Here is a 72,089-nt window from a genome sequence, read left to right as displayed (position 1 = left end):
AATAACACCAAGACCTTAAAATATGTTATCCAGATTCAAAAAGAGGTCGTCCCAATTGAGTTTGGGTCTAAATAAGTTTAACCTCTCTTCCCATCGTTGTTTGCCCTTTTAATTGATCCATTGCAAAGGCTTCGACACAATTCGACACGATTTAGAGATGGTGCCAGATGACACTAAAACTAAACTTAGCTCTATATATTGTAGAGCTGGCTCTATTCTAACTTCATAAGGAGTCATGATTCTGTGTATAAACGGTAATTGCAATTTTTTCCAAATCTCATCGATAGCAAAATGTTTATGGTTGCCCTAAACTCCTGAATTCCCGAGAAATAAGTGATTAAAATTGTTTAAGTATTTGTGAATATGTGTAATGATACATGATGGCAACTGAGAACATTTAAGACCCGTTTACTCCATTTCTGTGCATTATAAACTGCACTGCAACAAGTTGTGTGCTAGTGCGGATGGAAAAGATATGATGGTGGGAATCTGGTGAATGATTTTTGGAAACCATCTATATTGAGTGTACCCCATTATCTCTAGTGCTTTGTTAGGCTACAAACAGTTGTGCGTTTGTAAGAAATTGAGTTAATGGTTATTGGGAGGGGGTCAACCCCTCCACAAGCAGCAGCCACAATCCCTGTCAGGGCGGAGCCATAAGAAAACCCCAAATTAACCAGTGTCCAACCATCTAACAGTTTGGCACAGAGCAGTCAGGCTTATCTTTGAGGCAATGTGTAAAGTATGTGTGCCATCACAAAAGAAATAGGGACCTAAAGTGCAAAAAAGGTCAAGCAAACATGCTCCACTGTCAATTCTAAAAAAAAAAGGTATGCTGTTCCTAAAGGGGACAAAGGACAAAGGGAGTAGGTCACAGAAAAGGAGGCACTATAAGGGAAGCAGTTCCTTTTTGGAAATGGGACCTTCACACACCCTTGCAGGTGTTATGCTTCATCATCGGGCATGATGGGCACCTTCAAGGGGACTCTTTATCAGAGATCTTTTCCAAAGCTGTGATGTGACAAGCAAGGTGAGGGCTCTTTGTGTAGATTGAGGAAACGTAGGTGTCGATGTAGTGATTAGTGACTTAAAAAAGGCTAGGTAAGTCTCAAAGCAAATTTTAATCCATGAGTATGCCTGACTAATTAAAAAGATGATGTCACCAGTGGGGACAATGATCCCTGGTGACTTTTAAGGTCAACATATTTCATGCCGTCAATTAGTTAAGATGTGATCTAGGACAATTCTTCGAGACTGTAAAATTTATAACTAATCTACACAGTGTTTGGGACCAAAGATGCAACAAGTTGTGTTCAAACACTAAGTACCCTATAAGTGTACCTGCAGAATGTAAAATCACTGACCCAATGAGGGTGTTGTCATCACCTCTTCGAGAGAAACACTGAGATAAGTCCTTTCAGCAGCACAGTCCTTCTTCCTGTCAGAGTATTCTACAGGTCCAGAAGTGTCATGAAGAGTTGGGGTCTGAGGAACAATATTTATACCTGGTGCCCAATTTGAAGAAGAGGAAGCTTCTCGAGGTTTCCAGCCTCAGGTAGCAGGGATCCCCCTCCTACCTCTCCTGCCCCCACTTGCAGAGGTCATAAAAGACCAGTGTCAAACCTGTTGTGGGAGTGCTCAGGTAGAGCCTTTGGGATGTGCAAGTGTGGTAGGTGACAGCATCTCCACCTCGTTAACTCAGAGTAGCCTGTCCTGCCAACACCTATCTTCTCTTTCTCTCACTGTCTGGGAACAATACACAAAGACCAGCTACGCTTAGTCATGTGCCCCAAGATCAGGCTGCAGGCACCAAAGGGCTAGGACAAGAAAATGCCCAGTATCTAAAAGTGGCATTTTCAGAATTGTGATTAAAACTCTGACTTTACCACTCAAGAGGGTGTTTAATCGCAATTATGGGCATCAAACTCAAACTGTCTGCCTTCTCCAATTTAAAGTTATCCCTTATTAAATGTAATAAAGTAACCCAAAAAGTGCACACAGGCTGCAATGGCAGGCCTGGGACATGTTTAAATGGCTATTTAAGTGAGCGGCACTATCAGTGTTGCAGGCCCAGTAGTATCATTTAATTTACAGGCCCTGGGCGCATGAAGTACCATTTTACTAGGGACTTATAAATATGCCAATTTGGTGTACGCCAATGTTACAATGTATAGAGGAGAGAGCACAAGCACTTTAGCACTGGATAACAATGTTAAAGCACACAGAGTCCTGAGGCAAACAAAACAAATTCAGTAACAAAAGTTTGAGGTTAAATGCAAAATGTTTGGGGCAGACAATGCAGAGAGTGGTAGGTCCAACAGTGTTGTTATAATGCAGTTGATGCAAACTTAATATTTAATTAACATGTGCCAAACACTGTTACCACCCTAAAAAAGATATCTGTGTTATGGCGGCCCTAACGGAAATCTTCCTTCCACTTTTGGATTAATCTTTTACTTGGTTTTTCCTGTAACTTGTCTGAGATTATAAAATTTTAATGCATCTCTTAGCACTGATGAAATTATGATAATAACCATTAAAAAATAAGAGAAACCATCGCCAAAATGTGTCAACTTATAATGGCATCACGTTTGAGATTTGGAAATATGTAGTTCAATCGTATCATGCTAGCAGGCTACATTTGACTGAAGAGGGCGCCCATTGCAGCTTAAGTCACCATACATCACCTGACAATGCCTGGCAGAACAGCACCCACACCATTATGCCCACACCAAGAAACATAATTGGCCACGGAGTAGCTGATTGTCAGCTCACTTTCCAGCTGTGGCCTCTCTTCCCTTATTTTATATTTTAACTTCTGAAACCCATGCTCCTATACAAGGCTCTCTGCTACTCTTGTAGATCTGGTATGTGCTATATAAAACAGCAGTAACTAAAATGAAATTATAATAGCATACTAATCCACCCTCCTAAACCTATGGTCTGCTGCCCAGCATTTGGAAGTGGCCCTTTCTGCAGGGTCACCCCCAAGAAATTTGCCTTCCTCCTCCCGCATTTTGAAGAATTAGTTTTTGTTGGCCTTAGGACTCTGAGCACTTTACTACAATTAATTTACCTATAAGACCCTAGTAAAGTGCCTAGGGACTGTACATTAAATGCTACTAGTGGGCCTGCAGCACCTATTGTGCCACCCACTTATGCAGCCCTTTAAACGTGTCTCAGGCCTGCCATTGCAGAGCTTGTGTGTGCAGTTTAAACTGCCATTTTGATCTGGCAAAATAAACTTTTCGCCAGGCCCTAAGCTTCCTTTTTAATACATAAAAGTCATCTCTAATGTAGGCCCTGGACAGCAGCCCAAGTGCAGGGTGCAGTGTATTAAAATGTTAGACATGTACTTTTAAGTTTTACATGTCCTGGAAGTGAAAAACTCCTAAATCTGTCTTTCACTACTGCATTGCCTATATTGCTCATAGAATAAAATTAGAGTTGCCTAGGTGTCTCTGGAATCCTGATTTAATATCCTAACTTATGTTGAGGTCAGATTTCAAATTACAATTCTGAAAATGCCACTTTTAGACAGTTGGTATTTGCTTGCCTTAGCCACTTGGTGCCTGCAGCTTGTCTCTGGTCACAAGACTGGGTTTATTTGGCAGTTGGGCTTTGTGCAGTTTTCCTAGACAGGCACACATAAAGGGAGCTTAGGTGTGACAGAGTGGGCTATCACTGGCAGGGTCAAATGGAGGAGCTGGACCCAGCCTCACTTACACCTGAATAGGGTGTGTCCTGTCCGCACAAAAAGGGCCGCCTACCCCCTGTAGTTAGTCTGGATTCAGGGTTGGCAGGAGAGGACATCTGTGCACTTCAAAGATATGCCTCTATAAGCTTCTCCCCACTTCAAAGGCATCACTGTGTATAAAAGTAGGACCTCAGACACCACTACTTCAGTATGCTACTAGACCTGTGGATACTCTGCCAGGAAGAAGAATTGCTGTGCCACTGAGAGGAATCCCACTCTGCTGGACTGCTGCTCTGATGGACTCCTGTTTTGCTGTACTGACCTGCTGCCTTCTGCCCTCTTCACTGGGTGAGAAAAACTGGACATGCATCTCTTCAACCCAGAGTCACTCCAAAGGCTAGTTGGAGGGCCTCTTGATCAAGGACATAACAGACTTCCAATAACCTTGTATCTGTACCTGGACCTGACCATCTGTGATTCTACCCTGCCAAGTGGTGTCATCCCAGTCCTGTCCACTTGAAATTGGGCCTAAGTTGCTTACCAGTGAAACAACACATCTTCTCTGCTGAGTGGCACATCCCCTAGGCGCATCTTCAAGCAGAAATGGTGCATCTCCATTGCTGCATTGGTTGGACCTAGCGCAGAAGGCCTGCTTCGACCTCAGACTCCTCATAACTAAGGTCAGGCGCATCTCTCGACCAGGCCTCAGCATCTCTCGTGGATGACAGCCTCGACGATGATACTGGACTCCGTATTGCAGCCTTGCAGCTATTTGGAATGACAGATCACCTGCTGAGTGCCGCAACTCCGATGCCAGGACTTTGCAATGCAACTCCCATCAACCGGATCCTTAATGATGACGCAACAGAATTTCGCATTACAGCCTCACCACATCTCATGACTGATGCATCGACTCAGCTGCATAGTGCTTCTTTGACTCCGATCCATGCAACTCTCCACAACTAGCATTTAAGGTACTTTGTTCAGCGGGCCAGCACTCCATTATGGTCAGCCAAAACTTGTGACTTTCTCCCGGTCCGGCGTGACCAGAAACCCCTTGTTGGTGCATTGTGCTTTTTGCCACTATTTCAAATTAAAACTTTAAAATTCAGTCCCTCCAGTTTACTGATCAGAGCTTTGTCATTTTGGTCTTATTTTATTTATTCAACTAAGCTTTATTTTTCTAAACCTGGTGTGGAATCTGTTTGTGTGGTGTTTTCACTGTTTTACAGTTTGAAGTGTTGCACAAATTCTTTACATACTGCCTTCAAGTTAAGCCTGACTGCTTTGTGCCAAGCTACCAGAGTGAGCACAGGTTTGCTTGTGTCTTACCCTGACTAGGATTGTAGTTACTGCTTGACCAGGGCTCACTCCCTAGTGAACCAGAAACCAAGTTTATAACACTCATCAACGGACAGGATAGGATTTTGAGGGCATGGGAAGGGGCCTATCAGTCACCAACGGATGATGAGGAGTATCAGAAGGATCTGAGCAGGACCAACATGAGGAGCTTGCATTACAGTTTGTTGAGGAGGGTTGTAACCTGCTCACAAGATTGGAAGTTTCCTCCCAGGAGGGGAGGGGTGTGTCTTCCAGGGGGCTGTCCCCAGAGGAGTTGGAGAACAGAAGGAAAGAAAGGAAGCTCAAGTTAGAGCTGTACAAATTGAAACTGGAGAAAAAAAGGCAGAGGCTGAGAGGGCCTTGGCAAAGGAGAGGGCCTTAGCTGAAAAGAGGCTACTGTTGGAGCATGAAAATATATAACATATAATAAATAATATATTCTCAAAGGTCTGGTGCCTGACTTTGTGGTGGGAGACAATATTGAATAGTGGTTTGAGGCTTATGAGATTGCCTTACAGATGCACAAGGTCCCTGAGGAGGATTGGGAGGGTAGTGTGGAGAGTCATATCTCTAGAGAGGTGAGAAACACCCTACTGGCATTAGAGAAGGAAGGCAGAATTGGGGGGATTCATGGTATCCCCCTATAAAGGAAATATGGTCTGACCCCAGAAAAGTATGGGCAAAATTTCAAGGACAGCCAGAAACTAGCCCAACAGACCTGGGCTGGTTGGGTGAAGAGCAGTGAAGTAAAGGATTATAAGCGGCTCTATAATCTGGTTGAACAGAAGCAAATGTCTTTGCTTTCCAAATCTGTGCAACACCTGATTGATAGTAAGCTCACTGACCCCAGTAAGCTTGCTAATATGGTGGACTGCTGGATCAGTAGCAGGATCCAAAAGAAGGTACCAGAGAGTGACCAAAAAAGGGTAGTTCAGGTTTCCCCCAGCAGAGTGAGGGGGAGGTCAAGGAAGACACAGACAGGCCCCAGAGTAAGGGGGAGGAAAGGGTGCCCACGTCCCTTCTGAGGAACAGGGAGGAGGTTCTGGAGGTGGGTGGCCCAGAGCACCCTATTTCGAACCCTGCTTTTATTGCTCCCAGCTAGGACACAAGCAGGGGGCTCTGACTGTCCTAATAAACCACCCACTGGTGGGACATCTACATCGGTGGCCTATGTGGCTTCAGTGGTAAGTAGTCCTCAAGGGAGAACATGCCATAGACCATGCCATGTTCTCCCTTAGCTGGAAGATGGACTCAGAGGGTGAGCTGGTAAACCCTGTGGGTGGGAGTCATTGATTCCACCTGGTGAAAGTGAATAGGGGGCCTGTCACTCCTCTGAGGGACACTGGGGCTAGCCAGTGTCTTGTGTCTGGGTTAGGCCCTCTAGGAATTAGTGCAATTTTTACATGCACACAGTCCTTTCCTAAAGTTGCCTTCTCTTTTTCACATTAACCTTTTGCACACATTTGCATTCATGGCTCTTAGGCCCTCATTGTGATGTCAATTGGACCACAACCAACTGCTGCAGTCCGACCACTGCATTAAGATGCATGGCGGTCGGAGGCAGCATGCGGAGGGACCGACCGACGATTCCGACAGGCTGAAGTAATCTCCTAGACATTCACACACAATGGGAGCTTCAGTGTGACTGAGTGGGCTATCACTGACAGGATGGACGAAGGAGCTGTACCCAGCCTCATTTACACCGGATTAGGCTGTATCCTGTTCCACACAAAGGGCTGAATACACCCTGTAGTTAATCTGGAGCCAGGGCTGGCAGGATAGAGCATCTGTAGACTTCAAGGACATGCCTCTAGATGCTTATCCCCACTTCAAAGTGATACTGTTTATAAAAGAAGGGCCTCAGACATCGCCATTTCAGTACATTTCTGGACCTGTGGATTCTCGACCAGGAAGACGGACTGCTGTGCTGCTGAAAGGTCTGCCATTCTGTGATCACCTGATTTGCTATGCTGACCTGCTGCCCTCTTGCCTGGGTGAGAAGGACTTGACCTGCATCTCTTGATCCCAGAACCTATAGTGACTCCAAGGGCTAGTTGGCAGGTCTCCTGATGTGAAGCCTCATGGACATAACAGGCTTACAAAAGCTCTGCCATCTGTGAGTCTACCCTGCAAAGTGGTGCCATTCCAGTCCTGGACCCCTTGGAAGTGGGCCTAAGGTGCATACCAGTGGAACTAATGTATCTTCTCTCCTGAGAGGCACATTACCAAACCAAACCAACGCATCTTCTCTGCTGAGCGGCACATCCCCAAGCTGAACCGATACATCTCCTTGGCTGAGCAGCACATCCTCAAGCAGAACCAACAGAATCACTGCTTCTGCATGTATTAGACATTCTCACATTGACATTAGCCTCAGCGACAATTACAGAGTCACATCGCAGTTTTGCAGCTCCTTGGAACCGACAAATCACCCACTGCGCACTATATTCCTAACACCAGGACTGTACATCCCAAATCCTGTCAATGGGATCCTTGACAATGACAGAACAGGACCTCGCACCGCAGTTTCACCGCATCCTGGAACCAATGCATCACCTCGGCTGCATGGTGCTTCTTCAACCCGCATCCATGCAACACTCCGCAACCAGGATTTAAGATACTTTGTTTAGCGGGACTAATTGAATACCCGTAGCCAGCCCGCTCTCCGTCGTGGTTGGCCTGAAATGTGAGTTTGTCCCGGTCCCGCATGACCAGATTCCCTTGCTGGTGCGTTGTGCATTTTGGCACTATATCAAAATTAAACTTTCAAATTAAATATCTCTGTTTTTCCTGTTTGGATTTTCGTCATGTTAAATTTATTAAACTAAGCTATATTTTTCTAAACCTGGTGTGAGTCTTTTTGTGTGCTCGTTTCACTGTTTTACTGTTTGAAGTTTCTCACACACGCTTTACACATTTTTTTCAAGTTAAGCCTAACTGCTCTGTGCCAAGCTACCAGAGATAGCACAGGCTGTATTTGGGGTTTATTTTTGCCTTACCCTGACTAGGATTGTGGCGGTTATTGCTTGACCAGGGCTCACACCTCAGTCAACCAGAAATCCAATTAATAAAAGCAGTTATATATACTGGTTTCAAGTTGGTGTTTAGATAATGGATTTCTATCATTCCTGTCTGACTCTGACTTATCAAACCAGTTGGTAGCCTTGAGGAGTGAGAAGGACTTCTGTGAGACAGATAGATACAGAGACACCTTGTGAATTAGGACTCCAACAACTTGTAAAATACCCTACGCATCAAGCAGGACAAACCTTGGATGGTTTGTTCACTAATAACCTTGCCAGCTCCATTATATCTGTTCTCCCTCTTGTCTGGACTGATCACCATGCCATTCTTTTCAGATCTAATTTGTCTCGCTCCAATATCACCAATATGGCTAGATCCAAGTCCACTGGGAGAGCTTGGCATAACATCGACCAGAGCTTACTGGAGAGCCAGTTAATACAAAGCCAATCTGACCTGGAATTGGAAGGTGAAGCTTCAGCTAGAAATTACACAACTTGGTTGGAGTCAAACTTTGCCAAAGTAGCCCCCATAACAAGCCTGCAGAAGGCAAGAAAGAAGCTGTCGAAAAAATTATGAAACATTAGAAAAAGATCTGTATAAAGCTATGTTGGCAGATTACAAGAAAAAGCTTATTGCCGAGAAGAGCAACTACTTTACATCTCAAATAGAAAGGGCAGGTAACTCTAGCAAGGAACTCTTTAAGTCCATAAAAAATCTGACAACAGCTACAAAAGATGATCCCGCCAATTGGAGCCAAGAGTTCTGTAACACACTTGACCAATCCTTTATATCTAAGGTGGACCAAATTTTCAATCAGTTTGCCAATTAATAAAATAAACATTAGCCGTATAGAACAAGAAGTCACAGTCAAAAGAGCCCTTTCTTAATTTTACTCCTACTTTGCAAACTCAAATAGCGACACTCCTTACAATGATCAAATCAGGATGCCCAGATGATCCTTGCCCTCCCAGGATCCTCCAAAATATTAGCCATCTTATTAGCTCTCAGCTATCATATAATGTTCAATCAGATGCTCTCACAAGGGCTCTTCTCTTCTATGTGGAAACAGGCTTGCATTCTGCTATGGCACTTTAGCGTTCAACCAAGTAATCACATGCTCCTATTTTTTCATCACTATAGGTGACAGACCATGTTTCACTGGATCTCTCGCAGGCTTACCTTCAGGACATTCTGCAGCTATTTTACATGCTGACCACAAATCACTGGAGACTACTATCTCAAACAACATATTCAGATTAATCCACAACACCTTCGAGATTTTCACAAATCGATCATCCTATTTGTATCACTCTACACAGGCTTCTCTTTCAACCTCAGGAAATCATTGGCAAATGTTGCAAGGTCACCTCTACTCCAGGGTACATGCACATAACCTCTACTCTGTACTTCCTGTAGGACTTGGCCTTTTTGGCTAAAGTTCCCTAAACTTTTTGTTTTTCCCCTAGACAGTTTTTGTGACATAGAGTTACCAATTTAGATGCTTTGGGTACTTTGCCACTGCTGATCAGTGTCAAAGTACAAGAGTTCCCAATGTAAAGTACAATGTTAATTGGTTGGCCATGATTGGTATGTTTGCCTTACTAGTAAAAGTCCCTAGTGATGTGCACTGTGTGTGCAAGGGCTAGTAATGCAAAGGCGCGCAGAGAAGGGAACTCAGGCCTTCAGTGTAGGGCTTGCGCGCAGAGTGCTAAGTTAGCATGTTGTCCTGACAAGTGTAACCACTTGTCAGGCCTTACTTTCCCTTTTGCGTACACAGTGGACACCCCTGTGGTAGGTCCTGGGTAACCCCTGGGCAGGGTGCAGTGTAGGTAAAAGGCAGGACATATACTGAGGTGGTTTGTCTGACACGCGAGCCGAGAGCTGAGATCAGAGCGTGCAGCGTGGGCAGGGCGAGCTGTGTAGCGGTGCGTAGGGGCGGAGCCTTAGAAGCAGCAGTCGGGTGTCGGCGTCGTCCGTAGTCCATGGCATTTGTGGCGCTGTGGGGGTGTGGAGGAAAGTGTGGAGGAAGGGTGCGGAATAGTGCGGAGTAGAGACGCGGCGGGAACGTCACGGGGCGCCTGTGGTTTCCTGCGGACTCCTCCTGGAGGTGGGAAGCGGTCGGTGAAGCCTGTTGAGGTGAGGTGAGTGAGTCCTGACCCTCGGATCCTCCAGTAACTTCCCCTTCCGCAGGCATAGTCCCCCGCCATTACCCCATTGGTTTATGGGGTTTCTAACTCCATCTCCCCAGCACAACACCGCTCACCACCCACCACCCTCCTCCTCTCACCTCTCGCACCCACCCGGTTGTGTCTGCTATAGCTATGGCACATGTTGTGTATGTTGTGCCTGTTGTCCCTGTTTTGCCTGCTTCCTCTTGACTGTGTCAGTCATACTGAATGGTTCAAGGTTAGTCTTGGCTCAAGTAGCCCACACTAACCTGTATTGAATTGCAGACTGCAGCTGCTGGACTTGCTGGTTCCAGCTCTAGTTACTCTAGTTACGCTCTGCCCTGCTCTAGCGTTGACCTGCCTTGCCCTGTCCAGCCCAGTTTCGCTCCCCATGACCTCAAGCACCACCACCCCTCCGTTATCCCGGCCCACACTTCTACACTGACCATATTGACCTCTCATTGAGGCCCTTGCATATACCTTGCGCAGTATACCACACTGAGCCCAAGCTGCATTTTAGACCTTGTTGAGGTGGCAGGGTCACAAGGGTCATAGGGCAGGTTGTTGTGGGCAGGAAGGGGGAGGGAAAAGAACGGGGGATGTCCAAGCCGCAGTGCCTGTAGCCACTAGTGTTTACCCAGTGTGAATCCAGGACTCAGCAGAAGTAGTTCCCTATCAGTAACGCAGCCTATCAAACTAGAGTGATGAGATCTGGGAGAATAAGGAAGGCGTTTCCGTCGCCAAAGCAAAAGAAACTAAAATGGCTGGCAGCAGTAGTAGAAGGAGCCGCAGCGAATATTACCAAACAACTGGCGCTTACTTCCCCGCCGCACTCACTGAGTCCTCCGCTCCATGGACTTGACCCTGGCAGTAACAGGGATCGTCCTCCTTTGTCGAGCCTTAAGACTTCGCAATCCCTCTCTATCTTGGACTACTTCAAAAAAGTAAGCCTTCCCCTCTTGTTCAAGTTTGGAGGTGCCTTAAGCCAGCAATTTCCAACAAGCAACAGAGGCAACTGTCCACATACCGCCAATCAATAAATCTATATCAACGTTGGTCATCCCCAGCGCAAGATCATCTGTGGACAATCAGAAAACACCTCCGGTACTCCCCTTGGGGGACCTCTCGGCTTCTCAGCATTCTCCATTTTGTTCTCCATCTCCCTTGCAGGAAAGTCACATACTACATGCCTCAAACAATCATTCTTGGACCGAAAACATCGAGCCAAAACCTAACGTTTTGTCACAATAAACACACCCCCTTATGGCCACGTTACCACAACATTCGTCCGCAAGTCCTTTACCTACACAAATAAATCAAATACCAAGCTTTGACGTATAGCCCTCTTGCAGCTCAATGGAATAGGCCACTGAAGGGGAACATTAAACCGCTTTTGCCTCAAACGCCTTCAAACTCAGCCGCAGTAACAGCTACAGTGCTCACAAAGCCCCAACAAGGAACCAACCTAAATGACCAATCACTACTGGATTTATCTTTCTTTCTCAAAGACTCTGACAAACTACCTAATCTGAAATCGGATCCCGACTGACGGGCCGACACACCCACATTTATGTTGAGCATTTGGCCACAACATCACCTCCGCGCTTAAATCTTTTAGCAACGGATCCCAATCGTTGCTGACACACCCCTTCCTTAGCACCGCAGGGCCGTGAGTATATTCAGCATTGGGTTCACGCTATCTCCGCAAAGGAAAGATAGGGGGTGCGTTGCTCGCGCCCTTCAGGAACTACACGGGGGACATTAAGCTCAAGCTGCATTGAGCTGCTTCGTGCTTCCTGACACTTGTTCCTAGTAACTGTTGGCTTCGCAGTCAGTCCCCTCCTAACGGCAGTGACTACAACTGGTTAGGGGTCAATAAGATTGCGACTAGCAAAGACCTAGTGGCGGGAGGAGACAGCAGGTAAGAGACAATTCCTGGAACGGGGGTAACCCGGGGAGGTGGTAGGAGGTTCCTCATCTCACTATTTGTTTATCTTGTTGCAGGTCTCCCTCCCCACCATTCCTATCCTTCCTTCTCTCGCTCACCTGCCTCCTCCGTCCGAGTGTGTTACACATCCTCCGGACTAGGGGCAGATGGGAGGTGGACCCCTATAGAGCATCAGCGCCATCCTGAGGAGAGGAAACTCGCAGGGAACACGACAGCATGCATGGGCAGTAATCGATTCTTACCAGCTGGCTTCTCTTCCATCATACCTGCCCTGCACATACCCCCTGTACTTAAAATTGTATTTTTCCCTTGCAGAGTACATGATTGTATCGTGGCGCATTGCATTATTTCTTCATTGCACAGTACATGATTGTAGCGTGATGCATTGCTTTGTTTCTTCCTTTTACAGGGCATGCTGGTAGTGATATGCATTACATTATTCCTTCTATTGCAACATACATGACAGTGGTGCTATGTATGGCATTGTTTCTCTATTGCACAGTACAATAGTATATCATTATGCATTGCAGTATTTTGTTTCTTTTGCATTGTTTGTGATTCTAGCAATACGACCTGCCTAACCTTTTGGAAACGGTTAGAAGTAAGCTTAACTGTTGGTTAGAAGCGGTGGTTGGGATTAGAACCTACCAATCCACCAGAAGGAATACTACCCATTATTATATGTTGGTTTTGTATCGTGTGGTCATGTCATATATCTTCTTATATAAAGATTATACTTGTTTTATAAAAACTTGTGTGGAGTCTATTTGTGGTGACATCATTGGGTTGCTGTGAGTGTGGTTGTACATACTGTACACTCGTGCCTTGGATATAAGCCTGGCTGCTCGTGCCAAGCTACTAAGGGGATGAGCAGGGCTATCTCAGACGGTGTCCTTACTTAGCCTAACATTGAAACGAGGGGTCTGGATCTCACACCTCTCCCACTTCCAGCATTTGGTGGCAGCAGTGAGGGATAAGGACCCCCACTTCCAACACTTCCCATAAGGGGAATGTCTTGACACTCATTACTGTTTTCCCCAAAGGATGAAGTTCTCCCATTGTTCTTTTAGAACCCTTTATTTTTGCCCATCTTTCTTCCCATTTGTCCAATATACTACGAATCTGAATATTTAAAATAAATTCTCAGATTTGGGTCTTCAATCCTGGTAATCTTTATATTGTCTATGTCCTGATTGCTAAATGTGAGTCCATGATTTTCCTGTAAAGCCTTTGTTCATTCTATATCAACATCATATCTCTGAGCAAATTCAGATAAATTCTCATGAACCTGTCTCGCTTTCTAGTGACATCTTTACTCAAGAATAACAATTCATTTTGATGGTAGGTATTGATTCAATTAAGCTCTAAGCTCTCAAATATCATTTCACCCAACTCAGTTTTTAATTTAACCACATCTATCAAATTTACCTTTACAGCTGATTTTATAGTTCCATGGCTCATCTCTGCACTCTGAATTTAATTTGATTTCTTATTATTATTATTCAGCTCCTTCAACCATTGCTCTAAATCTTGGACATCAAATATATGTTGGCTCTCAGAAGTCCATTTTGTGTAATACTTTCTTGGGGTGTATTAATAAATGCACTGGTGAGAGTTTCCCATACAGGTGAACCCAAACCTGCCAATTTGGAAAAAGACCTTTTAGGTCTGAATCTAATTTGCACAACAGAAGGATCTGCACTCGCTGCACACGGTGAACTCACATTCATTGGAATCAACAGGACAAATTGTATTCTCTGGCTATCTGCTCCTCTTTCTGATATGTGCTCCTCCATAGAAACAGGCACTCTCTGTCTTTCGTTCCAAACAGGACTAGCATCATACATAGGGACTATAGGACAAATAGTGAACGGTACTGTAAGAGCATCTAGAAGTTTTGAAGCCAAATTGGGGTAGCAATCTTTTGAAGAGCCTAGGACACACACTCCCATATTTGCTCCTTCTATAGTTTGTGTTGTGCCAGTTGATATAACCCAGACAACACCAGGGATAGGAGCAACCGGTGCTGAAGCACTTCCAGAACTACCCGCAACACTCGTATTTACCCCACCTCCAAAGTGTGTTTGCTTATATGGGGGTGGACGTTCGGCTAATAGTCCATCCAAAAGGCTTTCACTTGCATCGCTGTCACTGTCCTCATGCCCCTCTCCTTCCTTTTTCTTTTCCTTTTTCCTACTCTCAGCAACATTTCCTTCACTTGTTATGGCAGGGTATAATCTCGCTCCCTCAATCATGGCCACTCTCCATCTCTTTTGTTGTTCATCAAATCTTGTATCTGCATATGCAATCATCACTTCCTTCATTCTCCCTTGATATTTGTCTCTTTGATTTACATGTGCTGCACATTCCCATGCATTAAGCACTTCTAACTGCATGTGTCTAGGAAATGGTTTCATTGCAAACAATATTTTCTCAAATCGTCAATTATTATCAAATTAAAAGTACCATAGCATGGAAACATTCATGTTGACGTCTCTGTGATCTTGTGCCAATTCTTAAGCCAGAATATAGGTTGCCCTACATTCGTATCCACATAATGAGCTGGCTTATCCTCCAGTGGTGGTTCCTCACCAGCCCATGTAGGTACATCTACATCTCCTCGTATCACATCAGTTATTGATTTAAAAGATCTCATTTTTGAAATTGTGTACCCGGTCAATTACAATCAATTCCAGAGCCAATAAATTTAAAAAATCATAATAATGCACCCGACAATAACATTGAAACATCAGATGATAAATACAACCAATCCCAGTGTGGCGTTACATCAACCAAACTATCCCAGAGTGGCACACTCTGACATCACTCTTACTCCTCACAACAGTTCAGCCTCCTTCGCAATTTTTACCACACTCTCTCTCTCACTCACTTTTGATTATACAAAAAACAACAAATAACTCTGGACTTGTAGTAGGAAAATCCTACAAATACCTGGGAGTTAACTTCGACTCCAAGGGCACCCTTGCCAAACATCGCAGTGACATCTCAATGAAAGCAACGGCTCTCCAAGTGAATTTTTCAAAACTTTCAAAAACATTGATGGGACCGAGCCTAACTCCTCTGTTGGAAGTCATGAAAACCAAAATTGGACCCACGTTGTCATATGGCATTGAAATTTTTCGGGGCAAACTGAGTGTAACATTAAATCAACATGTGACCAAGATCTATGAAAGAGTCTTTCATATGCCAAAATCCGCTTCAGCTGCACAGATACGATTAGAATTGGGCCTTCTAAACTATGAAATCTCAAGCGCAGGTTCTTACTTAAATCTGTGCCATTAATTAAGGCAGGCCGTAGACGGGTCCCTTGAGTCACTGTTGTGGTCAGATATTAGCCTTAATATCCCAGGTGCGTCCTATAGTCAGTTCTTCCAAGAATGCTTACACCAACTATCAGCAAGCGATCTCTGGAATCTTAACCCTAGTAACATAGTCTTCAAAACAAGCATCAAGAAGCGCATCCGTATGGGGTCTCATAATACCGACAAAACCCTTTTTGCCAAACGCAAGCATGCATGGGCAGTAATCAATTCTTACCAGCTGGCTTCTCTTCCATCATACCTGCCCTGCACATACCCCCTGTACTTAAAATTGTGGTTTATTGCACTTAAATTGGGGGAATGGCACTTTCTGAAACATTTACCTCTTTGGTGTCGCACATCAGAGGAGCTACAATGCAGGGGCTGCGGGGACTTGGTGGAGTCCCTGGAGCATGTTCTATGCCTCTGCCCTGCATTGCTGACCCAGCACAGACTAAAACTGAGGCCAGAGTGGAAGAGATGAGGAGTCTGGTCCTGCAGGCAGGCAATTATCGCAGCATTGAACCCAGAGAACACAGCTTTAAACATAAGCTTTACAATCTTTATTCACCGTGCATATCGCAAACTCAACCAGCAAACTGCAGGCCCGGCAACAATCTTGAGGAAGTGCACAGGCGACTAAAACAATAGCAGTCCTATGAAGCTCTATTTCAGTACAATCTGTGTTCTCTACCCCTGCAATTCTATGGAACGCGATCCCGACGACTCGATACTTACTATCGACAACTGACAGCTGCTTCACTGAACTGTTCTTATGTCTTGGGCCTCTCTGCAATTCAGTGTCTTATCTGTAGTTTTTTTAGCCACAACATTCATTCCCTTTTTACATTATTAATTGTTTTTTATGACATTATGCTGCTATCTGGTTTTAAAACATGTAGTCTTATTACACTTTGGTCATTTTAGCCTCTCTGTTTTGTACACGTACAGTATGAATGTCTTGCTTTCAGGATTATATTTTTAATCAAATAAAGTACCATTATTATTATTATTACTACTGAGGTGTATGTTATGTCCTGATAGGGAAAAACACTCCATTTCGTTTGTCACTGGTGAAAGGCCATTCTGCCCATAGGACAGAATGGAGGAGGTTGGGTGTTGTGTTTGTCAGCCTAGCTTCCTATAAGTTTGAAATAGAGAGGTGAAGTTTAGTATGTATGAACTCACAGTGTCATAACACATCTTTCTATGAAGGTGGTTTTGTCACTATGTGTTCAGAAACCACTCTTTTAGAAAGTGGCTGAGTTTTGTGCTTTAAGCATGTCTGTGTGTCTCTGCTGAATGTAGATTGACTGTCTGGCTCTGAGAGGAACGAGGAGCTGGGAGAGGTCTTGACCCAGGGAGGGGTTGAGATGGCATCAGGCTGCCCGGCATCTGGAGAGTAGGGGGAGGAGAAGCCTGGGAGGTGAAAAGGCCTGTGCGGGTGCTATAAACCAATTGACCAATCTCCTGCTGATTGATTAAGGATCCAGACCCCCAGTATCAAAGGGAAAAAGGTGACACTGGGAGGGAGACACCCAGAACTGATTTAGGCAGGGGTCAGGAACCCCTGAGCACAACGAGCTTCAAAGACATGAAGGGGTATAACTAAGAGAACAGAAACCCCTAGAATTTGGTGTAGTTTTGAATGGCGTAATGGACAGGTCGAGTCTGCAAAGACTTTGACCTCTTTCGTGGTCAAGAAGAACCTCTGCCAAGGAAGAAGTTGCTGAAGAGACTGCTGGATAAGACTGACCCTTGCTTTGTGATCTGGGGCTGGCCTGCAGTTTATAGCTTTTACTAAGGAAGAGACTGAAGGGACATTGCAGTGGTTGGTGTCCCCCCCTTCTTGAACAGTACTGTGATATGTGCTGTGTCCTTAACCCCAAGGGCCCTGGTGAGATGGCCCCCTGTTTGGAAACACAGGAACAAAAACGTTTCCAGAGAAGTCCCATGCAACGCGGTGTGTGCCTGCTTTTGCTGCTTGAGACCCTCGGAAGTTGTGCCTTGTGATCGTGGGCACACAGGAGTAAACTGAGTCTCACATGTGCAGGGTGTGTGTCGTGGTGCACACCGAGGCATTGGTGAAGAGCGCCTGGTCGTTGTATGCACCGGGAGAAGAGAGGAGTTTTGGACACGCAGGGTATGTGTCGTGGTGCACGCCAAGGCGTTGGAGAAGAGCGCCTGGTCGTTGTGTGCACTGGGAGAAGAAGTGAGTCTCAGACGTGCAGGGTGCTTGTCGTGGTGCAGCCGAGGCATTGGTGAAGAGCGCCTGGAAATCGTGTGCACTGGGAGAAGAAGTGAGTCTCGGACACGCAGGGTGCATGTTGTGGTGCAGCCGATGCGTTGGGGAAGAGCGCCCGGTCATCGTGTGCACCGGGAGAAGAGGTGAGACTTGGACATGCAGGGTGTGTGTCGAGGTGCAACCCGAGGCGTTGGTGAAAAGCGCCTGGTCATCGGGGGCACCAGAGAAGAGGCAAGTCTCAGACGCGCAGAGTGCGTGTCTAGGTGCAACCAGAGGTGCTGGTGAGGAGTGCCTGTGTAGTGTGTGCACCAAAATCGAAATAAGTCTCCACAGTGCTGAGTACAGGTCTCGGTGTCCACTGAGACCGCCGGAACGAGGGCCAGGTCATTGGGCCCTCGGAGTGAAACAGTAGCGGTCTGGACCGGCAGCCCCGGAATAGCAGAGCCACCGGCCCGAGCTCGCCTGCCCATTGACGGAGACCTGCATCAAGGCCCTAGTAGCTGAAGGAGAAGAGGAGAGTGGGGTCGGGCCCCCCCAGGTAAGGTGGATCACCACTTGGGGTAGGGTGTGGGCTCAGAGGGACACTCTCTCAGCCTCTCGCCTTCTGTCACCTGCGCGAGCCTGTTGCTTCAGCTCAGATAGAGGCCCGTGCTGGCCCAAGGAGGGGCAGCACTGGGACCGGAGTGAGAAGCGGTACTTTTGTGTCATCATTGATCCATGTTGGGTGCAACTGTTAACGGAGCACCTAGTCTGTCGTATTACACGTTGCATTATTGCTGCTAACGAACTGTTGTACTGACGTATGACGCCTAACCTTATTTGTGCCTGATGAACTACATACTTGGTACGCTACGCTCTGCGTTATTTTTCCCTTGCAGAGTACATGATTGTATAGTGGCGCATTGCATTATTTCTTCATTGCACAGTACATGATTGTAGCGTGATGCATTGCTTTGTTTCTTCCTTTTACAGGGCATGCTGGTAGTGATATGCATTACATTATTCCTTCTATTGCAACATACATGACAGTGGTGCTATGTATGACATTGTTTCTCTATTGCACAGTACAATAGTATATCATTATGCATTGCAGTATTTTGTTTCTTTTGCAACGTTTGTGATTCTAGCAATACGACCTGTCTAACCTTTTGGAAACGGTTAGAAGTAAGCTTAACTGTTGGTTAGAAGCGGTGGTTGGGATTAGAACCTACCAATCCACCAGAAGGAATACTACCCATTATTATATGTTGGTTTTGAATCGTGTGGTCATATCATATATCTTCTTATATAAAGATTATACTTGTTTTATAAAAACTTGTGTGGAGTCTATTTGTGGTGACATCATTGGGTTGCTGTGAGTGTGGTTGTACATACTGTACACTCGTGCCTTGGATATAAGCCTGGCTGCTCGTGCCAATCTACTAAGGGGGTGAGCAGGGCTATCTCAGACGGTGTCCTTACTTAGCCTAACATTGAAACGAGGGGTCTGGATCTCACACCTCTCCCACTTCCAGCATTTGGTGGCAGCAGTGAGGGATAAGGACCCCCACTTCCAACACTTCCCATAAGGGGAATGTCTTGACACTCATTACTGTTTTCCCCAAAGGATGAAGTTCTCCCATTGTTCTTTTAGAACCCTTTCTTTTTGCCCATCTTTCTTCCCATTTGTCCAATATACTACGAATCTGAATATTTAAAATAAATTCTCAGATTTGGGTCTTCAATCCTGTCTTTATATTGTCTATGTCCTGATTGCTAAATGTGAGTCCATGATTTTCCTGTAAAGCCTTTGTTCATTCTATATCAACATCATATCTCTGAGCAAATTCAGATAAATTCTCATGAACCTGTCTCGCTTTCTAGTGACATCTTTACTCAAGAATAATAATTTATTTTGATGGTAGGTATTGATTCGATTAAGCTCTAAGCTCTCAAATATCATTTCACCCAACTCAGTTTTTAATTTAACCACATCTATCAAATCTACCTTTACAGCTGATTTTATAGTTCCATGGCTCATCTCTGCACTCTGAATTTAATTTGATTTCTTATTATTATTATTCAGCTCCTTCAACCATTGCTCTAAATCTTGGACATCAAATATATGTTGGCTCTCAGAAGTCCATTTTGTGTAATACTTTCTTGAGGTGTATTAATAAATGCACTGGTGAGAGTTTCCCATACAGGTGAACCCAAACCTGCCAATTCGGAAAAAGACCTTTTAGGTCTGAATCTAATCTGCACAACAGAAGGATCTGCACTCGCTGCACACGGTGAACTCACATTCATTGGAATCAACAGGACAAATTGTATTCTCTGGCTATCTGCTCCTCTTTCTGACATGTGCTCCTCCATAGAAACAGGCACTCTCTGACTTTCGTTCCAAACAGGACTAGCATCATACACAGGGACTATAGGACAAATAGTGAACGGTACTGTAAGAGCATCTAGAAGTTTTGAAGCCAAATTGGGGTAGCAATCTTTTGAAGAGCCTGGGACACACACTCCCATATTTGCTCCTTCTATAGTTTGTGTTGTGCCAGTTGATATAACCCAGACAACACCAGGGATAGGAGCAACCGGTGCTGAAGCACTTCCAGAACTACCCGCAACACTCGTATTTACCCCACCTCCAAAGTGTGTTTGCTTATATGGGGGTGGACGTTCGGCTAATAGTCCATCCAAAATGCTTTCACTTGCATCGCTGTCACTGTCCTCATGCCCCTCTCCTTCCTTTTTCTTTTCCTTTTTCCTACTCTCAGCAACATTTCCTTCACTTGTTATGGCAGGGTATAATCTCGCTCCCTCAATCATGGCCACTCTCCATCTCTTTTGTTGTTCATCAAATCGTGTGTCTCCATATGCAATCATCACTTCCTTCATTCTCCCTTGATATTTGTCTCTTTGATTTACATGTGCTGCTCATTCCCATGCATTAAGCACTTCTAACTGCATGTGTCTAGGAAATGGTTTCATTGCAAACAATATTTTCTCAAATCGTCAATTATTATCAAATTAAAAGTACCATAGCATGGAAACATTCATGTTGACGTCTCTGTGATCTTGTGCCAATTTGTAAGCCAGAATATAGGTTGCCCTACATTCGTATCCACATAATGAGCTGACTTATCCTCCAGGGGTGGTTCCTCACCAGCCCATGTAGGTACATCTACATCTCCTCGTATCACATCAGTTATTGATTTAAAAGATCTCATTTTTGAAATTGTGTACCCGGTCAATTACAATCAATTTCAGAGCCAATAAATTTAAAAAATCATAATAATGCACCCGACAATAACATTGAAACATCAGATGATAAATACAACCAATCCCAGTGTGGCGTTACACCAACCAACCTATCCCAGAGTTGCACACTCTGACATCACTCTTACTCCTCACAACAGTTCAGCCTCCTTCGCAATTTTTACCACACTCTCTCTCTCACTCACTTTTGATTATACAAAAAACAACAAATAACAGTTGTCTGCTCCGCTAAAAGAATCAATAGAATTCAATCAGCCATAGAACACACACATTCACAAATGAAAACCTCGACTGGTGGGGAATCACCTAAATTAGTATAGTTGCCTTTCTGAGCAAAAAAGTTCACCACTCGAATTAAAACCCTATCTTGCACCAAAAGTTCCCTATCTCAATTGAGCTTTTGATGACGTCTCACGGCAAACCCCAACAATCCTTAGCAGACAATTACAACACAGTGTCTTCTGCACCATTATTATATATATCCCGTGATCTTAGCTCATGTCGGACTCGATAACAACTTCAACTTCAGTAACTTAACACCGCATTCACACGACTCTCACAAAGTCTCTGATAGACATCCCACAAGCAAGATTGCACCGGCAAGCAAAGCATAATCTTCATACACACAACCCTACTAATACTCTCTCCTCCACCACCACTCTTTCAATGTACGCCAATGAGGCTCCATCTATGCTCCACCTCTTGATCCTGTATTCAGGACTAGGGCCGCTGGAGTTGGGGTCCTTATCCATCTATCAAAGCATTGGTACCTTAGAGACAACCTTGACATCTGAGAAGAAGCAAAAACAACTAATGTGCTACATGATGCATGCAGATCAATCATTTCTATATTTTCAAGCCTGTTCCTCAATCAAAAATCTTAAGAATGCAGGAGAAGCTTCCTCTTGATTAGCGGTGTGGGGTAAACTCCACTCCGTCAATTGTGTGGACGGAGTTTGGCCACTTCGCGCTCTGTTTGGAGCATGAAGTTCAACAAAAACTCCGCCTTCCACCATGTGGCAGAGTTTACTGCCAGCTGTGCCCACCACTTTACCCTCTATGCAAGTGAAACTTCAGTTGGCCTCTCATTTCATTCACATCACCTTGTATTCTCATTTAGCTCGCTAAATGTCTCACCACCTTAAAGCAAGGGATGACCCTGCGCTGCACTCTTTACAACTCATATTATTACCTTAGTCTCGCTCATATTATGTCATCAGTGGCGCAGCAGACTGACTGCCTTTGTTTCCTTCACATCAAAGCCTCGAGCAGCTTCACTTCCTCGAAATGAGGTGGGGAATAAAGGTGCGGGAGCTTGGTCATTAGAAACCCTGTGCGGTTTTTTTCTGAACACAGCTGATGTCGCTTCCTCAAAAGTTACTGCATGAAGGTGATGTAGCGCTTAAAAGTTTGAAAATTGTAGGGGTGCATTATACTCACTGTTAGTCGGCACCCGCATATAATCAAATGTGTACTCAGGTATTTTGTGTGCAATGTATTACGAATTGTATAACCTATATCGATTTTAATAGAAGTGCCAGCTATGTACAAGTATCGTACGTATATATTGAAGCCGTGTATAGAGCTTCGTTCTTTTTGAACAATGTGATGTTAAAACGTGTAGATTAGACTTCGTGTCTGTGGACTGTTTAGTTTGACCACACATGAAAGAAAGACGTAAATGTCAATACTGTGATTGAAACCTGCTTGTGTAACCGAAGTAGTGGCCAGAATTCGCATATATCGTTGAGGCGAAAGGCCTGGTATTTTCTTATGTTAGCCAAGGGCAATAGGCCAAAAAGGATTTATTCCAGTAGAGGTTTTAGGCTGTAGTAAATTGCAACTTAAAAGATGTGAAGAATGTCTGCTTTGCATGATCTCACCCCAGGTGCAAGGACAGTTGCTCGTTAGTAGAGAAGCTCTTTGTTCACAAATTGACTTATGTAGTAAAAGCCAGACATGGGAGTGTATTGGAATGTGCCAATCGTAACTCCTAGTGCGGATGGCGTCTGGGACTCAAGGCCAAGCGATGGACGATGGAACTGGACAGCGCTCTGTGGAAATTTACTGAAAGACGACCCCGCGGAAGAGGAGGCGCAAAGGGCGTGTTCTGGGATTTGGGGTTCTGTATTAGGGACAGCGCCCCGAGGGTGGAGGCAGATCAGAGCAGCCCTAAGCAGAGGAAGGCTAGGCGAAGAGATAGAGGGGGCAACTTAGACCAGCTCTCTAAGTGAAGTCTTCTTATGAAGTTTCACTCTGACACCTTTTATTCGATGAGGGTCTCAAGGGATTGCTAAGTAGGGATGTCATCTAGTGCAGAGTAGGGACAGAGATGGTATGGTTCAGTGTCCCTAGTATCGACATTTGCTTGGTGGTGTTCTACCTCATGCTTTTAGAGATTGTACTTTTAGTTATTTTTAGTCGTATGCGGATTCTTCGTAGAGTAGCTTTTGTGTTAGTGCCTATGTACTTGTTGTGCCTCGTATTGAGGACTTTGTATCTGCAAATCTTCATGCTGATAATAAAAACCAGAGAGCCAAGAGATTAAGTCTCGAGTCCTTGATTATGGCAAATTGCGGACAGTAATTTTGATAATTGTGTTTTTCCCTCCACGTTATTGGTCAAGTAAAAAGGTCCATCTGACCAGAGTGGGTTCCAGTAGATAATTGCGAGATACTCAAATGGGCCGGAGCAGTTGGTAGCAGAGGATGGTTTCTTACTGATAGCGAGGGAAGATTAGATAAGGATAAGTGACCCTTGAGGCCCAAGAGACGATAAGTGATGCTGAATCATCAGATGGCGAGCAGCAGACGGCAGCAGATGAGCATCGACGGCGAGTAGCGGTGCGGCAGAAAGCAGCAGTTCCAGGAGTGAGTATGAACATAATGAGTGGTTGTAGATTGCGGTGTTGATTTGTTGTGTGATGTCTTGCGGAGTTGTTGTGTATGTCGTGTGATTGTGAGATCAGGCTGTGAGCGCGCGCAGCCCGGGAATTGTGGTGTAGAAGACACCTGAGATAGATTTTGTTGACCACCCAAAGGAGATCGTGAGGTACCATCGATCACCTGGACCGAGATAGGGGGAGCGAATGCGTGTGTGTATGGCAACTTAACGCTGGTCGTGGGTTGTGGTGTGCAGATCGGAGTGTTAGTAACCTATCAGAGGCGATTTGTCTGGCCGGACGGGGCAGACGGGGGCCAATCGAGGTCAACAAGGTCGAGAGACTGTGGACGAACAGTCAGAGGCTGTGGACGGACAGCCAGAGAAGTGTCAAGAATTCCTGTCATACGAGGGGAGGAAAACGGTAACCAGCAAAAACGGACTACATCTCCCAGGATGCTTAGCGGTTGAGAGGTTATGTAAACAGGAGAGCTGTTACATAACTCAAGGGAAACACGCCCTTATGTAAACAGGAGAGCTGTTACATAACTCAAGGGAAACACGCCCTTATGTAAACAGGAGAGCTGTTACATAACTCAAGGGAAACACGCCCTTATGTAAACAGGAGAGCTGTTACATAACTCAAGGGAAACACGCCCTTATGTAAACAGGAGAGCTGTTACATAACTCAAGGAAAACACGCCCTATAAAGGGAGGAACCGGGAGGTACAAGGCGGTCGGATATTGTGTTTACACCGACGTACCTGCTTAGTGAAGAGCAGTGTTCCTGAGTGGTGCTCCAGTAAGGCAAGAACGGAGGTAGGTCGAGTCGATACTCCCTGGGCCGTGTCTTGCCCCATCGTCACCTGTGAAGGACCCGGAAGCTCTACCGGATAACCATTGAGCTTCGCTTTTTGACTCGGCTGAGCCAAAGCGCAGTGGCGCTTTTGCTGGTTGGAGTCGTAACTCCCAGCCCGACCAGAGATACAGGGACTGCCAGCTGTAACGCACACCAGGAGGTGTTTGCCGCGTTACAGACTCGGAAGTCCACGGGATCGATCGAGCGGCTGCTCTCGGTTCAGTCTTCTTTGCTTGTGATTGGGGTATCGGTGACGCATCACCAGGAGGTGACTCCGCGTCCCGGTGCAGTCTGAGGAAGAGGTTGAGCGGCTGCTCCCTTCAGGTAGAGACCCCGGCTGGGTGTTTCCCTGACTCCTCGATTCTCCCCAACACTCTTCGTGCCCCTCACAGCCTACCGATTGGCATTGTCGGCCATTTCATTTCTGCCCTCTGTTGGCATACGCCGGGATCGGCGTATATGCAGAGGACGGTTAGGACCATCCGTGCTGTGGGCTGGTAACGTACTTAGCCTGGAGGATTCCAGTGACTATAACCTTTGTTTATCCCTTGTATTATTTTTGCCTTCATTAAAATAACTAAACCTTCACAAGTGGTTGCGTTCTCATTATCGTGTCTGTTAAACGATCCTGAGACGTTCAGGGCGTTACAAAATATCCGACCTTAATAACACTAACTGTCTCCCGGTCGATAACAGACATGGCAGCACTTGATGATGTGCTGGCTGCTTTAGCGGCCATGCAAGTTGAAGTGGCTGCCTCTAGGCAAGAAACAGCCGATGTAAAAGCCAGACTGGATGCTATCCCAATTGGACCCGCTCACGCCCAGCACCTCCCTCACGAACCAGACCCCTGCGGTAGTAGTGGAAATGCCGGTAGCCATCCCCTTGGCAACACCAGAGAGGTACAGTGGGGATCCTAACACAGTGCAGGTATTCCTCACACAAGTGGCGCTACATTTATCGTGCAAACCAAAGGCGTTCCCCACGAGTCAGGCTCGTGTGGCTTTCCTTATATCCTATTTGGCTGGAAACGCGGCACAATGGGCCGTACCTCTGGTGAGCAGGGACGACCCCCTCTTATGTGATTGGGGTGCTTTTCGCGAGGAATTCCTGAAGGTATTCGACAGAAGGGCCGACTCGTACACGGCGGACCGTGAAATGCTTGAGTTGAGACAGGGATCCAACGACCTGGTGCAGTATCTCAACGCGTTCCGAAGGCTGGTTGCGGAAACCAAGTGGCCTGTTGCTAAACAGACGGCGCTCTTCCATCAAGGGCTGTGCGATGAGCTCAAGGACGCCGTGGCTCATATTGACCCTCAACCCAAGACATGTGAGGGCCTTATCAACCTGGTATTACGGCTGGAACATAGGCTAAGTGAAAGAAAGGGGGATCATGGGAGAAAAGGAAAATCCCTTCCATCCTATGTGACGGTGGGAAGTCCTGAAACTTCCACCGCATCCAAGGGAGAACCCATGGACATCAGCGCAATACGAGCGAGCCTCACAGCCACGGAGAAAGAGTCACGCCGTAAACAAGGATTGTGCCTATATTGTGGCAAAAAAGGCCACTACGTACGTGAATGCCCTGCCAAACCGAAGACGTCACGTTATCGGGCCAACCGGTCGGTAACAGCCGTGGTGGACATACCGGCGGAAAACTAGAGGACTCCAAGACCAGAGAAGGGGCATCTCGGAGTCACTCATCCATCCCTTCACTTTCCAACTCGGTCACTAAGGGACAACGACACCTGTTTATCACGGTGCACGTGGGAGTGCATGACCAGTGGATACCCGTTGTGGCCATGGTGGATTCAGGGGCCACTGGCATGTTTATGGACCACAACGAGGCATGCAGGCTAGGGCTAGTGCTTCTTCCCAAAGCAGTACCCGAAGACGTCTATGCGGTAGACGGAAGGCGATTGGTGACGGGGCCCATCGGACAGCACACGGGGGTCCTTCCGATGAGATATGGGAGGAACCATTTGGAACAAATCGATTTTAACATCATCCGAGCGCCCCAATATGGCGTCATATTGGGATTGCCGTGGCTACAGAAACACAACCCCTTTGTGGATTGGCCAACACATCGCATCGAAATGACGTCACCGTATTGCATCCTGCATTGTGGAATAAGAACGGAATCCCTTGACACAGATGAGAGCGGGAGTCAGACGGTGGCTACAGCGGCAGAAAAAGATGTGGCTCTCCCCCAGGCTTATCACAGTTTTGAGGATGTATTTGATGAGGTGAAGGCGGAAGTGCTACCATGAAGGCCGACCATGGCCGAACCCAAGGGCTCTTACATCCACTTCCGACCCCGGATAGACCATGGGATAGCATATCACTGGACTTCGTGGTGGGCCTACCGGTAGACCAGGGGATGACGGCAATACTGGTGGTGGTGGATTACTTGACGAAAATGGGGCACTTCATCCCCTGCAAGAGAGTCCCTACGGCCGGGGAATTGGCGTCACTACTCCTAAAGAATGTGGTACGACTGCATGGATTACCTGGGGTGATCGTGTCGGACCGGGGGTCGCAGTTTACTGCGCAATTCTGGAAGACTTGGTGCACTGCGCTGCATGTTAAGACCGCCCTGTCCACCAGCTACCACCCTCAAACGGACGGCCAAACCGAGCGCCTGAACCAAACGCTCAAACAGTATCTGCGATGTTTTGTGGACCAGGGCAGGGAAGAATGGGTCGACTTGCTATGGGTTGCAGAGATAGCCTATAACAACGCCACTCACAGCTCCACACAGTCATCTCCGTTCTATAGCAACTATGGCCAACATCCCAGGTTCTTGCCATTTCTACATCCGTTCAGAGAGGACAGGATTCCCGCCACAGCGGACAGGGTGGCACACATAAAAGACACGTTGATGCGCTCAAGGGCTGTCCTAATAGAGGCCAAGAGAAGATACAAGGCTGTGGCAGATAGGAAGAGAAGGCCCGGGCCACTGTACCGCACTGGAGACTACGTCTGGATATCCACAAGAAACATGAGGTTTCGAAAGAACAGTGTGTTCCATCCCAAGTACATGGGCCCCTATCGAATTACCAAGTGTATGGGTCCCGTGAACGTGAAGGTGTGCTTGCCCCAGTCATTGCGGATACACCCTGTCTTTCATGTATCATTGCTCAAACCAGCACCCTCCAAGCCGTCTGGGACACCTAGGCCGGTATGCGTGGAGTCGGAGGTGGAGTATGAAGTGTCGGGCATACGGGCGTCCAAATGGCGCAGGGGGAAGCTGTGGTACCTGGTTGCGTGGAAAGGCTATGGCCCGGAGGAGCATTCATGGGAACCGGCTGAAGGGGTTCATGCTCCGCGCTTGGTCTCCTTGTTCCATCGGCGTTTTCCTGCCAGCGCTGGACCCGTGGGGAGCCGCTGAGAGGGAGGATGTACTGTCAAGAATTCCTGTCATACGAGGGGAGGAAAACGGTAACCAGCAAAAACGGACTACATCTCCCAGGATGCTTAGCGGTTGAGAGGTTATGTAAACAGGAGAGCTGTTACATAACTCAAGGGAAACACGCCCTTATGTAAACAGGAGAGCTGTTACATAACTCAAGGGAAACACGCCCTTATGTAAACAGGAGAGCTGTTACATAACTCAAGGGAAACACGCCCTTATGTAAACAGGAGAGCTGTTACATAACTCAAGGGAAACACGCCCTTATGTAAACAGGAGAGCTGTTACATAACTCAAGGAAAACACGCCCTATAAAGGGAGGAACCGGGAGGTACAAGGCGGTCGGATATTGTGTTTACACCGACGTACCTGCTTAGTGAAGAGCAGTGTTCCTGAGTGGTGCTCCAGTAAGGCAAGAACGGAGGTAGGTCGAGTCGATACTCCCTGGGCCGTGTCTTGCCCCATCGTCACCTGTGAAGGACCCGGAAGCTCTACCGGATAACCATTGAGCTTCGCTTTTTGACTCGGCTGAGCCAAAGCGCAGTGGCGCTTTTGCTGGTTGGAGTCGTAACTCCCAGCCCGACCAGAGATACAGGGACTGCCAGCTGTAACGCACACCAGGAGGTGTTTGCCGCGTTACAGACTCGGAAGTCCACGGGATCGATCGAGCGGCTGCTCTCGGTTCAGTCTTCTTTGCTTGTGATTGGGGTATCGGTGACGCATCACCAGGAGGTGACTCCGCGTCCCGGTGCAGTCTGAGGAAGAGGTTGAGCGGCTGCTCCCTTCAGGTAGAGACCCCGGCTGGGTGTTTCCCTGACTCCTCGATTCTCCCCAACACTCTTCGTGCCCCTCACAGCCTACCGATTGGCATTGTCGGCCATTTCATTTCTGCCCTCTGTTGGCATACGCCGGGATCGGCGTATATGCAGAGGACGGTTAGGACCATCCGTGCTGTGGGCTGGTAACGTACTTAGCCTGGAGGATTCCAGTGACTATAACCTTTGTTTATCCCTTGTATTATTTTTGCCTTCATTAAAATAACTAAACCTTCACAAGTGGTTGCGTTCTCATTATCGTGTCTGTTAAACGATCCTGAGACGTTCAGGGCGTTACAAGAAGTAACTTAATTGGTTATTTCAGTGTGTGAATGGGACGTGAGTAAGCGTGAAACGAGTTTGGGGAAGGGAACTGCTGCGAACGAAGGAAGGTGACGTCAGAGGGTGTCGCGCTGTGATAGGCCGGTTGGTGTGAGTCGCGCTGTTATTAGAGGATTTGAGAACAAGAAGTAAATAGAGCGCGAGATCGAATTTGCTCATTATGAAGTGCCTTAGGGCTCTGCGAGAGTTGTGTAGAGGCGATAAGCATGTGGTTGTTCGTGGGGGAGAAGAAGCCCCTCCCGAGGATACCCCGGCACATTATATGGCACAGAATGTGGGGTTACATACTATAGTTTGGATTGAGAATTGGCACAAGGTTACACAAGGTGAAGGGGAATTAGCTTTCCCGAGGTACGGCTCATTTAGATTAGCGGTGCTGTACCAACTGAAGACGGTGATGGGGTCCTTAAAACCCTTGCCAAGACCAGCACAGTTTGAAGCATTACATGCGTGGATTAGAGCAGCGCATGATAAGGAAAAGGGAAGAAGTCAGGAGAGGATGAGGAAGTCGATTAGGGCATTTCAGGATGCCAAGTGGGACGCAGCGGAGAAAAGATGGAGAGTACAGACAATTGAGGAAGCGAAACTGTATCCCGTAATAATAGATTCGACGGGGATACGCCATGTGAAAGCACAGGAGAAGGCACAAGAGGAAGATAGTGATTCCGATGATGGGGTATTGCAAAGATTGTTGGACGAGAGACCACCCCCTTATAATCCAGATGAAGCGGATGATAGGTGGGGTGAGAGGGGAGACTCTAGGAGGGTAACAATCCAGCCTGAGACCCGAGTGGAAGGGTTGGTTTCGTTTGAAACCGCGAGTTCACAGGGTCAGTCTGAGGCTAGTGGGAGGATTGAAAGAGAGATGAGGTTACCGGATGCCTTAAGGGTACCGGTCACCATTGGACCGATTGTGTCGATATACAGTCCGGAATCAGAGGAAAGAGAGAGGTCAGAACGAGTGGCAGAAAGAACGAGGAGAGAAAGCGGGGAAAGTGAGTTGGAAGGGGCAACTGCCCGACCTCCAAGCCCTGTACAATGGAGTACACCATTAGCAGCGGTGTCAGACACATCTAGGGGCGAGGAAGACCAGAGCTTGGAGAGGCCGAGGACTCTGATGGAGTCGAGATCAGATTTAAGGTCATGGGTACCGCCAAAGAAGCAAATGTGCTGGAATATGGGCAAAGCGGGGACAACTCCAGTTGTCTTTCAGAGCCCTTCTGCTCCCATAGAACCACCAGAAGAGAGGAGGGAGAAGGAGCCAGAATGTGAATATGATGAGGGACGTGGAGCAAGTTGTCAGGTGTTGAAAGGAGCCTTGAAGGCAGGGATGATAGACGTAGTAAGGCTTAAGGCAGAGGCAGATGAAATTATATATGGAAGTTTACCTCTTGAGAGGATAGTATCCTACAATCCAGATGACCTGTTTTTCGTGGCGAAGGATGTGACGCGGAAAGCACGAATGGCACACGAGAAATTGAGGGGATTGGCGAAGGAATATGGTGTGGATCTGTCCAAGACTAGAGCGTTGCAAGGAAGCCATAGGATGCACTATACAGAGCGGGAGCTAGAGGAGAAGAGGGTTGTTGGACTGAGGTCACATACTAGAGAACTGGTCCTAGCCATGCGGCCATGGTTGACTCTTGATAAATGGGAAGAGAAATGGTCAAAGAAAAAGACCCCAAGGGGAGCGGACGGAGGAACTCCGGCCGAGGGGTTGCTATTAGCTAAGACCTTTCCCCTTAGGGAAGTGGCGAATGGAGGATATGTGCATGTACCATGGAGCAGGGGGGATTTGGCATCATTTACGAATGATTTTCCCAGGCTCAGGGAGAAGCCTGCAGAGTGGTACAAGCAAGTTGAGCGTTTTGTTAAGATTTCGAAGGTGTTGTGGATAGACCTGAACACCTTATTCGATATTGTGGTTCCAGGGGATCTGTGGAACGCGTGTAAAATTGCTGTTGATTGGCCGGACTATGAGCCTGATAGGAACATGATTACAAATGGTCCGTCGCCCGTAGTGATGAGGCTGTACGATAAAGTAATTACCTGGTTGAAATCGAAGGTTTCACCCCAGGACATTGATTGGGTGAAGATAGATAGGACGGTGCAGGAGCCAAAGGAGACAGTACATGAATTTTATGAGAGACTTTTGAAGGCTTTCAAGCAGTACAGTGGCCTTGATGAGCTGGAAACGAAGGACATGGGACAGTTTGTGTCTAAGTTCGTGCTGGGTTTGAAGCCCGAGGTCAGTCTCATGATACAGCAGCATTTGATCTGTTGGCAGAATAAGCCCGTAGATGAGATCTTGCGGTATGCCAGGTACTGCACGGATGAGATTGAGTCCAAGCACAAGAAGATGAAGGATAACCTATTGCTCATTCAGATGCAAGCTGCTCAGGGACCGCCGAATGGGGGTCAAGTGGTGCGGAGACAGGGAAATTATCAGACAGGGAATCAGAACGCGCAGGGTCAGGGAAGGCCGAGGCCCGTTGACCCTAGGACAGGCATAGATGTAGCGATCTTGAAGAAGACGACTGCTTGTCACCAGTGTCACCAGGTGGGACATTGGAGGCGCGAGTGTCCCTTGAACCCCTATAATCAGCCGCAGATGGAGGGAGGAATGGGTCAGGTCCCTGGGGCGGAGCAGGTACAGACGGTGACTGTACCGAGAATGATGCAAGGGGGGACCGGCGTCTCGCAGGTGCAGGTTCCCCAGCCACCCAGGATGCAGAACATACAGCAGGGAGCTCGGACTTATTTGCAAATGCCCATGTTCGAAGTGGGAGAGGAGAGGGATGCAGATTTGCTGGCGCAGCTAAGTTTAGGTCAGGATGATGATTGCCTACTTAGGGCTATTCTAGAGGTAGATCAGAGAGGACCCTTTGCGGAAGCAGAACTCGACTACCTTTTTGGTAGATACGGGGGCTACCAGGTCAACTATAAGGTCAGCGGTAGTTCCGGGGGTAGCCCTTTCGGGGGAATGCATACAAGTGGTTGGAGTGGCGAACAAGAGGTTAGTGAGCCCCTTGACAGAACCGATTCCAGTCAGGATAGGAAACTTTAGGGATCGACATCAGTTCGTGGTGTGCGATTCTAGTCCTGTTTGTTTGTTGGGAAGAGATTTATTGTGTAAGCTCAATTGCACAATTTACTGTACCCCGAAGGGAGTAGAGGTACAGACAAGGGATGATGACGCGACCTTTAAGGTTGCAAATCAGCGGGTGTGCGTGGAAATGTACCCGGCTTTGACAGTGGAGGAGCTTCCACCGGATTTGAGGGAGTCTGTATCGACCGATGTGTGGGATCTAAGCGGAGAGGAGATCGGCTTAGTCAGGGGAGTGGAACCAGTGAAGATACAGGTTAAGCCAAACGCGGAATTCCCGAGAACACCTCAGTATAAACTATCGCCTGAAACAGTTGCAGGGATTAAACCTGTGATTGAGTCTATGATTAGGCAGGGAATACTGGTGGAGATCATGGGTAGTCCATGTAATTCACCCATTATGGGACTGCAGAAACCAAGTGGGAAGTTCAGGATAGTGCAAGACCTGCGGAAAATAAACGACATAGTTGTTCCATGTTGTCCAGTGGTACCGAATCCATCTGTGATACTGTTCCAGATCCCATGCGAAGCTGGATGGTTCACAGTGATTGACTTGTGTCAGGCATTCTTTTCGATTCCCCTACATGAAGAGAGTAGATTTCTTTTTGCATTTAGGCTAGAGAATCGTATATTAACGTGGTGTCGTATCCCACAGGGGTATACGGAGAGCCCGTCAATTTTCAATCAGCTCTTAAAGAAGAATCTTGAAGGTCTTGTGTTGCCGAAAAACTCTGTTTTGGTGCAATACATTGACGACCTGCTTGTCACGTCAGAGACAGAAGACGCTTGCAGGATCGATACCATTGCGTTGTTGAACTTCCTGGGAGAGAACGGTCACAAGGTGTCTCCAAACAAGCTGCAATACTGTTTACCTGAGGTACAGTATTTGGGGCACAGAATTGAGAAGGGTAAAAGGAAGGTGTCTCCAGATCGCATTGATGCGATTCTGAGAATGCCAGTTCCCTCGACGCAGAGGGAAGTTAGAATGTTTTTGGGAATGGTGGGCTATTGCCGCCAGTGGATCCCAAACTTTTCCTTTGAAGCGAAGCCTTTACAGCGGCTGACGCGAAAGGATGTAAGTGATCCGGTACCATGGGACGACGACTGTTTGAAATCATTTCTGAGGCTGAGAGAAGCCTTATGTAGCGCTCCTGCGTTGGGAATGCCGGATTACAACAAGGCATTTGCATTATTCTGCTGCGAAAGAGAAGGTTGCGCATTAGCAGTGTTAACCCAGAATCATGGAGGTGTCCGTAGACCAGTTGCTTATTTCTCCGCTACTTTAGATCCAGTAGCTTCTGCGTTGCCCGGATGTCTCAGATCCGTTGCGGCAACAGGTGTCAGCATCGAGAGATGTGAGAGCATTGTGATGGGTCATCCTCTTACTGTACATGTGCCACACTCGGTTGAATTGTTGATGACTAGGACTAAAACACAGCACCTCACGAATAATAGGCTGACTCGTTATGAGCAAGTTATCCTTGCAGCCGATAATGTGACATTGAAGAGGTGTGCTGTTTTAAATCCTGCTACATTGTTACCTATTCCAATTATAGATGATAATGAAGATTGTGAGGACCATGATTGTCTCGATGTTACGGAACTATGCACCAAACCGAGACCCGACATTGTCGATGAACCGCTCCCAGTGTCAGATGAGATTTTCTTTGTAGACGGTTCATGTTTAAGAGACAGTGTCGGTCGACTGAGAGCAGCGTTTGCTGTATGCACCATCACGGGTGTGGTTGAAGCCGCTTGTTTAGACGGAGTACACTCCGCACAGGTGGCTGAGCTCATTGCTTTGACTCGTGCCTGTTTGGCAGCCGACAAGATCCGTGTAACTATTTACACGGACAGCCAGTATGGGTTTGGTGTGGTTCATGACTTCGGACAGCTATGGTCCCAGAGAGGGTTTATGACGTCTTCAGGTTCTCCTATAAGAAATGGTGATCATGTGCGGAAATTGTTAAAAGCATTGCAAGGTCCTGATGAAATTGCTGTTGTTAAATGTGCTGCACACACAAAGGGGAACGATTTTGTTTCGTTGGGGAATAACTACGCTGATGAAGTAGCCCGGTTTTGTGCAGAACAGGGATGCAACTTCACTGAGACCCACGTTGAGGAAACTGGGGAGGAGGTGGTGTACGGTCAGATGTTAGCAATGGCCGACTCATGGGAGGAACTGAAACAGCTTCAGGAAGGGGTCTCGGATCAGGAACGTGACAGCTGGATACGAGCTGGATGTGAGAAGGGAGATGTGGATATATGGGTTTCGAATGATGGACGAGCGGTGTTGCCGGAAAGTTTGTTGAATCCTATGGCGAGGTTGATACATGGTGCTGTACATCTTGGTAGGGATGCCATGATGAGAGTGTTTCGTCAGACTTGGTACAATCCGAAGTTTCGTGCAGTGGCTGAAACTGTGTGCCAGAGGTGTGTTACTTGTCAACAGATGAATGTAGGGAAAAGAACTGCTGTGACGTTGAGCCACATAGGGAGGTCAGGGGGACCTTTCAATAGGATGCAGTTAGATTTTGTTGAAATGCCGAAGTGTAATGGGTTGAGGTACATATTAGTGATAGTATGTGTCTTTTCCAGGTGGGTGGAGGCGTACCCTACACGCAGATGTGACACACTCACAGTAGCAAAACTATTATTGAGAGAACTCATTCCAAGGTACGGGTTCCCGACGTCCTTTGAATCGGACAGAGGAACTCATTTCCACAGCGAAGTTATGAAGTTGCTTTGTGCTGCTTTGAATATAGATCAGAAGTTACACTGTAGCTATAGACCAGAAGCATCAGGGATAGTGGAGCAGGTGAATGGAACTCTGAAGGCTCGGATGGCGAAAGTGTGTTCGTCTACGTCTCTGAAATGGCCTGATGCATTGCCTTTGGTCCTTATGAGCCTCCGAAGTGTGCCTGATAGAAGGACTGGGTTGTCACCCCATGAAATCCTCATGGGAAGAGCGATGCGTTTGCCTGCAATACCTGCTACTGCCCTGATAAATATCACTGATGATATGATCCTGGACTATTGTAAAGGCCTTGCTGACGTGGTCCGTTCTGTGTCTCAGCAGGTGCAGACAGCAACGGTTCCAGCTGCGAGTGACCGGTGCCACGACTTGGACCCAGGTGATTGGGTCCTAGTCCGAAAGCACGTGAGGAAGAGTTGTTTGGATGCTAGGTGGCGCGGCCCTTTCCAAGTGATCCTTGTCACGAACACAGCTGTCAAGTGTGGAGGTTTACCGAACTGGGTGCATGCTTCTCATACCCGTAGAGTTCCAGCACCCTTGGAAGATACAGCCCCTCTCGAGAACAAAGATCCCGGTGAGCCGACAGAGCCTCCTGAGAGGGTCAGTCAAGCTGTAAGGGTTGCTGAAGCGGCTGATGGTGCACTGAATCGAGCTGGGGAAGAACGTGAAAGAAGTACTGACCCAGAAACCGGTGAAGGAGCGAGAGGTGCAGTGGGTAGTACAGAATCAAGTTCTGCCGAAGAAGAGGAGGTCAGTGCACCGGGTATCGAAGGGAAGACCGGAGGTGCTACCGAAGCAGAAAGGGTTTGGCCCGCAAGACAGAACCGGGTAAACCTGAGGTTGACTCCGGACACAGACCTTGCACCAGTTTCGGAAGAGCCAGAAGAAGAATCAGGTGACGAGGAGAATCCTCAAGGTGGTGTGAGAAGGTCCAAGAGAACTCGAGTGCCAAGTCGGAAGTACGCTTCACCAGAGTGGGCATATCAAGTGACTGATGCCAGGGTTACCGAGCACGGGAAGGTTGAGGTCGATGACATTGGTCAACAGTGTCCCGCTCCAGAGGGTGGAAGTGTTGCTGAAGGTTCCGGGATTGGAGATCGAAGGAATTTTGACGATTCATATTCCAAGTCCGCCATTCCTGAGTGTCATTCGAGGTATGATCTTGGACAATTTGGAGTTCCCGACGTTCACGACTGTGCCAGACCCACAAGAACTGATCATTCTTAAGCTCGAAATATTGCAGGGAGTCCTGGAACTGTTAGGACCGGCGCTTATGCTAGATTGATTTGAGAAGGTTGCAAGCAGAGAAGAAGATAACCTAGATCCGAGCGGAAGAAGAACAAAATTAGGGATTTTTCCGTTGTAGAACGAAGAAAAGTTAGGGAGGTTTGCTTAAGTTCCCGAAAGAGACACTGATGAGAAAGAGACTTACCCTTTCAGAGACTGTATTGGACACTGAGTACATTCCGAAGATGGCAGATCCTGCAAACCCACATCGTAGGGCTAAATTGATAATAGGCACATTGGTAGGAGTTGTGATAGTCACCATATTTGCGGTAGTGATAAGTTCGTACATGGTGGCTCACAGGCAAGAGGGGAAAGTTCAGGGAGCACCCACACCTATTACCCCAGGGCAGAGTGGTGTCAGTATTAGGGAACAGGAAACATCGAAGATGAGGGATGATCGCAGACTCCACATGGATTTGTCCAAGGGTGATTTCAAGCTTAATGCGTATGCAAGGTTGCTGTATGAGTATGTTGATGCGATGGATGTGAAGGATTGCTATGTGTGTATGCAGTTGCCTGCTTCAGTGGATGAGGGTATCAAGTATCATCATCTCCCATTGACTTATGGGATTTCTTGTAGTTTATTACTCAGTTTATTTTATGACAGGAGACAGTTCGAGTATTTCTTTTCAAATTTTGACACGGTACTTCCTGAAGTTCCAGCAATCAAGCATTTGAACAAATATGATTCTAGCAAGAAAGAGGACAGGCTCCTGAAGTATTTTAGACCGACTATGAAGTTGGATACGGCGCATGCTCACAGGAATAACCTGACATGTGCGTTATCTGAGATAGAGAAGAAATTCATAGACCAGGTAGAGGACAGATACAGACAGTTGACCCAGACACGACACACCGGAGATAGCCCAGTAGATTGGACAGACGAGGAGAGGGCTCACAGATCCAAGGGAAGTTATGGACCAATAGCGTTAGATGAGGTACAGAGAGGGAATTTGTGTATTGGACGGCCTCAATCCGATACGGATAAGGTCGCAGTAGGACATAGCACTTGTTCTCAGACCTTCACAGTGGAAGCTTCTGCTAAGAACTTTATGGTAGGTCCAGTAGAAGTAATTCCGACAGTATATTATGTATGTGGGAAGAATGCTTATGTCAGGCTACCTGCGAATTGGTATGGCATATGCTATTTGGCTATTATATTCCCGAAGATCTATCACACCGAGGACTTGGAGTTGTTAGAGATGAAGCGACAGTCTAGGAAACGTAGGGCTACGAACGCCGGTGCAGTGATTGGGGACATATACGGAGCAATGATACCTAGTATGGGTGTGGTGTTGAATGATGTGAAGATTCGGAGGTTGGCGACTGTGGTTGATGAGTTGTCTATGAACACGGCGAGATCTTTGTTGTTGGTGGCTGGAGAGATGTTGTCGATACGGAATATGGTTATGCAGAATCGCCTTGCTTTAGATGTATTATTAGCAAAAGAAGGCGGAGTCTGCAAATTATTGAAGGTTCAGGAATGCTGCACATATATTCCAGACAACACGAAGGAGATAGGGAAGTACATAGATAACATCACGACTATTCACAAGGAGATTATGGATTTGACGGAGGAGAATGTGTGGGAGAAGATTGGATTAGGATTTGGAAGAGTGGGAACCTGGTTTGCGAATTTGGGAAGAGGATTTCTGGGTTCAGTGTTGAAGCCAATTATCATTGCTGTGGTTTGCGTAATTTGTTTGTGGGGATGCGTGAAGGCATGGAAGTGGTATCAAGGAGGCAAGGTTGAAAGGGCTCTTAAGGCAAACGAGAAAAGGATGGCGAAGCTCCAGGAGCAGCAATATGAGAGTCTTAAGAAACTGGAGGGAGTTCGACATGGCCAAGTTATGACTAGCGCGGTCTAAATCAGTTCTAAGGAGGAGAAATGTAAGGGTGTGATGACGGATGTCATCAAAGGGGGGAACTGATGTAGCGCTTAAAAGTTTGAAAATTGTAGGGGTGCATTATACTCACTGTTAGTCGGCACCCGCATATAATCAAATGTGTTCTCAGGTATTTTGTGTGCAATGTATTACGAATTGTATAACCTATATCGATTTTAATAGAAGTGCCAGCTATGTACAAGTATCGTACGTATATATTGAAGCCGTGTATAGAGCTTCGTTCTTTTTGAACAATGTGATGTTAAAACGTGTAGATTAGACTTCGTGTCTGTGGACTGTTTAGTTTGACCACACATGAAAGAAAGACGTAAATGTCAATACTGTGATTGAAACCTGCTTGTGTAACCGAAGTAGTGGCCAGAATTCGCATATATCGTTGAGGCGAAAGGCCTGGTATTTTCTTATGTTAGCCAAGGGCAATAGGCCAAAAAGGATTTATTCCAGTAGAGGTTTTAGGCTGTAGTAAATTGCAACTTAAAAGATGTGAAGAATGTCTGCTTTGCATGATCTCACCCCAGGTGCAAGGACAGTTGCTCGTTAGTAGAGAAGCTCTTTGTTCACAAATTGACTTATGTAGTAAAAGCCAGACATGGGAGTGTATTGGAATGTGCCAATCATAACTCCTAGTGCGGATGGCGTCTGGGACTCAAGGCCAAGCGATGGACGATGGAACTGGACAGCGCTCTGTGGAAATTTACTGAAAGACGACCCCGCGGAAGAGGAGGCGCAAAGGGCGTGTTCTGGGATTTGGGGTTCTGTATTAGGGACAGCGCCCCGAGGGTGGAGGCAGATCAGAGCAGCCCTAAGCAGAGGAAGGCTAGGCGAAGAGATAGAGGGGGCAACTTAGACCAGCTCTCTAAGTGAAGTCTTCTTATGAAGTTTCACTCTGACACCTTTTATTCGATGAGGGTCTCAAGGGATTGCTAAGTAGGGATGTCATCTAGTGCAGAGTAGGGACAGAGATGGTATGGTTCAGTGTCCCTAGTATCGACATTTGCTTGGTGGTGTTCTACCTCATGCTTTTAGAGATTGTACTTTTAGTTATTTTTAGTCGTATGCGGATTCTTCGTAGAGTAGCTTTTGTGTTAGTGCCTATGTACTTGTTGTGCCTCGTATTGAGGACTTTGTATCTGCAAATCTTCATGCTGATAATAAAAACCAGAGAGCCAAGAGATTAAGTCTCGAGTCCTTGATTATGGCAAATTGCGGACAGTAATTTTGATAATTGTGTTTTTCCCTCCACGTTATTGGTCAAGTAAAAAGGTCCATCTGACCAGAGTGGGTTCCAGTAGATAATTGCGAGATACTCAAATGGGCCGGAGCAAAGGTGACTAATTATGGGAGCCCGGTGAGGCCAGAACAGCCCAGGGAGCATCCACAAAATGACGAACATGCATCAGAACAGTGTGACAACCCCCCCCCCCCCCCCCCCTCCAGAGATGCATGTGTTTTTACTTTTTCACAGTCATTCGCTCCTTTCTACCTGACACTACTTTTCCCTCCTTTCTCTACTATTGATTTGTCCTTTTTAAGTTTCTTGTCTCATCTCGGCACTTCGAGGAGCCTTGGGTGAATTCAAGCAACAAAAATAAACTAATGATTCTAATGATTCTACTTAGGCAGTATACCATTTAAAGTATCAGACGACTTCATTTCACCAATGATGCAATGCTCCAGTTGTTGACTTTTCTTTTACAGATCATTGTTTGCATTAGCTCAAATGAAAAGAACCAGAACTACATTTCCCAAAATGCATTATCTTGATAAACTAAACCCTTGTACTGGAGCACTGCGTTCACTGTAATAGAGGGTTATCAGAAAAGTTTTTGGCCTTGACCTACTGCCCTCCGCATTCTAATGGGATCTGTGACAGGGATCGATAGGTTGAAATTAAATGTTGTGACCTGTTCTGTGCTTTTCTATTTTCAGTACTTTCTGGGTGCTGTCACGGTTGCAGTCTGTCTTTATGCATTTTACCTGTAACTCGTCATCCTGTATGTGACGCATGCCTGTTAATTTACCGACAATGCCACAAGTATATATTTTCTTCCCTCAATCCACATCCTGAATAATATGGTAATTTCCACACTGTGTCAAGATATGTGTAGTTTCTGCTGCCAGCAATTTCTATCATGGGGTAGGATGTTTGGAGATGGCCCCGGTCTATCCTAGCCATAGACTAGGTAGTCTGTGGGTGAGGTGCAATGATGGTATTTTACAGACAGTCCCTGGTCACGTAAGCTACTGTTGCAAGTGAACGAAATGCCCTGGAGTAAGTTTGCAGATGCTAAACTTCAGGCAGTGTGCACTGCAGCCTGTGAGTGAGACGTGAGATACGAGAGCTCTGCAGTCTGTGATTTGATCAGGGATCTACATTTCTCATGCTGCCCCTTGCCCGAGTGGTCTTGTACTCTGAATGAGTAGTGAGTGTGTTTATTTTCAAAGAGCCCCAGCAAGTCTACATTCACTTCTGCGCAGCCTGTAAAATATATGGCTCCCACGAGCAAGCAATCACTTCAGTGGAGCATGTAAGTCAGATGAAGAGAAGTGGAGGACACTGCACGGGCCACAACATTTTCTCTATGGACCCGCAAGCGCCGTATGAGGCTTGGGCATAGCTGGTCCAGCTCACAATGGTCAGGTAAGAAATGGATATGCTTCAAGTGACATCGGCCACCTCAGTCTTGTTGTTTACTTTCGATGTTGTGGTGGAGACAGCCCTGGGCCGCTATCTCCCTGTCTGGCATGCACACCACAGCTGAGCTGTAAGCTTCGGAACAGGGGAGCTGTGGAAGAAGGCAGGGCTAACCAGGGAGCCATGGTATACTGAAGAAGTGTATGCTCAGCCCACTCGCGGACCTCCACGGAATCTCACGGAGTTTATCGGTAACTTCGTGGAATTCCACAGAGTGAAACTCTGTGGGGCATATCAGCAACGAGGCGATATAAAATCATCGCCGCTTTTGCGTCCGCTTTCGGGCGAAAAGCGGCGATAATTTTATCACCTAATTAGCAAGGTCACGCTATCACGTGAAACCTTGCATTAGCGCCCAGATTCTTAATGCCTAGCTTTGCATCTGATGCAAAGTGAGCGTTCCTGACCTGACATGACTGGAGAAATGTCGCTAAGCGACATTTCTCCTATCATCAAGCCCCACGCTATGAAGCATAGAGGCAAGAAAAGTAGCGATAACCCCTGTTAACGCTACTTTCCTTACGCCTGCTTCAGGACTGACTTAGCCATGATATCCTATGGAAGGTGGATATCATGGCTAAGTATGTGAGGCCCTATCATTAAGCTAACGCCAAACTTTGTGAGATTATCTCTGGGTTTCCAGCGATAATCTCACGTTTGACAGTTAGCGCTAGGATTTTTATCGCTTTTGAGATAAACGTTGCTAACACCACGCTATCTCAGCGATAAAAATACACGTTAGCCGGCGATAATTATCCTAGCGCTAAGTGCGCTTAGCGATAACTATCGCCGGTTGTTGCTGATATGCCCCTGTGAGCTCAGCCCAGGTCTACCTTATTGTTTTGAGGGGGGGGGGGAGCAGGGTTACATCATCAACTGTCTTTCTGTGTTAAGGTAATTTACAGACCTCTCCTTATTTCAGATTTTTTTGTTGATCTGGTTTTGCCATTTTCTGGCCTCTTCGTCTGCTGTCATTCTTCATAAACACTTTAGACCTGATTCACAAAGGTAAACTTCCACTTTTGTGTAAATTCACAATTGTTTCCTATTCCCAAAGAGATATACGCAAGACTACATTTGAAAAAAAATAAGTCCCAGGGCCCTCGTCAGTAAACAACTGCAGCTTGCTCCATTCATTGTCCCTGCTGGCACTGTCAATGATCGTAACAACACAACTTCTAACCATCACACTCCTACAAGTGTGACAATTTAGCATATTCCAGGCCTCCAAAGCTATAATATTGGCTTGGGTGGCAGGTAATAGTCACTTTTAATGAAGATTGAATTAATACTTGACTGTTGTTGCGGACATCTCTAAATTAGCCAGACACCACCACCTTGTGGTAGACTGCGGTAGTGTTGAAAATTAAGTGTCGGTGCTGAGCAGCTGAAACCACTGGCTCAAATTAAGCACTGGATTAAGGAGTAGTACCTTTACAGAAAGGGTTAGGGCTGTTTATGTGCAGACACTCAGCACTCGCAAAGATACTTTTCATAAATCCCTCTATGAAAAGCAAACAATGATAAACATGCACCAAAGTGAAAGTTTACCTTTGTGAATCAGGCCCCTAGAGTAGAGATTTCTATTAATCTTGAAGGTAGATCCTCTCCTGGCTGAATCTCTCCCACACAGCCATCTGGTTTTATTCCTATACTTTGATTCTTTACTTCTTTGAATTGCAGATTTATTAAAGATGACCTCCAGTTGTGAATGACATTCACTTGCCTTGTCTTCATGTCGTAATATTTGCAACTTACAATGTATTTCTATGTTGTTCAGCGTTTGGTGCATGCAACTATTGCAAGCATGCCCAGGATCGATTCCTTTGCACATTCTCGTCGACTTCATTCTAGTTCTTGACTTTTCACTACTTTGGCATTTATTGGTGAGGGGAATTTTCTTTTCCGCTGTAAATTTTAATATTTTCTATTCAGCATTCAAGTAATCTTTCTTTGTTACACCACAGACACATGAGGCCATAGCAAGAACAGCTGCAATTGCTCAGTACAGAGCTGAGTGCTTGTTTTTATGCGTTTGCAGTCTCTAAAGAATATACAATTTATACGAGTTAGTGCATAAGTTGCAGACAGCAGAGAGGCAATCACTACCAGGAATGGGCCAGACATTTATCTTATTAGGCACCTCTCCAGGGAGGCTGGTTTTTGAAGGCCAACATCTGCCGCTAACTGCGAGGTGAGAGAGAGATTTCGCGCAAATAGAGAGAGCGTGAGTTCGGAGACATCAGAGAGAGGGGGAAGAGGTAGGAGAGATAGAGAAAGACTGAATGAACCAGTGGAAAAAGAGATGGAAGGAATGGAGCAGGGCTGGTTTGTACGTTTGCCATGGCAGCTTTTTGTTAGAAGTGTGGCACGATCACTTTTCACTGTTTCTGAGATGTGTTGTCTGCAGCTCCTGCACCAGCTCGGAGTAATTCCAAGTTAAATGTCGGCATTTTAGACAAAGCAAACATGGAATCCCCTTTTGTTCTGAACCAGCTCAACTGATGCAAACAACCAAATACGATTGTCTGGACACTATTTTCTTCGAAATATCGATTTTCCTCCCCATCTTTCATGGTCTGTGATTTAGAAATGACCTTTATAAAATAAAATCCATGTTTCCCACTATATTCTTTGTAGAAGCAGTGCCGCTATTTTCATTCACTGGACATTGCATGCTCCTATGAATCCTCCTGATGCTAAAAGGTTACCTGCGCCCTCGCGTATCCAATACAATGTGGTAATGTGTTGTAATGTCCTGTTTCTGAACACTGTGTTTTATCTGTGTAGCACTGTGTCTTTCCTAATACATTGTGCAGTTAGTCCCACTTAGTTAACTGAAATTGCAGTTTTTTTCTGTCTGTTATGTGCACACATTTCCATCATTTTATTAAACTCGATGAGGCCCTGCATGCATGGAGCTCCTGCATTGACTGAAATGTTGACTCGTATTAGAATTTGACTGCATCCATCAGGCTATTGCATACTTTCACAAAGTGTAAACTGCCATATATCCAGGTAAGGGCAGGCAAAAAAATCCATCACAGAAGAGTATCCACATTAATTGAATGGTCTGGTGTTTCTGTCACCATGCTTGGATTTAGAGAACAGGCGTTTCCTATTCTAATGCAAAAACAACAGTTGATGGGTAGAATGCAGAACAATGTCATACATTCACCCCAGTACAGAGATCTTGGCCTAAATCCATTGTTTTTTTGCTCACCATGCCATTCCAGTTTAAACCCAGCCATATGCAAATCAGTCTTGACCCTGTGCCTCATGGGAACAGTCCAGCCCGAACTGCCAAGCCAGGTCCTCCCTGGACTGGAAACAAGCTTCCTAGGACCGGTTTCGGGGTTTCACCCCTCTTCAGCCAGGATAGCTTGATTCTAGTGGCATGGAGAGCAGGGACCCACGTCTGGGCATACCCGTCCCACTCAGGGTGACAAATGCAAAAACAACAGTTGATGGACAGAATGCAGAACAATGTCATACATTCACCCCAGTACAGAGACTCGGGCCTAAATCCATCATTTTTTTGCTCACCATGCCATTCCAGTTTGAACCCAGCCATATGCAAATCAGTCTTGACCCTGTGCCTCATGGGACCAGTCCAGCCCAAACTGTGTGTTTTGCTGTTCGCCCTATTTTGGGAAGGGTATGCCCAGACATGGGTCCCGTGCTCACTACGCCACTGGAGTCAAGATATCGTGGCTAAAGAGGGGTGAAACCCCGAAACCGGTCCTAGGATGCTTGATTCCGGTCCAGGGAAGACATGGCTTGGCAGTTCGGGCTGGACTGTTCCCATGAGGCACAGGGTCAAGACTGATTTGCATATGGCCATGTCTGAACTGGGGTGACATGGTGAGGAAAATAACAATGGATTAAACCCAGATCTGTGACTGGGGGTGAATGTTTTGCCAATGTGCAACATTCCATCCATCATCTTGTGTGTTTTGCTGTTTCCTATTCTAAACATGTCTTACGTTACACTGTCAGTTGTGGTTCTCATAAAAATACCAAAATGTAAGTTCAAACGTGAAATTTTGTTTGCCAAATGGGAACATCTGTTTATTAAAAGTTCAACTGTCTAATATTGTGCTTATACCAGAATGGACGAAGAGTAGAGTGTAAGTAGGGTGTGAACACTCGCTAAACAGGAGAAACAAGGTCTAGAGGATTCCTCAACTGAGGAAGTTGAACCTACTCTTGTGGCTCTTGCCAAGTGGATGCATCTTTTCCTCCCCTTGGCTCCTCTTGCTCAAGTTTATAAAACACATGTATCTAGGATTCAACACTGGATACCTGGTGTGTAGTAAAGCAATATGAAGATATTTCAATATGCAAAGGTAACGTGACAGGCACTAGAAATTATTCCTCCGGGCAAATATGCTCTATGGATGATACATGAAAATAATGTATTCACTCTAATACTACTTAAGTGATAATTATGACTGAAACCGGGTGAATCTGGGCTAGATAAGAAGGCATTGCGTAAAAAGTTGAGTGACATGAAGAAGAACGCCAAGAAGATATTGTTGGGAGAAATTATAGGCCGAGAATTATAGGAATAATTTTAGGAATATAAATCATTATGCGCAGCCAATAAAAAATAGGGGAAGGTAATGAATGATACAGAATTCAGATGCTAATGTCTTTCCAAAGATAAAGCAGTTCAGTGAAAAAGAGGAGCAACATGAACAGCATCAATAGACAAGGATGCGAAAGGCAAGAGTAAAGTTGATCTGTTTTCTGGGACCACATGTATAGATCCTGGCCAAAGAGGCCAACCTGGGGTTATAAGAGCCAGCGGAATATGTAAGCAAGTTCAGAGGAATGTTCTAAAAACTTGACAAAAGAAAAATATGGAAGGGTTCCGAATAATCCAGGAATCTTTAAATTCAAAGAGAAAGTGATAAAGGACAAACAGATGCTATCATAGTGTGTTTGAATCTCCAGCAAAAATGTAACCTCAGAAAACAATCCTGATAGTTAGCTAATCCAGTTCCTGAAGTGGCTTTGCCTTTAACAGTAACCAAAGTAAACTAGTGGTGCCGTAGTCGAGCATGCATAATGGGTAAAGCCTTATTCAGGTGCTCCCTGCCTGGCACGGACAACCCCCAAGCATCCACCCCCTGTGGTACCCTCTCTGGACTCATCACGGGGATCAGAGTGCACAGAGATGGTGGGGCATCAATCATTCCCCGAGAAAAAGCTAATAACCAAGAAGGCCTGGTGTGGCTAACCCCAAAATTCCCGCAATAAATCTCCTGAACTGAAACTGCATGTGAAGCTGACTATGGGAAGCTGAGTTGAAGAAGGATGCTCCATGCAACAACAGCAGCATTTAACACTCCTGTGGGGCCCTATTGGGGGTAAACCCAAGGAAAGGAGAACTGTCCCAACCAGTGTCGGCTCCTCCACTATGACGGAGGAGCCCTTTCCCACTTCTTTCAAGCAGTGCTAGAAGCAAAAACATAACATGATAATAACTTTCAGTTATTATCATTTTATATGTTTGCTGCTCTGCAGGTGGCCTGGTGGGCGAGGCTGCTCCACTCTGCGAGCAGGGCAGTAGAGGAGTGGTTTGCCCTCTCCTAAGTGCACCTGAAGTCGGAGCAGGAGAGCAGGAGCAGACATGCGGGACCCGGTGGCGGCAAGGTAAGCGATATTTTTTCCTCACTCCCTCCCGCAATCGTGACCCTTGTGCAACCCCCATGTGACCCCCCCACAACAGCCCTCCCACCTGCGATCCATGCTCGCCTCACTTCAACCTCTGGGAACCTGATGCAGCAAGCTTTCTAAGAATTTTAAAACCGAGATAAAGGGTGTAAAAAGTTATCTACAACATGATTTTAAGGAGCTGGTTGATGATTACAATAACTACAAATTAGTGTGCTAATGCTGGAAGAACAACATGTGACTCCAGGGGGAACATAAAGACCTGGAGAATCACTCAAGATGAAACAAAAAAGCATCTATAGAATTGTAGGACTTGGCCCTTTTTGTCTAAAGTTCCCTAAACTTTTTGCTTTCCCCCCAGACCTTTCTTCTGACATAGTGTTGCCAAATTAGATGCTTTGTACACTTTGCCACTGTTAAACAGTGTCAAAGTGCAAGTGTTCCCTGTATAAAGTGTAATGGTTATTGGTTGTTCATGATTGGTATGTTTGCCTTGCTAGTAAAGTCCCTAGTAAAGTGCACTTTGTGTGCCAGGGCTAGTAATGTAAATGCTACTAGTGGGCCTGCAGCACTAATTGTGCCACCAACACAAGTAGCCTTAAAAAGCGAACTCAGGCCTGCCATTGCAGAGCCTGCATGCAGTTTGTTAAACTGCCATGTTGTTCTGACAAGTGCACTCATTTGCCAAACCTTACCCATCCCTTTTTATGGACATCAGACACCCCTATGGTAGGCCCAAGGTACTCCCTGGGCAGGGTGTAGTTCATGTGAAAGGTAGGACATGTACCAAGGTGTGTACCATGTCCTGACAGTGAAATAATATCCATTTCATTTTTCACTGTTGAAAGGCCATCTTGCCTATAGGATAGAATGGGAAGGCTGTGTAATATGTTTTCCAGCCTATCTTCCTAAAGGCTTAAGATGGAAAGGTGAAGTTTAGTATGCCTGAACTCACAATGTAATAACACATCTTTTTATGAAGATGGATTTTGCATTGTGTGTTTATAAGCCACTCTTTTAGAAGTGGCTGGATTTTTGTGCTCTAACATTTCTGTGTGTCTCTGCCTGGTTGTGGATTGACTGTCTGGATTTGAAAGCGATAGGATCTGGGGAATGTCTTGACCCAGGGGAGGAGGTGAGACAGCAACAGGCTGACCTGCATCGGGAGTGTAGGGGGAGGAGTAGCCCCTAGAGGTGAAGAGGCCTGGGTTGCTGCTTTAAACAATGGTCCCATCTCCTGCTGAGTGACTGAGAATCCAGACCCCACTAATCAAAGGAAGAAGGTGTCAGTGGCAGGGAGGCACCCAGAACTTGTTTGAACAGGGGTCAATGCCCCCTGAAACATAAAGACTTCAAAGCCATTGAGGGGTATAACTATGAGAGCTGAAGCCCCTGAACTTTGGAGAATGGCTTGATCAAGATTGAACAAGACTAGAGCTACTTCGTGGTCAAGAGGAACCTTTGCCAAGGAAGAAACCACTGAATAAACTGAAGGATATGACTGACTCTTGCTGTGTATTCTGGGGCTGACCTGCAGTTTGCTGTTTTAACCAAGGAAAGGCTGAAGGGACTTTGCTGTGTGCTGTGTCCCCCTGCTTGAGAGGACTTTGCTGTGCTGTATCCTGACATATCTTATCCCCAAGGGCCCGAGGTGAGCTGGCTCCCTTTTGCAGAAACTCAGGAACACAAAAGTTTCCGGGAGAGTCTCAGCGGCGCTGTGTGCGCATGCTTGTTGCAGCCTGAGACCCTCATAAGGTGTGCCCTGTGATCGTGGACACCTGGAGTCCAAGCGAGGATCAGCGACGCTGTATGCGTGTGCTTTTTGCCGCCTGAACCTTTTTTAAGGATTGTCCAGCTATTGTGTGCACTGGAATCCAAGTCAGTCTCCAAGACACTGTGTGCATGTGCTTTGTGCAGCGGGAGACCTTCGTGAGGATTGCCTTGTTTTTTTTGCGATCAAATCTGTTTTATTGCTTTTTACAGTTTCATGAAAGGTAACAATTGCATGTAGGACCATTAGCTACAGTAAGAGTCCGAGCTATGATACATGCAGAACCATTTGCCATCAGTACATTATAAATTCTGTTTCATATCAAGAACACAGTCGGTGGAGCGCAGGTTGCGTGCAGTCAACATCTATTATTTTAAGAAGGCATTGACAATATCCGTGTTCCGATCAATTTCACACATTGTGAATAGTTGCAGGAAATACAATGGAGTACGAATGAGGTAACTGCGGCCGTTAGCAAAAGTCCTTCCATTGAGTTCACCTTGGAGTTCATACAGATGATATAACAAATAACGAAAACAAAAACCAGAAACAGTGACCAGCCCATGTGACCTTATCCCCGTGTTCCCACACATGTGTATATTATAGTTCCTTGCGACTCCAGCACACATCCTCTCCCGTCAGTGGTGCACACGCCTTCGCAGACACTTAATAGATCTATTTGTGTTCATGGAGTATCGCAGTGCATCGCACAAGGTTATGTGTGGTTCATGCTATCTGCTTGCCCTCTGCACAGTCCATTGGTTCCCCAGATCCTCCCTCCTCAACCTGCTGTAGCGCGTCCAGGAAGGCATCCCAGCTAGCCGCTATAGGCTCTTTACGCAGCCCCAATATTTCTTAGCGCTTGATGGCAATGCTTTCTGCTTTGGCCCAGGCTAGTAATGAATGGCACCACGCACGTGCAAGGGGCAGATCCTCTGCTTTCCATCGTTTAGTCAGAAGCCGTTTAGCGACCATTATCCCCAAGTCCAGGAACTTGGAGACTACCTTAGTGGCAGGGGTCCTCTTAAAGTGATGCAATAGGTATACTGTCCATTCAAAATGTAGCACGTGGCCAGTGCAAGTGTGTAAAAAAGCCCGCTCACTGTGCGCCAGTATGCATGTATTCGGGGACTATTCCATAGCATGTGTATCAGCTCAGCCCCCGGTGTAGCACATCTCGGTCACATCGCATCCGTGCCCTCCCGCAGCCGCCGTCACAGTGAGAGGCACCGGCGCCTGGCGTGAGGGAGTCTATGCAGCATCAGGAGAGCGCACTGTGTGGGCGGATGCACACCCTCCCATTGCCGCCGCACCTGTCACTTCTGGGTAGCCGATGGGGAGCACTGGAGCCAGTCGGGGCCCCGCTTGGCAGTAGCGTGCATCAGGGAGCGGCGGTGTGTATCCGCGCCATCAGAGGTCGTAAGCTCTCTGCAGGCCACGGCTGGGTTGCCCATGCAGATGGTGCCGCGGTATGAGGCGGCGGCGTCTGGCGCAAGGTAGGTCACTCTCCACCCGCGGGGCACTTTTCTGAGGACGTGCTGGTAGGCTTCACCCTCTCATTCGTTACTGCCAGGTGGTCGATGGGGTGTACAGGGTCCATGCAAAGTCGCCTCACCTCGGTTCTCAGGGAGCGATCGGCATCCTCAAACTGGTGTCGTCATGCTGCCCCCGTTCACAGGGGCTCCGGTGATAGTGGGCAGCTGTGCGCTCTCATCAATGCACCATTCCTCCGAGCGGCAGCAGCCGAGATCGGTCCGATTGGTGACTGCCTCAGCTGGGCTCCTCCCCCACGCTGCGGCTGGAAGTGTAGGCCGCATATCTTACTGCGACAATGATGGGGGCCGCGAGCATCTGCCGGGCGAATGCAGCGACTCATTGCTCACCAAATTCCGCACTTTCCAGGTACGGATGGCACAGATAAAGGAGGTTTCTCAGGATAACGAAGGGTTTATGGACGGAGCAATATCAGCTCGCGTCCGCCAAGTTGGCTCGCTAGCCACGCACCGTGAGTATTGCCTTGTTATCGTGCACCCTGAATCCAAGTGAGTCTCCATGACGCTGTGTGCAGCGGGAGACCTTCGTGAGGATTGACTTGTTATCATGCACCTGGAATCCAAGAGAGTCTCTACGACGCTGTGTGCGCCTGCTTTGTGCAGCGGGAGCCCTTCTTGAGGAATGCCTTGAATCGTGCACCCAGGATCCAAGTGAGTCTCCATGACGCTGTGTGCATGTGCTTTGTGCAGTGGGAGACCTACATGAGGATTGCCTTGTTATCGTGCACTCAGAATTAAAGTGAGTCTCAGTGACGCTGTGTGCATATCCATGGTGCAGCCTGAGACGTTCATGTGGAATGCCCGGTGATTGTGCACCCAAAGCTCAAGGAAGTCTCAGTGATGCTGTGTGCGTGTGCCCTGTGTCAGCCTGAGATCTTCGTAGCAGAAGCGGCCCAGACTGGCAGCCCCAGAAGAGCTGAGCCGCTGGCCCGAGCCCGCCATTGCCAAGTCCCAAAGATTGCATCGGAGGCCCAAGTTGCTGGACGAGGAGAGGTGCTGGACGAGGTTTGTGCCCCCAAGGTTACGTGTGTCGACTCCTGGGGCAGGGCGCGGGCTCAGAGGGAGACGCTCTAGGCATCTTTCTCATTTCAGCAGCGCAAGCCTCTGCTTCAGTGGCAGTACCAGGGCCGGAGTGTGGAGCTGCACTTTTAGTGTTATACCATACCCGTGTGGGGCAACTGTTGTCAGAGGCTACCTGCGAGTCAACACAAGTGGCAAAGAGACCGCCTGAGGCACCGTGATCTGTGCCGGAATGTATTACGGATTACTCTATTTCAGCATAACGGAGTACCTGATTGTCGTATTACACATTGCATCATTTTGCATAACGAAGTACCTTATTAGTGTATGAGGCATGGCATTATTTCTGCATAACGAACTACCTAATTGTTGTATGACGCATTGCATTGTTTCTGCATAACGAACTACCTGATTAGCGTATTACGCTTTGCCTTATTTCTGCATAACGACGTACCTGGTGGTTGTATTACGCATTGCATTATTTTCACATTGCAAAGTACCTGATTGTTGTGCTACGCATTGCATTATTTGTACATCACAAAAGTGCCTGATCTAGCATAACAATCTGCATAACATGGATTACAGTAGACTGTTTAGGAGTGCTCATTAATATCGCCAGAGCTTACAAGTGCTGGCTGGTCTAACAACTGGCCAGAAGGAATATTACAAATATGCATATGTTGGATTCATATTGTATGGTCTTATCGTATAACTTTTTACATAAAGTTTATACTAGTTTTTATAAAACTCATTTGGAGTCTATTTGTGGTGTCATCATTGGGTTGCAAATGCTTTACACATTTGCCCTGAAGATAAGCCTGGCTGCTCGTGCCAAGCTACCAAGGGGGTGAGTGGGGCTATCTCAAGAGGTGACCTTCCTTTCTCTGACGTGGAGCCATGGATCCCTATTTGGCCTAAGGAACCTACCTCAGTCAACCAGGGATCCCTGGTCTAACAAGAATCCTTTTGGAAATAGAGTATATTGACCTGCAAGGTTATGCCTCGTTCCTCTTCAACACCATACTCAACGGAACACAAGAAGATCTAATAAAAATGGACTGAGCATATAGAGTGACCACAATGAAATGAAGTACTGGTACGAGTACACTTTAATGCAGACAAGGAGGTGATTGTGCTTAAGGCTTATCAGGGAGGCCCAATATCATTTAGGATCTTTCTACCATCTCTCTTGGCAAAGTGAAAAGCCTTTAAGCTAGCCACAATCTTTTTGAAATCTAACTGTATCAAATACTATTTGGTGCCATCCTTTCAAATTGACATTTCAGTAGAAAGGCAAACAGCAAGAATTTGCATTCATTAATAAGACTCAGGCGAACGTGTGGCTTAAAGATGAGGAAAAAGAAAAATACTCCTCAACAGAATGCCAAGAGATGAAAATTAGGAGAATGAAGTGTGTTCAGATGACTTGCCAATTCCAAGAAAGTCACCCAGGCACAGGCAAAACTGAAGTCGGCAAATAGAGTGATGCAGCACCTCCACAGAGTAAGCAGGGATATAAAGAAAGCAACTAGCTGAGCAATGGAAGCTGGATGGGTTGACATCCCAAACAAGCAGCAATCAATTGGAGATCCTGATGAGGCATGTTTAAGCTAACAATATAGCTAAAACTGTGGGGGCAGGGTCATGAAGTGTACGTTTTAGACAGAAGTGGGCAGGGCTAGTAGCCCTAACATACTCTTAGACAACCTTGGTTTGTTCTTCAACTACTGAAAGTAATCAGGAGATGAGAGAGTTAGGCAATGAGCCAACTGTGAGGGGAGTTCCCCACTGATGTCTGTTGCACTTCTCAAAGATCCTTTTCCATTTGTCTCTCAAATTATAAAGGCTTAGGGTTCAGGATGAGGAGATAAAGGGAGAAATTGACAAATATAATGCATGCTGGAGACGGAACATGAGCTTAAGCACAAAACTACAGAAATAAGGATCACAGGTGTGATGCTAATATTGCTAACACCCACATATGGCACCTGCAAACCTAAGATTGAGGGCTATAATATACAATGTTAAAAGTCTCAATAACTTAACCAAGTGGGTGAGTAATACTACAAAGTTGCAGAACATGGAGTTAGATGTCTGTTTTTTACAGGAGATATGTTGCCATACATTGAAGCAGCAAAGATTCCGACCACCAAGCAAAACGGTGGCATGACAATCCAGTTGAACCTGTGGCACATCATTGTGGAGTATTACACAAAGACAGGCAAAGCAGGGAGATGAGTGGGGTTAGATTGGTGTGGGACAGACAACCTAGGAGACTGGCACCAGTATATGTCCCAACCAGGCTAAGAGTAATTACTCAAACAGCCCATAAAAGAACTAACTAATAGGAGGAGATCCCGGTCTTGTACTGAAATCCAGTCCAGACAGATCACAGCAAAAAATGAGGGAAAATCCAACATCTCAACATAAGGACCTGACTTGAAGACTTGGACCTAGTAGATATGTGGTGATATCACCACTGTTGGAAAGTTGTTTATTAGTAGTGATAAGTAGTGACTTACCACTAGTAATAAGGTCACACCCACAATGTAAGGTTCAGTTAGGGTCTCAATAAATTATTCCCTTGCTCAACCCTTGATAGCTGGCAACAAGCAGGCAGGCTTAACTTAGGAGACAGGTGTGTAAAGCAATAAAAATAACCAAAACATTAAATAAGTAAGACACAACATACAATAGAAATCCAACTCGGATTTATAAAATATCAGTTATGTATTTATGAACAAATAGACACCAAAATGACAAAACTCCAGTGTAGGGAACCAGAGATATGAATATGTAAATAATTAAAGTAAAACTAGCGATTAAAAGCAAATAGTGCCCAAAGGGTTAAAAGAGGTTGTGCTGTACTGGGACAAAGTCGAGAGTTCTTTACATTTACTTCCAGAAATGTTTCTTGATAAAGGAAAGTGGTCCACAGCACCAGCCAAGGGTTCAGATGCACTGGTTTGTCGCATGCAGTCTGGGACTACAACTGCCACAAAGCAACTATTCATCTTATGGAGCTTTTCATAAAAGTTGCTCCAAATTTCTCCAAACTTCGGGAAATTTTTCCTGAAGTTCCTCTTGTGAGTTCACAGAATCCAAAACACAATTCCAATGGTCTGAAAGCTCTGAGATGGTCCTTGGGGTATTGGGAGTAAAACTCCCACAATGCACCCGGCCAAATTGTTAAAAGTAAACTGGATGTACTCCAGGATGTGGACTTCTTGGTGGAGATAATACAGGTGGACTCTGTTAACCTGTAGCTTTCAAGGAGTCTACTTGTTCATCCTTCTTCAAGCAAGGCATAGTCCTTAGGGCTGTAGTCTCAAAATGTGCAGCAGGTGAAGTTCTTCAGAGCGCAGACCTTTGAGTGCAGATCAGGTTACAAGCTTCTTGTAGTTTCAGGCTGCAGATCTGAGTTGCTTGGCAACTCTTCCAAATGTATGCAGTGTTGCTGGGCGTCAAGCAGGAGGCACCCCTGACCAATGGGATGCAGGGTGCCACCCTCAGGTATGACCACGTCCTCCAAAATGTGGCATATTCTTGTCCCAGTAAGCACTATTCTTCCAAAATCCAAGATGGAAAATGTCTCTCCTTTGATGTTATATCAGGCAAAGCCAACCCACTGGCGTGGCTAAGATTCCCTAATAATTCTCTTCCAGCCCTCTCCCTAATCAAATTACAGGGGCTCCTGTGTGGTTGGAGGTGCAGGATATGGGGATGAGCCTTTGCTGTTCTAAAGTGTCATTCTCCCTTTGAAGACCAGTTTGGCTACTCCACTCTCATCTTGCCTTCTGCTGATGCAGTTTCCGTTCCCCTCTCACAGGAAATCCTTTGTCTCTCTAGCAGGCCACTTAACATCTTGTTAAGACAGCTTGGCTCAGTTTGGCAGATGCTAGCCAATCAGAGAAGGGCTGCTGGAAGGCTGGATTTTGGTGAACAGAAAAGAAAGTTTGATAACTTATTTTCTGTAATAGTTATTATAAATCTGACAGTGACATATTGTTGGATGTATCATAACTATCACTTTAACTCGCTCCTGTCAATATTTATACTTAAATAAAATATTCCAAGGTTAGCCTATGCAGCAAATTATCTACAATGGAGGAAAATAAAATTGGCAGTTTTTTCGTCACCATGGCATATAAAACATCTTTTATTATGTTCCTTCTTTTGGTAAATGGCATTCTACCCCTGGGGCCCCTAAGGGAGACCTTAGGGGTGACATTTAAATACAAATAAGGGAGATTACTACTTTGGAAGTAATTTTAATTCCAAAGTCAAATTTGCATATAATTAAATTTTAAAGGCAGTCTGCAAAGCAGAGCGGCCTTTAAAATGACAGCAAGCAATGCAGCAGTGCACACGCCAGTGTAGTTAATCTACAGGACCTCTTACCCCCTGCCCTATTATATACCAGGGACTTATTAGTAGTCTGATTCCACCCTTGCTTTATTATATATTAGGGACTTACAGGGGTATGGCATTGCCAATTTTAACTATACCTAGACACCATGTACCTTTAAATCAGAGCACTAGCCCTGGGTCTGGTAAGAAGATCCCAGAGCACAATCAAAGTCAGTTACTACCAGTTTCAATCAAAAAATGTGGGTGATCCGAGCCAAAAGGATGGCTTTCTCTCACAGCTTCCCCCCAGATGGAAGGTGATGGGTAACTAATCTACATGTTGGTAGTCCTCAACAGCCAAGTGCCAAAACCTGGAAAGTCCATCTGTATTGGGATGGGCAATCTCAGGTCTGTGTTCCACTGTGAAGTCCATCTCCTGTAGGGAAAAGGACCACCTCAACAGTTTAGAACCCCCCCCCCATCTGCATGAGCCATTGGTCTGTGGTCAGTTTGAGCATGGAAGTGAGTGCCTAACAGGTATGGCATCAACTTCTTCATGGACCAGACCTCAACAAAGGCTTCCTTCGCAATGGCACTCCATCTTTGCTCTCAGGGGAGAAGTCACCTACTGATGAAGGCAACTGGTTGATCAAGGCCCTCTTCATTTTCTTGTGCCACCACTGCCCCAATCCCTTGTTCCGAAGCATCTGTCTGAACCAGAAATTCCTTTGTGTAGTCGGGGCAAATAGCACTGGTGCTGAACATAATGTCTCTTTCAGAGTGTAAAAGGTCTTATAACACTCTTGGGTCCAAATGACTTTCTTGGGCATCTTCTTAGAGGTGAGTTCTGTCAGGGGAGTCACAATGGTGCCATAGGTCTGAACAACCCATTCATAATACTCAGGCCAAGGAATGCTCTAGCCTGTGTCTGGGTTACAGGAGCTAACCTATCAACAATAGTTTGTATCTTGGGCTGGAGAGGTTGTGCCTCCACCTCCATGGTTGTCCAGGTACACCACTGAACACTGCCCTGTTTGGCACTTATTAGCCTTAATAGTCTGGTCTGCCTGCTGCAGGGCCTAAAGATCTTCCCTCCGGTGGGACAAGTGATCCTCCCAGGTGGAACTGTACACAACTATATCATTCAGATAAGCTGCACTGAACTGTTACAACCCAGACAAGACCCTGTTCACCAACCTATGGAAGGTGGCAGTGGCATTCTTTAAGCCAAAGCTCACTACTGTGAATTGGTAATATTCCTTTGGTGTGTAGAATGCTGAAGTCTCCTTTGCTCCTTCAGTGAGGGCAATCTGCCAGTAGCTTGAGGTCAGATCAAAGGTACTTAGGTGCTTAGAACTTTCTAACCTATCAATGAGCTAATCAGCTCTAGGTATAGGGTGAGAATCATCAAAAACAATGATTCAGCACTCCAACAAATGTACGGATTAATATTTTCCACAAGTACGGACAAGATGAAGAGAAGCACATCAACTCAGCAGGTTCTTGTTTCTTTGTTTCTTTATTGAAAAAATTCTTCTTAAAAATGACCGTAGCCAACGCGTTTCGACCCAAAAGTTCTTCTTCAGGGCTACAAATAAGTATACAATATACACATTTAAAATTATGACAAATATATAGAATATTTACAATTTAAAACAAGTGTCCACAATAGTTAATCCAAAAAAGTGAAGAAAAACACAATCACTATTTTTACAATTCATCACCAAGTTTAATATATACAAATATTTACAAAAAAAACAGTATCATTTCTGGTTATTTACCAAATTTTTCACACTTGCAACCTGCTGAGAAGCATTTGCAGGAAAAGGAAAGTTAATCCTATAGGGGATTTTCTTATATATATTCAACACGGCATTCATATGGCATGGGGCAGAGGCTGTTTAACTTATATGGTGAGATTTTACAAACAACAGAGGTGAACGAAAAAATAAAGGCACTTTGGAGTTCATAAAAAAAAGCTTACCAATGGTAGTAAGAAGGTTCTATTGCAGTTCATTAAGATCCTTTTCTGTAATTCAACTCTGTCTCTCACTCTATTTAGGAGTGCCAGTTGGACCTATGTACAGACGAAAAGATGTCTTGGTGACTGCATTCAGTCCTCTGTAGTCCACACTAAACCTTAACTCCTCCTTTCCCCCTGGAGATTTGGTTAGGGCACCTGCACCAGTGGGCTGGCCCATGGACTGTCAAAGGGCTCAATTTTCCCAATTCCAGCATCTTAGCTACCTCAGCCTTGAAACTGTCTCTGACATGGTCAGACAACCTGTACAGTTTGTTTTTGACAATTAGGCTGTCACCAGTGTCAATGTTGTGTGTACAGCATGTAGTAATATCTGGGGCCAAAAAGAACACATCAGCAAACTGCCCCGGCACCTCTTTGCAGTCTTTGTGCTGCTGGTCTGTCATTTTGGGAAAGAGTACAAATCCCTCGAATGACCCATCTTGCACAATGTTGTAGAGGAGGTCTGGCACTGGCTCAGTCTCCTCCTCTCCTTCCTCTTCTGACACCATCAACATGGTCATGTTGTAGTGCCAGAGGCATTCTCATGTATTGGACCACATGATGACATTTGACTACCAATGTTTTAATTTATTTTAGGTGTTTTGATTTATTCTCACTTGAATGTATGACATAATTTTTCTGCATTTGCGCCCTGCATTGTGCTTGTATTTTGTGTCTCCTTAAAGCTGCGGAGTGGGAGTATCTTTACACAGTAGAACAACCTTGTCAGGAACAGAACGTGTGGGATGTGCGCTTGAAAGCATGAGAGAGAGAAAGGTGTGGAATGTACTTCTCTGTCTCGGAGTGCAGTGTTATATGCAGTGGTGCTCAAAAGTGCATTATGCTGTACATTGGGAAATTAAGTGTGTGATGCTATAGGCAGTGGTGCACAAATGTCCATTATGTTGTACATTGGGAAGATTTATGAAGCTTTTACTATTGGCGTTGACATGCCCTCATGCCATCTTGAATTCTGACACCGCCTAGCTTGAGCTTTGCACACACAAGCAGGCCCCAGATCACTCAAGTTGTTTAGGCTGTTCACGTTTAAGATTGTTTTCTGTACTTTAGGAGATGTTTTCTACTTTCTCAAGCTTCGCTAAGATAAGTGGCTGGAACATGTGGGAGCGCAGATGAATACATGAGAACTCCTTTGCCTTTGGAATGCTTGTGGGAGTTTGCCCAACTCAAGTAAGTGTCCTTGGCGCAGAGGAGGTCTCGGAAACTTCTAGTGAATTGAGATTATAAAACTGGGTTTTGTTGACTTGGAAAGCCCATCTTTGTGCACATTCAAGTCTCCAGTGGTTATAATCATCTGATGTTTTCATTGTATATATTTTTATATCTTTTCATGCTTTCCTTTTATTCTTTGTGTCTCATTCTTTGCATTTAACAGTGTTTATTTCTTGTAGTGGTTGTCCAGTATTATTAACATTAATATCTGCTAGTATTTTATTCTTTGTATTTTATTCCATGCATTTAAAAGTTGCATTTGCTTACTTCTAAGTGTGTTATCATTTCTTGCATATATATATATATATATATATATATTTCTATATACATTTATATGTTTCATTTGACATCTGGGAAAGCCTTTCTCTTAGACAATGTTGCACAAACAAAACCCCACGCTTTATTCTGAAAATGTTCTTATTGTCTTTTGATGTGCTTCATTTTATGAGCGTGAAACCCTTTTCCAGGTGTTTTCTTGCTTCGCCGTGTATATGCCTCCACGTGGGAGAGCTGTATTTTCTATTATTCGGGAGTGCAAAGCACTACACATGTCTGCCCTGTCTTGCTGGGGCTTCAATCTGTTGACATACAAGATCCTGTGAGGGTTCCTGGGGGTGTTATGGTCTTGCAGCCTTTTGGTCACATCAGTGCTTCATGAGCTCCTGGCTGGCATCCAGTTTCCTGTTTACTTTGAACATGTAGTCTACCATGTGAGATCTCAGGCCTTGTACATAATCAAGCACATTGGTCTTGGCTTCCTTGAGAGGTTTTCCCCAAGACTCTTTCACCAGTCATAATGGCCTCCTTACAGGGTACCCAAACAACAACTCAAAGGGGTTAAAGCCATCCCTTTTTGTGGGAACTCCCTGTACGCAAACAAGTAAGCATGGGAGGAGAGCACCCCATCTCTTCCTGAGTTTGTCAGGCAAACCATTGATCATGGCCCTCATTGTCTTATTGAACCTCTCTACCAAAACATTAGTCTGGGGATGATATGGAGTGGTGAACTTGTAGTTAACACCACATTCATCCCACATCCCCTTCAGATAGCTGGACATAAAGTTTGTGCCTTTATTTAAAACTGCCTCCTTTGGGAAGCCCGCTCTGGTGAACACACCAAGTAGGGCCCAAACCACTGAAGGAGCATTTACTGTCCTGGGGGATATTGCTTCTTTGTATCTTGTCTACTTGTTCTTTGATGCAGTTGGTGTATCTAGGGGACCAAAATGTCCACCCCACCCTCTCAAAGGGAGTCCCAACCACTGGCAGTGACCCTTGCCTTATCACTAGCCTGACAGGTTGCACAGGATCTACAGAACTCCTTTACCTTTTCAGACATTGGGGCTGGTAGAAATGGTTTACCAGCTGGTTCCAAGTCTTATTCTGCCCCAAATCACCTGCTAAGCAGATATCATGACTTAAGGTCAAGATAAATTCTCTGTACTTCTGGGGGACCACCAACTTCCTGGCAGCCCCTTCCCTGAAGTTGCTGGCCTCAGTCTAGAGGACTCCACCACCCAGTAGACTCTGTGAGATACACTGTCGTCACCCCCTCTTGCTTTGAGGTGGTCTTCCTCAAGCTCTAAATGGTGGGACACTCCCTTACAAAACTCCTCTGTGGTGGGTCCACCAGCTCCTTCAAATTTTGTCTAGTCAGGAAGATCTTGCAGGAGTGTCATCCCTACCTCAGCGGTCAGATCCCCCCCCCCCCGTGTCAGATTCCTGCTGCACCTCTGAAGTTCCTTGGGCTGGCTCACCAGACTCCTTACCCTTTTCCATAAAAGCTTGACCCATTGTTCTAGGGTCCAAGTGTCAAGCATTCCTTTCTGGGCAGCATGTGACCTAGTCACAGCACATACCCACATTGGGAGGTCCAGCATCCTAGCATGGACCATTCTCTCCACCCCTGACCATTCAGACGCTTCAAGATAATGTCCCAGTAGACATTCTGCTGGGAGTGCAGGAGACGCAACCACCTTTGTAGGACCTGTCCCACTTCCTCATTCTAAACTCACCATTGCCATAGGATTGAGTCTGGCTCTGCTGTCTGCAAAGGTTACCTGGTGTTGCACACCAGGTATGATCTGCTCTGGAGAAACCAACTTATCTGTGACCATATTCACACTGGCTTCTGTATCTCTCTGAGCCTCAATCTTAGTTCCATCAATTTTAGGCCTCTGCCTTTACCTCTGCATGCTGGGAGGTAAGGCGGGGGGAGTGTTGTAATATCCACCCCACCCACGGATACTAAGATTGACTCTGTCAAACCTTTCCCCAACTCTGGGACAATCTCCACCACCATACCTACACTAGCAGTCCCCTGGGACTGCAACCAGTGGGGGGGGGGGCTTCTTTGTGCAGACAGCATTGACTTTCTTGTGCCCTGCCTGATTACAATCAAAGCACTTCCCCCACCATTGAGAGATCAAAGAACCTACTAGGCTTTCCCTGAAACCCTTTCCCCTTGAAGTTGGATTGGCTCGGGCACTCTATCCCTGTACAGGCCTTTGGGGGTCTTGTGATGACACTTTCTGTTTTTTACCTTATTTCCCATAGGCTTTAACCTGGGGGGCAGCTGGCTACCCTTTTTCTGATCACCCCCTAGTGCAGATTGGAAACCTGGGTTCTCAATCACTTATCAGCTAACAGCTTGGCTCTCTGGGCTAGTCAGCTTAGAGTCCACTAGGTACTGGCGTAACTTCACTTGTACACATTGAGTCAAGAAGATGTGCCCTTTAACAATTAAACTAAACAACCCTCATAAGTACTCACTTTGTTACCTTCCATACAGTCCTTTAGTGCCTTCACTGAGATCTCCACAAAGTACATAGTGTCTTTACCTTCTGGATGTCCCTGAACTTTACCCTGTACTGTTCTGGAGTCGGATCAAATTTCTGAACTAGACATTTCCTCATGTGTGGATAGGATTCTGCCTCATACCCCTGTAGGGTCAGGAGCCTATGCCTCCCTGCTACTGGAATCAAATCCCACTGTAGCGAACCCCAGTATTTAGAGTGCACCCTTCTTAACGGCCCTTTCAAATGCCGCCAGCCATTTGTTTCTGTCATCCCATGAGTCTAGGGTCAAATCCACCACCCTGAAACATCTCATTAACTTCATCACTGTTGCTGCTACCATTTCTTCTTGCTTTCGTGTCCTCACATTTCTCTATAGCTAAGTCCAACTTTCTCTCTTCTAAAGCAAGCTGTCTCTCTGCAAGGGACAACTGTCATTTAGGTGTGGAGGGACCTCTGCTCCCTCCCCTAACTGGAATACTGAACCTAGTACTGTAAGCAATGGAAGAGCTAACATCATCCTCCTCCTCTTGGAAGTTGTTGGAGGGGTCCACCTCCACTTCATCCTTTGAAGCTGTCAGTGTCAGGCCTTAAGGGTTCTAATCAACTCTGTCTTCCTAATCTTATAGGGGAGCATGCAACCCCCTAGACTTGAACTGAACCTTAAGCTTAGCCACTGTGAGTTTGTTCAGGTTAGCCAGATCTAGCTCCATTGTATCCCTAGTTTTGGGTCACAAAAACTTTGCCAATCAGAAATAGAACAAATTTAGAAAAATCAAAAATACGGATTAAAAACTGTTTAGTCCCAATTTTAAAATCAAAAGGTTTGTTCTAATTTAATTTCGCGGATTTTTAAAGATCTTAACTTAATTTACTGTATAGTGCAATTGAAATACAAATAGGTATCCTCACTGCTGAACACCACATTTTGGAAAGTGGTTTAATAGTAGTGATAATTAGTGACTTGCCACTAGTAATAAGGCCACAACCACAATAAAAGGTTCAGCTAGGGTCTCAATAAATTATTCCCTTCCTGAAACTCGTGGTAGCTGGCAACGTGCAGGCAGGCTTAACTTAGGAGACAGGTGTGTAAAGCATTAAAAACACCAATACATTAAAAAAGTTAGGCACAACACACAATAAAAATGCAACATCAATTTATAAAAATAGGTTACATCAGCAATCAGCATACTCTATACAAACTATCAGAGTTTTCCCCGTCCCCAATTATTGTTTTGTGGACTCCCAGGAGCATCTTCCACATAACAATTTGGGGATACTCAGTGACAACAGGAATCACTTTTTACCAAGACACCTAATAAATGGTCTGCATTTGCAGACAACATCCTCTTGCTCTACCAGTTTGTTGCTGGTAACTTTCAGGGTGTATTGGACCTGCATGTGTAGTAAATATGATGTGGATCTGCAGACATTTGTTTGTGAAATGGTCAGCCAGGTAGGCATAGGAAGGTGGCTGTGATGTGATAACAATAGGGTACAGATCTAATGGTGGGGTAGGTTAATAGAAAGGGGACAACTTTTGATGACAGTACTTAATGTGTTTAGGAGCAGCAGCTGGCAATACATTTTGACTTAGTCCAGATGAAGGAGCTGGCGCTTTGAAAAACATGAAGAGAAATATCAGGGAATTGAAGTAACTATGGGATGGGTTATCCTTAGAATGAACAGGTCAATCTAAAAGCATGTCTGTCCTGGGGCACTAAAACTAGCAGCAATGGACAAAGCAAGGTTGGAGGTTAACTGAGAAATGAGAATATTTTGTTGGGAATCTGGTATTGGGAGAATTAAACATGCTGAAGTAAGGTTTGAGGAATACGTTTTTAGGGAGAATGGGGTTCACATGTTGTTCATTGGAAAAGAGTAGCATTGGATGAAGTTGAGCACTGTATTAACACAAATGTACGGTGAAATGGTTTGTTAATAGGTGGGTGGGGGAAGCTCAGGCAGATTTATGTAGGATAGGTTAATTGTTTGTCTCACTACTGGTTGATGGAGCAACTTGAGGCAGGGAGAGGGGGCATGGATGTGGGTCTAAGGTCATTGAGATGGAAGTAATCACAACTTAGAAGAAAGCGTGTTGATTTGGAGACAGATAGAAAGAGCTGTTGGGGGTAGTTTTGGAAGTTCCCTTCTGGGAGAGTTAAAGCACAAAAGGTGATTTATTTCATGGTGGGAGGAGATTGGTGAGGTACTCATGAATGTTTATATTTATATATATATGTGTATATATGTTTCTGCACTTTGAAAGAAAAAAGAAAAATTGCATAAAAACTTGCCGTTTGGAAATCCTCACGCCTGCCATCGGATGGTAAACTGGATGAGGGGCGTTATCCGGAAACTAATGCCATTTGTATTTATATGTGTATATTTATGTGCGTGTGTATATATACATCCATACATGGTCTGATTCACAAAGTAAGTGTTGCCTATGCTTATATGTGCTGAGTTTGCCACCTCAATTGTGGTGTCTCTGCACATGTAAGTATAGATTTTAGTAGTAAATGTGAAAGGAACACAGGGAAGTCAGTGAGGAAGGAGGCAGACTTACTACTAAAAGGGACGGTATTAGGGAGGAATATGGGTTTTGGGAGGGTTAGGGAGGTGGTAGAGGGGATGCCACTCACCACACAAAACTGTAGGGGGAGACATGTATCTTCCACTTTTGTCGTAATTGTACATTCGGAGTTTGTGAATGCTGAAAGTAGTAAACTTACAAAAAAATATAAACTTACTCCAAATTGCAACATACCTTTGTGAATCAGTCCCAAGGACTGTAAGGCATTTGCCAGAGGTTTTGTTTGTTGTAAAAGACATCCATCTGATTAAAACAGCCTTTTTGTGTTGTGGTTACTGGCCTGCTCCTACACCTGATGTGGTCTTGCGGTGAGGCGATGTAAGGCTCTCTGCCACCCAGCATCCTGGGCGTGTTATGCAGTCCAGGTACTATAGCAGGTGAGGTTTGCCAGAGGGGTCCAGGGTCAGGACTAGCGGGGAGTTTTAGTCATGCTCTCCTATCGGGTGTCCTGTTAGTGTTAAGTCTGCCAGCACGATGGTTGCTCTAGAGGGGACGCACTTTAGTTTCACCCCTAAACACTAGCTTGTGTAAGAGTAGGGTTTTTTTTTAGGTGGCTCAAGCCTTTAAATATAGAAATGTTAATGTTATGTGTATTTTTAAAGCACATTATCATATGTGGGGGTATTCTGGTGCTGAGCAGATGTGTGTGTGGGCCGAGCCCTGCTTTTGGTAGGTAGGTTGACTGAAAAGTCAAGTGTTTGTAGTCTTCTAGTGAGTTGGTTGGTGATCCCAGCGTATACTATGTTCGCATAGGACAACTAGTGGTGGGCAGAATGTTCTGTTCTGGCCACAGAATTTGAAGAATTTTGGCCACTCCGCATTACTCTTTAATGCAGAGTTCTGGCCAAATCCCACCAATTGCCCCGTGACGGAATTTTTCTCTCTCAAGGCTCCGGAATATGCAAGCTGGTGGGCGCATGCAAGATTTGGCATTTCCAGCATGATTTTCGAATGCAGGCGGTCACTGGCATTCGTGAACAGTAGCGGTCAAAGGGCTGCCGTTCAGGTAATTTTTCTGCCGCTCAACTAGATTTGCCACTTGAGCTGCAGCAAAATCAACTTGAATGGCCCCACATTTTTGCGTAGCACGTGGTGCCATTTGCACTGATTTTCAGAGCTGCTCACTCTACCAGTGCTAAATTACAGCGTGAGCTGCATATTTTCTGTCCACTGGAAGATTCCACTGAATCTTGCAGATTTTTTCTGTAACTTTGCAGAATTTCATGGAATGAAATTCCACTATCTCATCACACCCCTAAGTACAATTTGCTGGTGACTAGGGCATTAGTGACAGTTGCTCTAGTGTTGCTTAGGAGCCATTTGAAGAGCTTCTTCAGCATCTTCAAGGTGTGGAGGTAGAATGCAGTGACAACATTGACTTGTGTGATCATGTCCAATTTGCTAATTATAATTATTCTGTGGATCCTGGTGTGGGTTTTGGGTGTGGGTCCAAACTTGGTCAGCCACCAGTTGGAGTTCAATGGTGAGATGTTCTACTACTTCTGCCTTGTCAGTGTTGAGCTTGAGACAGTTGGCTTTCTTCCAGTTAGCGACTTTGCTTATTCAGGTGGTGAACTTGTTTTATGTTTTGGGGGTCTTGTCCAAGAGGAAGAGTATAAGTTGCAATGTGTTGCCACAAGAGAGCATGTTGATGTTATGTGTGCAGATCACATTTACCAGAGGGATCAAGTATGTGTTAAAGATGATGGGGCTGAGCAATGAGCTTCAAGGCAGTCCTCAGTTGAGTTGGTGGGCTTCCGAGGAGTAAGATGCCAATCTGACAGGTTGTGTTCTATCTGTTAAGAATGAGCCGATCCAGCAGTGAGTTGGTCATTGGATGCTAATCTCGTGCAGGTGCCTGAGGAGGATGGGGTTGAGACTATCAAATGTTGCAGAGAGATCCAGGAGAATGAGGTTTGCCATGTCTCCTCTGTCAAGGATCATGCAGATGTCATCTTTTGCAGCAATGAGTGCTGTTTATGTAATGTGATTGGGCCTGAATACAGACTGCATGGCATTGAGGGGCTGCTGGTTTCTTAGGTGGTCGGTGAGGTGTTGGCCGATTAGTTTCACTAAGATATTTGCCTGGTCTGGTGGAAGGGAGATGGGTCTGTAGTTGGAAAGTGCAGCTGAGTCACCAAATTGTTTCTTGAGTAGAGGAATGATGGAAATATATTTCCAGGTGTCCCAGAATGTGGCTGAGTCGATGGAGGTATTGGAGATGGGTGTTAGTGCCTTGCTGATCAGTAAGAGCCCTTCAGTGAAGGCATGGTGGGGAAAAGAGTCAGATGGAGCCTCAGTGGATGGTCTTCATTACAGCAGCAATTTTGAAGGTGGGTGCTGGCAGGTCATGAGTTCAAAGTTTGTTCACTGGTCATGATGGAAGTTGAGTTACTATTGTTGACGGGTTCTGTTTAAGGGTCGAAGTAGCTGTATATGGAGGTGATTTTGTTACAGAAGAATTCTGAACATTTGCTGCAAAGGTCTTGTGAGGGGGTGATGTAGACAAAGGAAGCAAGAGCCGTGGTGTTATCTTTGAGCATGGCAACAATTTCTTTCCTACTGTTAACACTGGCATCGATGCAACCTACAAGAGTTATGCACTTGGTGTTCGGTGTCTGCTGGGGGTAGCATCTTAGGGTTATTTGAAGATGTCTTAGTCTGCGGTTCTAGACATGTTTTCCATTTGCGATCCAGTTGGTTGCAGTGATGTTTTGACAGCCATGATTTCTCTGTGTACGAGCTGGTCTGTGGTGGGATTCCTGCCATTGGTTTGCAGTTGAGAGGTACCAGGGTGTCTGCTCATGCATTGATCCAGCTGTTTAGGTTTTTGATGGCTTTCAGCAAGTCACTTGTGTGGTCAGGCCAGTGCTCAGAGACGGCGCAAGATGCTTTTCGAGCTACTTCACGTGGTTCCAGTGGTGGTGGGTCTGTGGTGGTGTGGGCTAGGTATGCTGGAACTGAGAGTGTGCGGTTTATCCAGGTCATAGCTGCAGGCATGTCAACTGTGTTGTTGTTAAATGAGGAGAAAATGTGGTCCAATAGTTGTCCGGCTGTGTGGGTGGCTTCAGAACATGCTGGTTGTGGCCAAGGTTTCCAAGGTTTTTGAGAAGGGCATAGAGTTTGAGTTGGTTTGGTCTTCTAGGTGAAATTTACAATCTCTAAGGAGGATGAAGGTACTTCTGTTGATGATGAGTGGCACAACGAAGTCCATGATGTCGATGGCAAAATTGGTGCAGGGTCCTGATGGTCTGTATAGCTCTGCTGAGGGAAAAGTGTACTGTGATGCATATCATTAACGTGTGGTCTTCCATGTAGCTGGTGGTGGTGTCTTTGTATGTGGTGCAGCTGATGGTATCTTTGAATGTGATGGCAACTCTACCTCCAGTCTTGTGCTGCCAGTCTTGCCTAACAATCTTGTAGCCGGAAGTGGTGGCTGTTGCAATGTCTCATGCCAAGATTGGGTTTAGCCATGTTTCCATGAGAAAGAGGAGGTCCAGAGCATGGTCATGCAATAGGTCTCATATCTCTGCTGCATTTTTGGTGAGCAAGCGGGTGTTGAGGAGCACAAATCCATGTGTGGCATGTTGTTTGGGTGGTGTTTCGTCTGTGTGAGTGTAAATGGGTTGATGGGTGCTGTTGGTGCATGAGTGATGGGTGTAAGGTGTGGGAAAGTGCATGAGAACTTGCAGGAGGTGAATGTGAACGCCTTTTCCGTGTTGTGTGGTGTGATGTGTTAGCAGTGCGGCAAGCGGTGCCCGGGGTTAAGAGCATAGAGGGTCACAGCAGAGTATTGTGGGTAGGCGAGAATGAGCGTTCCTGGCGCTGGGTGTGGCCCAGGCATGGAGAGGTGCAGAAGGGCTTGCCTTTGGCGCCTCAGTGGCATGTCGGCACTGCAGACGTTATTAAATAAGTCGTGGAAGGAAGGAGGAGCACAGTGTACAGTAGGTTGGAAACCAGTGATGTCACTTCTTGTGCAGATGGATGATGGGAAATCCAGTGCTGTCACTTCCTATGCAGATGGATGATGGGAAATCCAGAAATGTCATGTTCTGTGTAGATGGATGATGGGAAACTGTGTGATGTCACTTCTGTGCGGATGCATAATGGGAAATCCACTGTTGTCACCTTCTGTGTAGATGGATAATGGGAAATCCAGTAATGTCATTCCCTGTGCAGATAGGCAGTGGGAAAAATCTCAAGGATGTTTTAATGTGGGCATGGTGGGTGCGATAGTAGGCTAGGATGCTTTATGAGGCTGAAGAGCAGTTCTTGACGGAGCAGGTTTGAAGGGGTTTGTCATTGTTGGGTAGTGGCTGATGAGTAGGTATTGTATTTTGTTGTGATCAGTTTTATGGTTGTAAATTGAATCAATTGATGGTTTCTCTCATTACTGGTTGGGCGGATCAGTTCGATTAAGGGACAGGGAAGGTGGTGGGGAGTTTGAGGTTGTTGAGGTGTAAGAAATCAGATCATAGTGGAGAGCATGTTGGCAAGGGATCACGTTAGGCAGGGCGATGCAGGGGAATTTGGGGAATTGCATTCAGGGAAAGCTAGAGCCAAAAGGATTGGTGTTGGAAATGATCATCTTTTGCGTATGCATTCCCCCTGACTGTTTGCCTTCATTTGATGAATCGGTTTTTGTTGGCTATAGGACTTTGTGCCACCCAATAAAGTAGCACTGTAAAACAATGTTAGATCTGGGGGTCTCTAGTTGGCAGGGTAGGTACCTCTGTCCAAGTAGGGACCCTTGCTTCTAGTCAGGGAAAGGGGGATACACTGTTAAGATAACCCCTGCTCACCCTCTAGGTAGCTTGGCCTGAGCAGTCTAGGCTATCAAAGGCAATGTGTAAAGTATTTGTACCAACACTCACAGTAACACAGTGAAAACACCACAGATTTACTCCACACCAGTTTTAGAAAAATAAGGTATCTTTACTAAAAAATTCACAAGACCAAATACTACAGAAAAACCAACATACAATTAAAAAGATTACTTTAAAGATACCCGGTAAAACTTCTGTTTCACAGGCATGCTATCTCCCGTCTCCACATCATGGACACACCAGTTGGTGATACCGGGGGTCAGGGAGAACAGAGATGCAAACTGACCCAGCACATGGCGACAGTCCCTCTGCTGTTCTGGGGTCGGGGTGGGCGAGAGGACCACTCCATCCACTGACCCATCTTGCTCCTTAGCTTCCAGGAGGTCAGGAAGAGGATCGCTATCCTCCTCCATCCCTGCATCTGTAGCAAGTAGCATGGTTATTTCAGACCTCTCAAAATGGGGTTTGAGGTGGTTCACATGTAGGACCCTCATGGGGTTCCTGGGAGACCGCAAGTTGACCAGGTAGGTTACTTCACTCTTGCGCTCCACCACCTCATATGGCCCAGTCCACTTGTCTTGGAGCGCGCAAGGCTCCACTGGCGTCATCACCCACACCATCTGCCCAGGTTGAAATTCCACCAGAGTGGTATGCTGGTCATACCATCTCTTCATTTCATCCTGGCTGGCTTCCAGGTTCGCCTGAGCGAGGGCCCGGAAGCGCTGTGTCTGGTTGCGGATGGCCAGCACATAGCTGAACACATCCTGGGGGGTTTTCCCAGGGGATTTCTCCCAACCCTCCTTCACCAGACTGAGAGGTCCTCTAACAGGGTGCCTGTACAAAAGCTCAAAGGGACTGAACCCTAGAGACTTTTGTGGTACCTCCCTGTAGGCAAATATTTGGCATGGCAAAAAGACGTCCCACTTCCGTCTCATGGGCTCTGTCAGCCCCATGATCATGCCCTTCAGGGTCCGGTTGAACCTTTCAACCAACCCATTTCCTTGAGGGTGGTAAGGAGTGGTGAACTTATAAGTTACCCCACACTCCTCCCACAGAGACTTCATATACCTGGAGATGAAGTTGGCACCCCGGTCAGATACCACCTCTCTGGGGAACCCCACGCGGGAAAAGATCCCCATCAACGCACAACCCACCACCGGGGCTGTGGTTGTTCTGAGAGGGATAGCCTACGGGTATCGGGTGGCATGATCCACCAGGACCAGGATGAACCTGTTGCCTAAGGCGGTCCTGGGGTCCAGTGGCCCCACAATATCTATCCCCACCCGCTCGAAAGGGGTGCTCACTACAGGAAAAGGCTGGAGAGGGCCTTTGCATTTTCCTCCAGCCTTGCCACTTGCCTGGCAAGTCTGGCATGATTTACAAAAGGAAGCGACGTCCGTCTTCATCCCGGGCCAGTAAAAGTGGGTGGCAAGCCTTTGTCGGGTCTTGTCCTGCCTGAGATGTCCTGCAAGAGGCCCGTCGTGAGCCAGGCCCAGTAGGAAGTCTCTGAACCCTGTGGGTACCACCAGGGTACGTGCTCCACTGGGCTCAGCAAACCTAGGCTCACTGTACAACAAGTCATTCTCCCAGTAGAGAAAGAAGTTCTTCGGATCAGCACCTGCTGCCTGGTCTGCAGCCTGGTGCCGCAGACCTTCAAGAGTGCCTTCTGCGCTCGGCAGAACTCCTCTCTGGAGGGACCACCCTCTTGCTGCCAATGGGTCAGCTCAGGTATGTCTCCCAGCTCGGCTACCTGTTCCCCTGTAGGCTCCAGGGCATCCCCCGCAGGGTCTGCTCTTTCCTGGACTGTGGGAACTGCGGGGATGGACGCACCACGCCCCTTGCCCTTCCTCCTTCTGGCAGGGACCTGGGCCACTGTTTCAGGCTCCAGGTCTGCTTCACAACCCTGTCTGGCTGCCATGGACCGAGTGGTCACACAGACCCACTCAGGCAAACCCAACATCTCCAAATGAGCCTGGCGTTCCTTCTGTTTCCATGGGGAACTCTCCAGGTCATTACCTAGCAGACAGTCTACTGGCATGGATTGACTCACAACAACTCTGAGAGGACCTGAGACCCCCCCCCACTCAAAGGGAACATGTGCTACCTTGCAAAGGCGCACAGAGTTGTCAGCTGACACTACAGGGGGAAGTACATTGGGAATGATCAGCTCCTCAGGGACCCACTGACACCTGACCGTGGTCACACTGGCTCCAGTGTCCCTGAGAGCCTCCACCCTCTTCCCATTGATGGTCACCCACTGCCTGTACTTCTTAGTGTTATCAGGGACAGGGGTTTCCTGGACCATCTCTGTGTCTCCTAAAGAGACAAGGGCCATAACTGCTAATCCCTCCAAATCACTAGCAATTAAATCCCCACCAAAAGCTACACTAGCTATACCCGGTGTTGGAGCACCAGAGGGTGCCTGGGATTTCTTGGGACACACAGGAGATTTGTGACCCAATTCCTGACAGTGATAACACTTAATGGGACCCTTGTTATCCGACCTGTCCTTAGGGGGCCAGGTTGGTTTGGGTTTTGACTTGGGGGGCTGGGACTGGTTACCCTGGGAACTGTTTTGGGGCCCTTGTGAGAACTCCTTTTGGTTACCCTTGTCCCCCCCACTCTTCTGCTGGGGACCCTGCCCACCTTTGGCTATGGTACCCACAATTCCTCTGTGGACCCTGGTACTGGTCCAGCGGTCCGCCTCCTTAGCAAGCTCAATGGGGTCCGTCAGCTTGCTGTCTAAAAGATGCTGGCCCAGCTCTGGAACACATAGACTACTCAAGTGCTCCCAACTAATTAAATGTAACAACCCCTTATAATCAGTTACCTTGCTACCCTTTATCCAACCTTCCAGTGCCCGCGAGTACAGATTCACACACTCCATCCAAGTCTCAGACTCTTTCTTCCTGGAGTTCCTAAACTGCAGTCTAAACTGTTCTGGAGTAAGTCCATAACTGAGACATAGGGCCTCCTTCATATTGGGATAGGTCATGGTACCTGCTAATTCTAAGGGCTCTAGAGCACTCCTCCCAGAAGCCTCAAAATGTTTCCACAGGCCCGCCTCCCAATGCTGTTCAGGCACACCATTCATTCTCAACGCAATTTCATACGAGGTAAACCAGGCATAGATATCCTCACTCCTATTGTAATTCTGTACTAAATCCTTGGGGAT

Source organism: Triturus cristatus, chromosome 2_1 (genome assembly GCF_964204655.1).
Source record: "Triturus cristatus chromosome 2_1, aTriCri1.1, whole genome shotgun sequence".
Lineage (NCBI taxonomy): Eukaryota > Metazoa > Chordata > Amphibia > Caudata > Salamandridae > Triturus > Triturus cristatus.
Note: the sequence above shows the minus strand (reverse complement) of the source record.